The sequence below is a fragment of the Antedon bifida genome, chromosome 10, assembly GCF_963402885.1.
Source record: "Antedon bifida chromosome 10, ecAntBifi1.1, whole genome shotgun sequence".
Classification (NCBI taxonomy): domain Eukaryota; kingdom Metazoa; phylum Echinodermata; class Crinoidea; order Comatulida; family Antedonidae; genus Antedon; species Antedon bifida.
In genome coordinates this window covers 3226156-3282149 of record NC_136235.1, presented here as the reverse complement: position 1 = coordinate 3282149, position 55994 = coordinate 3226156, and the positions used below count along the sequence as shown (strand labels likewise).

Here is a 55994-nt window from a genome sequence, read left to right as displayed (position 1 = left end):
CTATTAGGCAACAAGTCCATCTAAAATATAGGTCTGTGTGTGGTAGGCTACTGCTCTAGGCATACTGAGTCATATTAGTCTAGTCCGGGCCGTGTTAGCAACATGCAGTAGCCTCGAGGCCTACAAGTACAAGCACCTACTTTCCACCACACCGCTCACGAATTCCGCGCGCTGTGTAAATGGGACAACCTACGCGGTTTTCCGCTTACCATACCACTTACCGTTTACCTCTCGTCTGTGTAAATTGGCCTTGCCATAGTAAAGCACACAGTCAACATGCTTGACACAGTTAATTTCAATAATAATCACGTAAACATTATATTATGACTGTTTAGTAATGTTTATTATCGTTTAGATTCGATCCCAGGGAACAGTCTACCGACGGAATAGTTGTCGCAAACACACTGGTTGAAGCGTCAGGAGACGATTACCAAAAGTGGCAGGAACACAATATTGACGGTATTGAAAAAGTATAGTGTTATTGTAAAACAAAAGCTTCTTGGTTGGTTATTTTCAAAATTATAGTTCTTTATTGCGAATAGAACTAATGAAACAGATTTGTCCAAAATTATTCATTACTACTATATAGCATGACATTGCATCGATGGAAGACCATTATCAGAATGTATTGGTAGCTTTAACATATACTGTATACATACAAAACACATACATATTTCGGTAGTCATATCTCCTTCAGTGTGAGGAATTAATGGTACACAAACAAATATATACCGATTACCACCTGGAATAATGTAATGATAATGGTAAAATACCATCCAAAATGTACCAAGCTTGAATAAACATCAATGAAGTGGAAAAGTTTGAGTAAAACAAGGGATTTAATTGACTAACCGTAGATTGGTATTATAAACCTGATTGTTGAAAGAAGGTTCCTCCTTGATATTACGTTGTTGTAATGTAACGTTATTATGTCTTTTATAGTAATTCAATTATCGAATAAGATACGAGAAGAAGCAGTGACAGACTATGTGGCAAAGCAATTACTACAGAGACAAACTAGCACACCTTCGACATCAACCAGCGAAATTGATCAGATAGAGAAACCGACTGAAGTTATGGTACTTTTTTTCTTCTACTACAAATTATTAGAGTATTATTTGTGGAAGAATTACACGAAATTTTAACTTATCTTTTTTTGATTATTCGTAGGATGTTTTAAAAGAAGATACAAAGGAATTGAATCTAGATGAAAATGGTATAATTATTATTGTCAGTTTTATCTTTTTATTACGATCAGAATTATCATGTATTGTTGAACAATTTGTTAGCTGTACTAGTATTATTATTATCATTTGTATTTTTAATGATCAAATAGAAATAAACAAATAATGTTGTATTTGCCTTAGATGACAGAGGAAATACACTGGAAAAGAAGTTACCTGAACAATTTCACAAATTACTTGTTAATAAAATCAGTGATGAACTTGACACTAAGGCAAACACCGGTGGGACAGTTGGTGTGCTTGGTAAATTCATTCATTGGGCATTCGGAGACAAGCAGCAGACATCAAGCCGAACTACTAACCCTCAGAATATTAGTAGCATTTGGGATTATGCAGGGCAGATGACATATTATATAACACACCGAGTGAGTAGCATACAATACATGGTCAAAGTTTTAATAATATTTAATCTTTTGTATGATTTATCTTTTAGGCATATAGATAACAAGTTTAGGTCGAAGGTAGAAGCGGGAGGTATCAGTGTTATTTGTGTGGTTTTCCGTTCAATTACTTTATTACAGTAAACTTTATTCCGTTTAGTTGTTCCTGACAGGAGGCGTTACGTACATTGTAGTGTTCAGTGCAGTAGATGGACTCCATGAGATGGTAAAAATAAGGGATGTAAATCAAAGTACAAACAAGAAGAAAGATTGTGTAAATTTATATATTATGATTTGTCTTCTTTTGAATTATAAGGGAAAGTTGTTACTCCAAGCCATTGTTCCCAAGTTAATCGGTTGACATTAGCTTATCAAGCCGAAGTTTCCTCTTCTTACCGTTTCAAAAGTAATTATAAACTAAGTTGCGGTAATATAATAACTGGCTGTTTAGAATGTCTTGTGCCTGTAAAGTATAGTTACTGTACAGTTATTTATTGTTTTCAGGGATTTTGGGGAATGACGAATTTGGGAATGACTGTTTTCTGGATAAGGTCCATTTATGAATACGCCGTTGTGCGATATGGTACGCCTAGCATAGAGAGAAGCTTAAACGGTGTAGTTTTACCGCCCATTATACTAGTCGCTACTCACAAAGACGAAGTTAAAGGAAGAAACGAAGCTGAGAAAATTGCCAAGGTAAGTGACGTAGGCTTGATAACATTTATTTAAAAGATAAGTTATTTATATTTAGATTTGATAGGATTAGCTTTTTTACCTTCACTTTCTCTACCCTAAAAGAAAGATGAGTGAAAATAATAAGAATACGAGAATACTATTAAAAGATCACCAAAAGATAATGCCGGTTTGAAATACATTTCACACAAATGGACGCAAAATATTTTTAGAATCAACGCTGTAATGAATTTTAATTCACAACATAATATTTCTATCAATAACACATTTAATAATGGTGCCATCAATATGAAGAAAATGTATTCTCTCATCGACAATATTGGACTTATAGTATAATATATATTGTACTGTCTATGTGAATACATGTTTAATTATGTTTGATATTACAGATTGAGGCTATGGGTCAAAAAATACTTGAAGCTATCAAAGACACACCGTAAGAAAAACACGTAGATCCTGAGATATACATGGTAGATAGCAAATCTCGTAGAGGAATTGAGAAACTCAAAAAAAGAATTGGAGTTTTCATGAATGAAATGAAAAGAAAGATTCCAATCAAATGGGTTGATTTCCAGACCAAGATACAAGAACTTGGTAAAACAAAGCTGTTGTTGTCCTTAAATGAGGTAAATTGTAATTTAAAGTTAAATAATTCCAATGTTTTTCTTTCAATCAAAGATTTTAGTAATTTAATATCGGGAAAAATGTAGGCGTAATTACTGCTGATAAAAATAACCACCTTGAAGGAAAATATTATTGTGACACTGAAAAAAGATTCAAATTGTTTATATTTGTGACCCGGAAATGTGACAAATTGTCTCCTTCACTTCTAAAAAAATGCGAATGCAATTTAGTCCTCTATATGCGGTTTATTCCTGTTACACAGTGGTCAACGCGTAACACGAGACGTATAGGCTGCTTAGTTGACTGCGCGTTCGAAAATCAATATGTAGGCCCTAGTTTATGTATCAAAAATAATTTATTGAAAGTGTTCTATTACCTCCTTCTTCTAGATAACCAAAATCGCAAATGAATGTGAAATTGCTGATGCAGAACTGACTATGGCTTTGGACTACCTGAATGACACAGGGAATATTCTGTACTCTAAGAATGAAGAGAAATTAAAGCATGTAGTGCTAATAAATTTACAAACGATGGTTGAAATGGTGACAGAAATATTCACTGACAAAATACCAGACAGCATCGGAAAAGTAAGTTGACATCTTGCCCACCTTGATTAGAATGAGATGTGATACATAAAATAATGGAATTATCATAATTCGAACATTAAAAAGCATTTTATTGTTTTGACATCTCTATTACTGCCTAACTTCTGCTTCTGAAAAAGTGTGTTAGAAATAAAGTGATTGTTTGGCATAAACACGAATCCAAAAAATAGTAGCTGTGATCAAAATAAAATGAACTAATGCTAGTATGTACTGTATGTCTATTACAGGCAATTGATACATGTGTTTTTATGATTCATAGTTATCTATTAATTTTTGAAATATGTTGTTTTCTATAGTGGTCTAGGTTAAATCAATTATGGAAAAGATTTAGTGTCGAGGGAATACTGGAAGAGGAATTAGTACGTCATTTATGGCGGAAACTGATTGAATTAGATGAAAGGTACTTGGATATCTTCTTAGATGTATTGAAGATGTTTCAACTTGTATTCGAAACGCAAACTGTGACGGTGAGCTTTTGTTGCTTCTTAACCATTTATGAATTTACACTGGGGGTTATAAATAAAACATCAACAAAGTAAATAGCCAGTTTAAATTGTTTTCAATATGGACACTTCTAATTCTTACTGACATTCTGCAAATTCTACGACATTTTAGTCAAATTATCTTACAATAGGCCTCAATGGCGGGAAGCAACGGGAGACATATTTTTGAGTGAACAAACAGTAGTGAACAAAATCTATTTTATAGGAAGAGGAACGAGAAAATGACAGCGACCGAGTGTTCCTGGTTCCTTCCCGGATACAAATTAAAGACGATGCATTGGAAGTAAAGGAAGATTCGAGTAACATGGTGTCGATCTATTTGACTACCCCCAAACCTATGGACTTTCTTCCTGACGCCGTCTATCACATGTTGATTGTTGAGTTCTTACACCTCTCAAAGACTAAAGGACGGAGAAGTGATGATTTTCAATTATACCAAAATCGTAGTGATTTTGGATTTGATAATCACGTTGTCAGTTTTGGTGCCGTTGAACATAAAGAGGATAACAAGCAAAGAAAACGACAAGTTAATGCGTTGAAGGTGCGTATTTATTTTAGTTAGTAGGCCTAAAGTCATTCGTTACAAGTATAATATATACTTAGGCCTACTGTATATTACCAGGAAATAGTGAGATCATGTAATGTCATACTTTTCTGGTATCATATAGCCTGATATGTATCGTCCTAATGGATTTAATCACTAGGTTTTAAGATATAACAACACATACTGATACAATGTTCTTAATGTAAAACATTCCCACTCACATCAACGTTCTAAGTCAAAATCTGAGCACATCTTTCACATAGTCCTATACGTACAGAAAATGTTTCTATTATCCTGCCTTGCACGCTAGGCCTCATTTGACATATTGCCTTGTTACTGTTACAATAGTAGGCCTCCCTGTGAGAGTACTGGAGTTGTGTACCAACATAAAAATTGTTTTTAATGCACACAAACAGCAATCATTTGCAAATTATGTGATGTAGTGTAGCTTGTGGTTAACGTGCTTGCCTTCCACTCCCAAGGTCCGCACATACAAACTAGTCAGAATTCAGAATTTGAACCTATTTGATCCTATTGGCAAGCATGTTAGCAATCAAGTGACAGTGTCAACTGTTAACACTATACCTTGTTAGTTTGCACTCCTCGAATATGCCGCAGTTTAACATATTGCCTTGTTACTGTTACAAAAGTAAGCCTACCTATGAGAGTAATGGAGTCCAGTATTATTTATCTCTTCTGACCATTTGTTTATGTTAGTAAATCACATTTATAATATAGAAAATTCCATAATTTATTCATTTAAAACAAACTATTTATGTATAATTTCTTTCGAATAACTACGAACATTTAGGAACTTTCTAATTTATAAATATAGCAAATTTTAAACGTCAATAATAACAACAATAATTCATGATGATTAACTATTGTGTTTTTCAACAGTTTCAAATAACACGCAGAGATGAAATTAGCAAAGATGAGAGAGGTATTACCAGGCTGATAGATAGCCCACAACCAGCTTTTTGCAAAGAGGTAAGGCAAGCCAAACCTACATCGTTCAATGTATGATTGATGTACATGATGTTGACCTGAATTGACTTAAGAGTGAAATTAAAATAATTTGTCATATTTTGAACTATGAGAAATAGAAATTCTAAAATGATACACAACATCGGTAACAAAAAAACATTCATATTATCACGTAGGTTTTAGACTTTCTACAGAAGCATTTGGAATCCAAGTGTACAGTCGGCTACAAACTGTCCGTACTCTGCATAGCGTGTGAATCTTCCAAGCTACATTTCCATGATCTACAACGATGCTTAGACAACCCGACTGTTCCATGTGGAAAAATCGCAATGGTTACTGAAGGCTTCAGAAAACTGTTTTTAACAGGTGAATATAAAAAAAAATGTACAATTATTTGACTTTTTATGTAACGAAGTTTACTGTATGTCTACCTTATGTAATATTAATGCTTATATTAAATGGAACAATAGATTTTTTTTAGGTACAGAACGACCCGACGCAGAACCATTTAAACAATCGAGTCAAAGCCCAGGTAACTTACAATGACTTTTTTAATAATAAAAAGTAGCCATCGTCAATATTAAAAGTGAGTTCGGCCTATAAACAACGTATATATATACTTAACAATATATGTATTTATATAATACAGGATCATTCGAAACAGAATTTCAGCAAATGTTGGTAAAAACGTCACGCTGTTATGATGAATACGGTTCACTTGACCAGCTGAAGATGTTGTGCAAAGACCTGATAAGACCTTTCAATGATCTACAGAAGGCTGAAAGCACAATGGAGGTGTTTAAGTTAATGCAATCCACCGGTTATCTTACTGCTTCTAACTTTAAAGTTATCATCGACGTAGTCAATGTGACTGGTAAAAAAGGTGTTCTGGAGGAAAACAAACTGCTAAAGGACACTTACGAAAAAGCCGACCATCAGGTAAAATCGTTCTCACCGTATCGACAAAAACTGATTAAATTTGGTAACGCACTTTCAGAAGACAATGTAACAACGCTGGTCCACCTAGAGAGGGTTTCTAAGAAACAATGCAGCAATCAATGGACTGTGATATTGGATCTTGAACAAAGGGGTATCCTAAATAAACACAAATTGCAACCATTTATCGAAATGTTGAAGAAGAATGAGTTAACATTAGCCGCTGAAGAATTAGAAGATAGTGAGTGACAAGTGTTGCGGGAATACAACATGGTTTACCGGTACCTAAATATAGGAAAGAGAAGAGTTGGTATTACCAGATATGTTAGTACCAGGCTAGTTAAAGAATAATGTGTAGAATATACATCTAGCCTTGTGGCTTGGTTGCTGACTTATTGGCTTTACGCTGAGCAGTCTTCTGAATGCTCCACTGTGCTGCTTTGTTTCATGATGTAGAAGTCTCAATCCAATAATCAAAGGCAGATTTCACAAGGAATATTGGTACACCCCAGAGAGACTGGTTTAGCTCATTATTATTTGTCACCTACCTCGAACATGCCAACAACTATCAACTCAGTATATCCTGATGACCTTGATTTCATCTCTCGACATCAACTAGCGCAGCATCGATGACATCGAACGGCTTCTCGCTAAATTCAATCTTGTTGTCAACAAAGAAAAAAACCAAATTCACCTGTATCAGGAGAGTCCGAACGAGAATGGCGGCAGGTAAAGAAAGTTGGCTTTTTTTATTGGGAAGAAAGAGGATAAGAATCTTTCTGCAGCAGCCTTCAGAAACTAAACAAAATATGGACAAGTAATAAAAAGGTTAAAGAAAAAACTTAACTGAATCTATACAACTCACTCGTGAAACCAATCTTACTCTATAACTGGGAAGTGTGGTCCAACTAAGATTGATGTAACAAAGCACACCTTTCAGTTTACATAATATATGTATAATTGTCATTAATATTGTTAGTAAGTTTGATTAACCAATGGATCGCAATGTAATTATGGTTTGATATACAACATTTTAGTGGTGGATAATTTAAGATGTGTCGTTAAAGGTAATGGTATATTAGTTTTTGACCATATTTTCATTTTAATTTTGCATAATCATCGATACATTGGCATTATGTTTTATTTAGTAATTGGTCATTTAAAGTTTGTTGTTAAAGGTAATGCAATACTATGTGTAGTATATTAGGCCTATTAGCTTATTTTCTTGACTATACGTTTTATTGGATTAGTTATTTTTCCATGTTCATTTTACATAACTATATAATATTCACTAAAATTAGTAGTAAGTTTGATTAAAAAATGTATGAAAATGTCATTACTATGCTTTGAAACAAAATGTTGGTGATGGATAATTTAAGGTTTGTCGTTAAAGGTAATGCTTTGGTATATTGGTTTTTTACTATATTTTTCATTTCAATTAGTTATTTTACCATGTTTCTTTGCATAGGCCTATATTCATTGAAATTATATGTTGCTTTGATTTAGAAATGTAAGACAATGTCTTTGTTTGATGCAGCATGTCGGTGTTGGGCCATTTAAGGTAAAGCGTACTACATTATATTTGGTGAATTAGTTTATTTTTTTGACTATATTTTTCAGTTTAATTTGTTATTTTGCCATGTTCCTTTGCATATGTAGTATAATCATTGACATTATATGTTAGTTTGATTTAGAAATTAGTTGTGATTTAGTGATTGATCAGCTTTGTGTTTAAGGTAACGTGTGTAAACCTCCGTAATTTTGTATATTTTATTACTTTATTATACTTGTTATTTTAACATATTCATTTTAAATAAAATATATATTAGAATGTATACACACTTGTTATCCATATTTTTGTTTCTTTCTAAAAAACTATTATGATGTATTAACATTACAGTTTGCATACTTTTGGAAAAGTGTGTATGTATTCTCTGTTACAATTAAGGTACAATGATATTGATTACCTTACAGTACTTAATATACAATGACTAAACTAGTAGTTTGTGTTTCTCTGTCTACAGCAATTCATCTGCTATTCTTTCTTAATCCATAGAATGGAATTTATAAGTAAAAGATGGTTCTATGCCATGATAGTTTACTAAATTCAGCACTATTTACCAAAATACTAAGACATGAAAAGCATACGTTTTAAACAGAGCAGGTTAATCTTCTGTTAAGGTAAATACCAACAGTCCTACAGTTGAATAATAATACTAACTGGATATAGTATACATTTGCGTGAAGCTATTATGCTAAACTAAGTAATATAACACAAAACGTATAATTCATTACAATGGATACATAATAATATAATAACAAATGATATAATAATGCTATATTTCGAATACTTCAGACAGCTGAGGCTTGCTATATATTTCCTATGTTTGTTGATTTATTATTACTAAAGCTTATCATTGTGTATTATAACTTTATAAATCAGCTATCTACGGTTTTACACTTCCCAAGTAAATAAAATCAAATAATGTATGTTTTATCTATGTTCCTGATTCGTACATTCGAGAACTTCTGAACTTATCTACGGTTTTACACTTCCCAAGTAAATATAATCAAATAATGTATGTTTTATCTATGTTCCTGATTCGTACATTCGAGAACTTCTGAACTTATCTACGGTTTTACACTTCCCAAGTAAATATAATCAAATAATGTATGTTTTATCTATGTTCCTGATTCGTACATTCGAGAACTTCTGAACTTATCTACGGTTTTACACTTCCCAATTAAATAAAATCAAATAATGTATATTTTATCTATGTTCCTGTTTCGTACATTCGAGAACTTCTGAACTTATCTACGGTTTTACACTTCCCAAGTAAATAAAATCAAATATAATGTATGTTTTATCTTTGTTCCTGATTCGTACATTCGAGACTCATGATGCTGTTACATCGTACAACGTTCAGGGTTAAGATAATTCACGATAAAGTGATCTCTACAGTGAATATTCTATTGGTGGGTCAACTCAATTTAAGGTAGTCGTCTCGGTCACAATGTTTTATTGTTCTTTTTGTTGTGTAGTTTCTTTGTAAACGGTAAAACAAACCAAAACCCCCTTTAAAACCGACTAAATGATGTGATATATAATGCGAGGGTAAGAGTGTACATAACCAAAGTGTAGATTTGTATTATTCTTGTTTCTATCGTAAGCATCAAGGTGGTACGTGAGAATGAGAATGGGCTGGACTTTTTTACTTCTTTCTTTTTCGAACAATAACAGAATGATGTGTATGCCCTTCGTTTACTCTGCCTACACGTTGTTTTAAGTTCAGGCCTCGCGTGAACAAACTGGGTATTGATTCGCCAAGGCAATCGTTTGGAATCCATCCTTCTTTGTTGTCTTTAAGATTTACAGCTCGTACCCAACCTATTGAAATGATAAAAATGTAGAATTAAGTAAAAAACTTATATGTTACTTTATTTTAGGTCAATTATATTACAATCGATTGATCGATATATTTATGCTTTCAAGTATATGCCACCGTTGACTACGCTGTCGTACTTACTCTACCTATTTTTCTGTTATGCTTATTTTACGATATACGAACTGTTTCAGAATTATGTATTTTACAAATAAAACGACATACTGAGAATTCAACGTCACAGCAAGTAATACATTTTAGGCCAATATCCAATTCGTGTGATATGCGAAATAATTAGGTGACCCTACTGTAGGCTATATTATATCTGTTATGATATGACGATAAATGAAGCATCATTATATACGTACCAGATGTTTTATCAGTCAATTCTACCTCGTCACCAGCATTCACTTTCAATTCACCTCTGTCACTTCCAAGAAAATGTTAGCAATCTTGTACTTGGGTCTACCTGCAACATAAGTTTGAGAGGCTTTAGTACGCGGAACTATGGGCGTCAACATAACCATTACCATCCTTTACCTTACTATCCTCAAAATACTGCAAACTTAAACGACATTATAATTTTGAGAATGGTTCTTTAAGAAGAATGCTTACTCCATGAGGCATATTGTTCCCTGACGTCACCAGAGGGTCCGGATAATTCGAAACTTCTGCAATATTAAAATTGTTGAAAAGTCTATCAGTGACAAATACTTTAATGACATCTAAAGCAGATTGGCATGACGTTATCATAAATTCATCAGCATATTCTCCCGGTACTTTTAGAGACGATGACCTTCGGGGAAGCTTGGTGTCAAGCGACAACTGGCTTGCCGAGAAGTTGAAAGCCAGGAGCTAAGAAACTATAGGCTATGTTTATTGTCTATAGACATGGACATCGGGCCCGTTCCATCACGAAGAGTTTTCAGTAGCATTTAGACATTTATCTATTCACTTTTAATAACATGTTTTAACAGCAAACACGTTTACAGATGACTTCAATGTTGCTAGTATAAGTATTTATCGTACATGAACAAAAAACAACAAACCTGTCTTGCGAAGATTCCCAACAAATATAATACTTCATTCTCTCACATGTATCCTTGTGCATAACAATCAAGAACACATTCATTAGCAAACCGTTCTTCTTTGGTACTTTAAACGGATATGTTTCGCTTGATGGCTTCTCAACTTCAACAAAATTCTTGTTGGCACAATCGATGAGCTTATACTTAACACTAAATATAGGAAATGGTTTCTATGTATAATTTATTATTCTTTGAATAAAATGTAAAACAGTGTTTGCTGTATAGTTAAATCAAATAAAAACATAACTTTATTCCGTTCCAATGGCAAAATTAAAACACGAATAACTAAATTTTGTCAACCACTTCAACCCAACAGTGGAAGACCCAGCTGATAAAATTTCTTTACTTATAATAATTTTGCCACTTTTGCTATATTTGAATTGCATTTAACCACAGCTGCACATTACCGTACATCAGACCTGACCTACCTTAAAACTGCTAAGCGACTGTGTACAATTTAATTCTGTGTGCTTACCAAATTTGTCTGTCTTTCTTGTATTGTTTTTCGTTGATAAGCATCATCACTCGTTCGAATGTTACCAACTTTACATTCGATTCGAACTTCTTCCAGTCTTTGCCACCTTTTTTCTTGCATGAATACACTATGACGTCATTCTGACTTTCAACCCAGCTCTCATTACTAATAAGTTTCTCTGCCTATAGATAAAATCAATTTATCTTATTTTAATAATGAATTTAGAAGCACAATAACTTCATTCACTTTAAATAAAAAGACATGATGTTTCTACAACTTTATCTTCATTGATAATGACTGTCATATGTTGAACAAGATCACGAGCCCATCTTACCACTTTTTCATCTGGGTTATTACAATATTTCTCAATTGCTTCTTGAAGACTCTTAACACAAAAGTTATAATAAAAGCAATACAATAAAGTGAACATAATGAGGATTGTGCTCAAATACTCGTTAAATAGAAATCAGTTGAAGTGAAAGTGAAAAACATGTTTATACAAAATAAATATAATTTTAGGTTTTGTTTTGTTTGATAAATTTAGTCAACGAGTATATTTTATTTTAAACAATACACTTCTGCCAAGTTTGATCCCTGTTTCGGTTGCGTACATTCGAGAACTAATGCTTCTCAACTAACGTGGTATATAAAATAATCGGGAGCCTACTACAAGTAGTAGCCACTCTTGGTCACTTTCGTCAATGCTTTATCTTGCTGGTTTGTTGTAAAGCATTTCTTTGTGTAAATGCCTTTGCATTATAAAAAGAAAATGGGGATATAGAATTGGGTTGCAAAGTGGTTGGGAGTGTGTCCAGGAAGGTGAAGGTCGAACGATCGTAATAATTTATGGCGCGCCGCCAATGAAATATTAATAATTATTTTTAAATACAACACTAAATTACAAATACAATTGGAACATCTTTATGTACATTTTAAATACCTTATATTAAACTGAACATCGTACATACTATACTATACTATGGTTCAGTCCGTTAAAAAAAGTGTAATAAATAGAAATAAGCCATATGTACTGTATTTTATTATACTGATTACTTGTTTTATTTTGATTCTTGTATATTGATCGTTTTATTTAAGGACTGTGTTTATTGAAAGTATGTAATAATTTTTATCGTATTAAAGTTTTAATTATTGTAATTTTAAGATTTATCCTTTTCGGCTCTCTGTTTTTTTTTATTATCATTCATCTAATATAAATCTCATTCCACATAGGAGTTAAATTGCAAATCCATTGTTATTTAACAATACAGTAGATGGCTATTGAAGATCCAACACCTATGCTACGTGTGCGTTTGTTCTTTTGTGGCAATGGCGGGCCGGTTACATAATAATGTCGCTTCCTTTATGTATAGCGCGAAGCGCATCATGAATGGCGGCTTCTTTCATGTATTTCCCCCCTAAATCAAAGCGGTGGAAATCGCGCTTATTTGGGAGTGGTGACTACAAACTAGTTTATAAGGGGTAACACAGATTGTTTTCTCTAACACTTACCATTTGGTTAAGATATACTGTACTTGATATTACATTGCTGACAAACTTAATTCGTATTTTATAATGGATGGACCAACTGTTGTTAAGAAGGGTAGAGGCGTTAATTTAATATACCGAGGGTTTCAACATTCCAAAGATAAGACGGCAAGAGACGGAAAACCGTATTGGAAATGTATAAAAAGGACATGTTCTGGAAGAGTCCACACCATGGGTGAAGGGGACGCACTTTTGGTTAGTATGGCTACTCCACATAGCCATGAAGTGGACGAAGAGTCTGTTAGCAGAGACGTAGTAAAGGCTGGATTATGTCAACGTGCTGCCGACAACCCAACACAACCACTCTGTTCATACAATGTTCTTAACCCAATTAGTTAGCGTATTTAATTTAATCTATATTCATACAATGTTCTTAGCCCAATTAGTTAGCGTATTTAATCTATGTTCATACAATGTTCTTAGCCCAATTAGTTAGCGTATTTAATCTATGTTCATACAATGTTCTTAACCCAATTAGTTAGCGTATTTAATCTATATTCATACAATGTTCTTAGCCCAATTAGTTAGCGTATTTAATTTAATCTATGTTCATACAATGTTCTTAGCCCAATTAGTTAGCGTATTTAATCTATCTTCATACAATGTTCTTAACCCAATTAGTTAGCGTATTTAATCTATCTTCATACAATGTTCTTAGCCCAATTAGTTAGCGTATTTAATCTATATTCATACAATGTTCTTAGCCCAATTAGTTAGCGTATTTAATTTAATCTATGTTCATACAATGTTCTTAGCCCAATTAGTTAGCGTATTTAATCTATCTTCATACAATGTTCTTAACCCAATTAGTTAGCGTATTTAATCTATCTTCATACAATGTTCTTAACCCAATTAGTTAGCGTATTTAATCTATATTCATACAATGTTCTTAGCCCAATTAGTTAGCGTATTTAATTTAATCTATGTTCATACAATGTTCTTAGCCCAATTAGTTAGCGTATTTAATCTATCTTCATACAATGTTCTTAACCCAATTAGTTAGCGTATTTAATCTATCTTCATACAATGTTCTTAACCCAATTAGTTAGCGTATTTAATCTATCTTCATACAATGTTCTTAGCCCAATTAGTTAGCGTATTTAATCTATATTCATACAATGTTCTTAGCCCAATTAGTTAGCGTATTTAATCTATGTTCATACAATGTTCTTAACCCAATTAGTTAGCGTATTTAATCTATATTCATACAATGTTCTTAGCCCAATTAGTTAGCGTATTTAATTTAATCTATGTTCATACAATGTTCTTAGCCCAATTAGTTAGCGTATTTAATCTATCTTCATACAATGTTCTTAACCCAATTAGTTAGCGTATTTAATCTATATTCATACAATGTTCTTAACCCAATTAGTTAGCGTATTTAATTTAATCTATATTCATACAATGTTCTTAGCCCAATTAGTTAGCGTATTTAATCTATGTTCATACAATGTTCTTAACCCAATTAGTTAGCGTATTTAATCTATATTCATACAATGTTCTTAGCCCAATTAGTTAGCGTATTTAATTTAATCTATATTCATACAATGTTCTTAACCCAATTAGTTAGCGTATTTAATCTATGTTCATACAATGTTCTTAGCCCAATTAGTTAGCGTATTTAATTTAATCTATGTTCATACAATGTTCTTAGCCCAATTAGTTAGCGTATTTAATCTATCTTCATACAATGTTCTTAACCCAATTAGTTAGCGTATTTAATCTATATTCATACAATGTTCTTAGCCCAATTAGTTAGCGTAGTTAATCTATGTTCATACAATGTTCTTAGCCCAATTAGTTAGCGTATTTAATCTATGTTCATACAATGTTCTTAGCCCAATTAGTTAGCGTATTTAATCTATGTTCATACAATGTTCTTAGCCCAATTAGTTAGCGTATTTAATTTAATCTATGTTCATACAATGTTCTTAACCCAATTAGTTAGCGTATTTAATTTAATCTATGTTCATACAATGTTCTTAGCCCAATTAGTTAGCGTATTTAATCTATCTTCATACAATGTTCTTAACCCAATTAGTTAGCGTATTTAATCTATATTCATACAATGTTCTTAGCCCAATTAGTTAGCGTATTTAATCTATGTTCATACAATGTTCTTAGCCCAATTAGTTAGCGTATTTAATCTATGTTCATACAATGTTCTTAGCCCAATTAGTTAGCGTATTTAATCTATGTTCATACAATGTTCTTAGCCCAATTAGTTAGCGTATTTAATCTATGTTCATACAATGTTCTTAGCCCAATTAGTTAGCGTATTTAATCTATGTTCATACAATGTTCTTAGCTCAATTAGTTAGCGTATTTAATCTATGTTCATACAATGTTCTTAGCCCAATTAGTTAGCGTATTTAATCTATGTTCATACAATGTTCTTAGCTCAATTAGTTAGCGTATTTAATTTAATCTATGTTCATACAATGTTCTTAGCCCAATTAGTTAGCGTATTTAATCTATGTTCATACAATGTTCTTAGCCCAATTAGTTAGCGTATTTAATCTATCTTCATACAATGTTCTTAACCCAATTAGTTAGCGTATTTAATCTATGTTCATACAATGTTCTTAGCCCAATTAGTTAGCGTATTTAATCTATGTTCATACAATGTTCTTAGCCCAATTAGTTAGCGTATTTAATCTATGTTCATACAATGTTCTTAACCCAATTAGTTAGCGTATTTAATCTATCTTCATACAATGTTCTTAACCCAATTAGTTAGCGTATTTAATCTATGTTCATACAATGTTCTTAGCCCAATTAGTTAGCGTATTTAATCTATGTTCATACAATGTTCTTAGCCCAATTAGTTAGCGTATTTAATCTATATTCATACAATGTTCTTAGCTTAATTAGTTAGCGTATTTAATCTATGTTCATACAATGTTCTTAGCCCAATTAGTTAGCGTATTTAATTTAATCTATGTTCATACAATGTTCTTAGCCCAATTAGTTAGAGTATTTAATCTATGTTCATACAATGTTCTTAGCCCAATTAGTTAGCGTATTTAATTTAATCTATGTTCATACAATGTTCTTAGCCCAATTAGTTAGCGTATTTAATCTATGTTCATACAATGTTCTTAGCTCAATTAGTTAGCGTATTTAATCTATCTTCATACAATGTTCTTAGCTCAATTAGTTAGAGTATTTAATTTAATCTATGTTCATACAATGTTCTTAGCCCAATTAGTTAGCGTATTTAATTTAATCTATGTTCATACAATGTTCTTAGCCCAATTAGTTAGCGTATTTAATTTAATCTATGTTCATACAATGTTCTTAACCCAATTAGTTAGCGTATTTAATTTAATCTATGTTCATACAATGTTCTTAACCCAATTAGTTAGCGTATTTAATTTAATCTATGTTCATACAATGTTCTTAACCCAATTAGTTAGCGTATTTAATTTAATCTATGTTCATACAATGTTCTTAGCCCAATTAATTAGCGTAAGCAAAATACATCGCTGTAACTCAAATAACCCAGCTAATCCATAACATTGTATGATATTCTGTTCTTAATCAAACAAACATGGCAGTTTCATTCTTTACTCAACAACTACTTCAACCTGAGTTCTTATCAGTAATATTGTACTATTGGACTCACTCCCTATAATACAGAATGCACATGGGATCTGAAAAGAATAATACTTTGATTATATGCGCCACTCATTGTTAGGGTCACAAGCTACTTTGTTTATTGAATAATGTATCAGATAATAGAATCTGAATGTCAATTTTCCATGGACTTTACCCCCAACAACACTAACGATGGAGCGGGTTCTCTATAAGAACATTACATTGAAATAATGTAGATTAATATCCTATTTTATTGAATTATTTTACGAATCCAATAATAATGGAGAGTATTCCTGCTAGGGAGTAAGTACACGATTCGTTGTTCATGTTCATCTTTCATTATGATCACCTTTCATTATGATCACCTTTAATTATGTTCACCTTTCATTATGATTACATTTCATTATGTTCACCTTTCATTATGTTCACCTTTCATTATGTTCACCTTTCATTATGTTCACCTTTCATTATGTTCACCTTTCATTATGATCATCCTTTATTATGATCACCTTTCATTATGATTACATTTTATTATGACCACCTTCATTACGATGACCTTTCATTATGATTACCTTTCATTATGATCACCATTCATTATGATTACATTTTATTATGACCACCTTCATTATGATGACCTTTCACTATGATTACCTTTGATCACCATTCATTATGACCACCTTTCATTGATCACCTTTCATTTTGATCACCTTTCATTATGATCACCTTTCATTTTGACCACCTTTCATTATGATCACCTTTCATTATGATCACCATTCATTATGACCACCTTTCATTGATCACCTTTCATTTTGATCACCTTTCATTATGATCACCATTCATTATGACCACCTTTCATTATGATCACCTTTCATTGTGTTCAAATTGCACTATGACCACATTTCATTGTCCATCTTTTATTATGTTCTATATGTTCACCTTTCGTTGTTCACATCACAAGCTTCATGTTTGCCTTCCATTATTATCATCTATATGTATGATCTTTATTTATTCGTTATACTGGGTTGCCTCTTCAGTCTAAGACTGTTCTCCAAGAGGGCCCAGTGTATTATGATGAGTTTGTGACAGTGGCTGTGTGTGAACTAGTACACCGAGGAAACCCCCACTCGTCTCGAAAGATGTACTAGGTTCATTAAGTGCACATGAGCCAGATTTGTACACTGGACCTACGTTATAGTCCTTATCCGAGATGACTTTTTCTACCACCAGAACCATGGAGCGAGTGAGACTCGAAACCTTGCCGATGTTATGGACGTACGTGTTACGGTTCCACTGTCTTAACCGCTCGGCCACTCACTCGCTCGAGCTATGTTATCCTTTCATTGATAATAACAATAATAACTAGAATTTAATTCGTCACTTTGACGAATTATAGGTGATCATTTTTATAATTTTGTTGATCTTCAATTTAAAAAAAAACATGCACAAAATAAATAAATATGACCGCAAAATATTGATATATGCAATCCTATTACCTGATGCATACAGTATATGCTAATGGTGCTGATTGGTGCCATAGAATATATACTCTATACGATAATAACAATAATAATAAAACCAACAAGTGCTCAATGATCACCTCACCTTCATATTCATTCTTTTCTGACAAGCTTTATGTTTTGTTTACACGTTATTTAACAGGAACAAATTGTGGCAAGCTATTGTTTCAGAGAAATGGCCAGAAGTTGAACGACTGTGTGCATCCGAACCACAACTTGTAAATACTATGTCAGACTGGGTAGGTTGTTTTATATCAAATGATTAGCCTTAAAAAATGTTTTAATTTATACAAATGAAACATGTATGTTATTTGGAACAAAGCTATCAAGATTGCCTTGTTTGGATTCAACCTTAATGTTTTGTATATAAATCGTATGGCAGGCCTGTCTCTGCTGACCATACATGTAGAACGTTAAATAATGACACTTTTTGTCTAAATTCCGTGAATTAAAATTAAACTCTAATGAAATTTGATTTATATTGATGTATCAGTACAGCTAAAAATTACTGCAACGTAACCCACGCCCCAGCTTCGTGGCCACGCGTGGCTACGAGGTATAATTGTTTTTGATCACGATCCTACGAACTGCATTGTTTTTTGATCGCGATCCTACGAGAGGCATTGTTTTGCCACGCGTCTATTGTTATGTGTTGTTACAATGATTGAAAATACAGCAGTTACGCCCGATATTTTTTTATTTAGCTTAGCTAGCTATAGGCCCAGAAAAAAAAAAATCAACGAAGTACCACCCATCCGCTATACGCTATTAAATTCGTACAGAGTACCAATCTAGCATGCCATGCAGTATAATTACTTGGCCTATATTACCTGTAAACGGCCCCTTTTTCAGCGGCGGGTAAGGTGATTTGATTATTTGGGTTAACGATGACCACTCCACTGAGCAAACCTTACCCGCCCCTGAAAAAGGGGCCGTTTTGACCTGGTTTGCCATGTTTCTGATATTTCGTGTGCTAATCGAGTCGAATGCAGTTTTAATGATGCACTCTTGGCGTTCCATATCTGTTCGTTTGTTCGTGTCGACACATTCAGTATCAAATGGCGATATTTCGTTTTTTCAATCAATTGCTTGCTTGCGAGTATTATATAAGGTATGGTTTAAAGATATTTGGCTATGTTCGGCTTCGGGATGTTATACCACACTTAGGCCTAGGCTAGGCTAGGCTGTAGGGGTCGTCGGTTTCGTGTTATGGCCCATAATATGGGTCGTCCAATTCTAGGCCCCCCCCCCCCCTGGTTACGGGCCTGCCTAACGGCACTCGTGCGGCCGGTGAACCTCAGTGAAGTGGGCCACGGCCAACTTTTTGTATCAACATGTTTGATTTGCGTTGTTTTTATCACATGTGATAATGAAATTCGCTCGACCACCGATGTTTCGGGTGTTTTTTTTTTTCGCTACCACCAGTTGGTGCACTCTTTAATGTGGGTCATAGGTTATTTAATTGCCATTTAATTTTATTCAAAGAATATATTATTATTTTAGCGGTGTTGGCTGATTCCTTCGTATAGAGTCATATTTATAATTACTTTTTACGCAATCGTAGTATTATTTTGGGAGATATTGTTTTAAATCAATTTTTCTAGACAAACTCTCGTACGACGAAACGAAGCATTTTTATCAATATTTTAATCGCTATAGGATCTGGGCCTAGCCAACAAGGCCTGTAGTAGCTAGGGAAGGCAGGCCTACTCGGGCTTAGCTGTAGGTGTAAAATTCGTCGATCCAAGGTGGGTTATTATATTGGCATTATTCTCTTTTGATAGCTGGTAATAATGGTGTATATTCAAGACCTTCCATCGTAGGCATAGCAAAACAAAGCCGATCGTATTATCGCGATCCAAAAAACAATACCTTCCCGTCGTATCGCATGGGAACGCGTAGGAACGCGTGGCAACGCGATAAAAAAAAAATACTTCGTGGAAGCGCGTGGGATCCACTAAGGCGCAGGATTGGTCATAGCAATAAATAGCAAACAAATAGCTGTGTAAATGCTATACTTGATACAGCAAACATAGCAATAGAATAGCAAATAAATAGCTGTATAATTGCTATACCTGATACAGCAATAATAGCAAATAATAGCAAACAAATAGCTGTGTAATTGCTATACCTAATACAGCAATAATAGCAAATAATAGCAAACAAATAGCTGTGTAATTGCTATACCTGATACAGCAATAATAGCAAACAATAGCTGTGTAATTGCTATACCTGATACAGCAATAATAGCAAATAATAGCACTGTATAATTGCTATACCTGATACAGCAATAATAGCAAATAATAGCAAACAAATAGCTTTGTAATTGCTATACCTGATACAGCAATAATAGCAAATAATAGCAAACAAATAGCTGTGTAATTGCTATATATGATACAGCAATAATAGCAAATAATAGCAAACAAATAGCTGAATAATTGCTATACCTGATACAGCAATAATAGCAAATAATAGCAAACAAATAGCTGTGTAATTGCTATACCTGATACAGCAATAATAGCAAATAATAGCAAACAAATAGCTGTATAATTTCTATACCTGTGATACAGCAATAACAGTAAATAATAGCAAACAAATAGCTGTGTAATTGCTATACCTGATACAGCAATAATAGCAAATAATAGCAAACAAATAGCTGTGTAATTGCTATACCTGATACAGCAATAATAGCAAATAATAGCAAACAAATAGCTGTATAATTGCTATACCTGATACAGCAATAATAGCAAATAATAGCAAACAAATAGCTGTGTAATTGCTATATCTGATACAGCAATAATAGCAAACAAATAGCTGTGTAATTGATATATATGATACAGCAATAATAGCAAACAAATAGCTGTATAATTGCTATACCTGATACAGCAATAATAGCAAATAATAGCAAACAAATAGCTGTGTAATTGCTATACCTGATACAGCAATAATAGCAAATAATAGCAAACAAATAGCTGTATAATTGCTATACCTGATACAGCAATAATAGCAAGTAATAGCAAACAAATAGCTGTGGAATTGCTATACCTGATATAGCAATAATAGCAAACAAATAGCTGTATAATTGCTATACCTGATACAGCAATAATAGCAAGTAATAGCAAACAAATAGCTGTGTATATGCTATACAAAACAGGCTGAAAATAGCCTAAGGATAGCTGTTCTATCACTATCCTACTGTTACACATTGGTCACTTAGCAATAATAGCAAATAATAGCAAACAAATAGCTGTATAATTGCTATACCTCATACAGCAATAATAGCTGTATAATTGCTATACCTGATAGCTGTGTAATTGCTATACCTTATACAGCAATAATAGCAAATAATAGCAAACAAATAGCTGTATAATTGCTATACCTCATACAGCAATAATAGCAAATAATAGCAAACAAATAGCTGTGTAATTGCTATACCTGATACAGCAATAATAGCAAATAATAGCAAACAAATAGCTGTATAATTGCTATACCTGATACAGCAATAATAGCAAATAATAGCAAAAAAAAATAGCTGTGTAATTGCTATATATGATACAGCAATAATAGCAATTAGTAGCAATTAAATAGCTGTGTAAGTGCTATACTTTATACAGCATAAATAGCATGGAAATAGCTTGCAGTTGCTATAATTGATATAGCCAGGCTGAAAATAGCCTTGGGATAGCTTTTGTATTATAAACAGCAAACAAATACCTGTGCAATTGCTTCACACCACCTATACAAAACCACTCTACAAAATAGGCTGCAAATAGCCTTGGGATAGCTGTTATATCACTATCCTACTGTGACACATTGGTCACTTGCCTGAAACCTCAGCTATCGCTGCTATAGTTGCTATATTTTAACTACACCATACCATGTCAGAATGTAGTCATAGTTAAAGCCAAACAATATAAAAATTACACAATGCTACACTTAAACTGTGTATACTTAAAGGCCAGGTGCGGGCAAGAAATTTATATTGATCATACATTCCAATAATCATCGATCTATAGTTTCCCCTATGTTTCATAATTTTTGGGATTTTCTTTGTGTTACACGAGCTTGTTGAAAATAACCAGTTAGGGTGGTCAGATCTTGGCGGTTTACATCTGGAGTGATGTTTTTTTTATGGGTATACACGTCAGGCATTTCACATGATGGTGGTTAGATCTTGGCGGTTTACATCTGGAGTGATGTTTTTTTTATGGGTATACACGTCAGGCATTTCACATGATAGTGGTTAGATCTTGGCGGTTTATGTCACGATTAATGGTTTTCTTGGTCAGATCTTGGCGGTTTACATCTTGAGTGATGTTTTTTTTTATGGGTATACACGTCAGGCGTTTCACATGAGGGTGGTTCAATCTTGGCGGTTTACACTGGAGTGATGTTTTTTTTTTATGGGTATACACGTCAGGCGTTTCACATGAGGGTGGTTAGATCTTGGCAGTTTACATCTGGAGTGATGTTTTTTTAAGGTTATACACATCAAACGTTTCACATGAGGGTGGTTAGATCTTAAAGGTTTACATCTGGAGTGATGTTTTTTTTTAAGGTTATACACGTCAGGCGTTTCACATGAGGGTGGTTAGATCTTGGCGGTTTACATCTGGAGTGATGTTTTTTTTAAGGTTATACACGTCAGGCGTTTTACATCTTGGCAGTTTACATCTGGAGTGATGTTTTTTTTTTAGGTTATATACGTCAGGCGTTTTACATGAGCGTGGTCAGATCTTGGCGGTTTACATCTTGAGTGATGTTTTTTTTTATGGGTATACACGTCAGGCGTTTCACATGAGGGTGGTTCAATCTTGGCGGTTTACATCTGGAGTGATGTTTTTTTTAAGGTTATACACGTCAGGCATTTTACATCTTGGAAGTTTACATCTGGAGTGATGTTTTTTTTTTAGGTTATACACGTCAGGCGTTTTACATGAGCGTGGTCAGATCTTGGCGGTTTACATCTTGAGTGATGTTTTTTTTTATGGGTATACATGTCAGGCGTTTCACATGAGGGTGATTCAATCTTGGCGGTTTACATCTGGAGTGATGTTTTTTTTTAAGGTTATACACGTCAGGCGTTTTACATCTTGTCGGTTTACATCTGGAGTGATGTTTTTAGGTTATACACGTCGGGCGTTTTACATGAGGGTGGTTAGATCTTGGCGGTTTACATCTGGAGTGATGTTTTTTTTTTAGGTTATACACGTCAGGCGTTTTACATGAGGGTGGTTAGATCTTGGCGGTTGGCATCTAGAGTGATGTTTTTTTTTAGGTTATACACGTCAGGCGTTTTACATGAGGGTGGTTAGATCTTGGCGGTTTACATCTGGAGTGATGTTTTTTTTATGGGTATACACGTCAGGCGTTTCACATGAGGGTGGTTAGATCTTCGCGGTTTATGTCAGGAGCGTTTTACATCTTGGCGGTTTACACTGGAGTAATGTTTTTTTTTTTAGATTATACACGTCAGGCGTTTTACAAGAGGGTGTTCAGATCTTGGCTGTTTACATCTGGAGTGATGTTTTTTTATGGGTATACACGTCAGGCGTTTCACATGAGGGTGGTTAGATCTTAGCGGTTTATGTCAGGATTAATAGTTTTTTTTAAGGGTATACACATCAGGCGTTTTGCATGAGGGTGGTTAGATCTTGGCGGTTTACATCTGGAGTGATGTTTTTTTTAAGGTTATACACGTCAGGCGTTTTACATGAGGGTGGTTAGATCTTGGTGGTTTATGTCAGGATTAATAGTTTTTTTTAAGGATATACACGTCAGGCGTTTCACATGAGGGTGGTTAGATCTTAGCGGTTTATGTCAGGATTAATAGTTTTTTTTAAGGGTATACACGTCAGGCGTTTCACATGATGGTGGTTATATCTTGGCAGTTTACATATGTAGTGATGTTTTTTTAAGGGTATACACGTCAGGCGATTTACATGAGGGTGGTTATATCTTGGCAGTTTACATCAGGAGTGATGTTTTTTTAAGGGTATACACGTCAGGCGTTTCACATGAGGCGTTTCACATGAGGGTGGTTAAATCTTGGATTTAATTGTGTTTTGAAAGTTTAGTAAATATAAATTTATTCATTTAGTCTCCATACAGCAGTTAAGTGTCGTTTACAATGATGATACAAAAAAAACCCCTACAATGAACAGAAATTAACATTTGCAAAATTAACAAATGACATTATAAAGTGAAACATAAGAAATAAAAGAATGACAAGGCATTTAAAAATCAACTGATAGATACAGTAAAAAAAAAAAAATAAATAAATAAAAAAAAATAAATAAATAAATACAATTAAGTACAAGCAAAAACAAACTACAACTTATCGTGATGGTTCATTCTCACTGATTGAATTATCAAGCTCTGAACGCAATTCAATTATTGCGAATGTCTCGTATTTGTTAGCAATGACGATGTGTTTAATTTGGTTCAGAAAACCTAAATCACAATGTACTACTTTGTCATTACATTATATCAATTACAGCCATACTTATTAACTGAACAATCAAACTGATAACTCCTATATACAGCTTGCAACAGACGGATGCTAGGTTATTGGCAATACTGTAATACAGTACTTAAAGCTGTTTGAGTTATAAAAACAACTACCATCAACATTATAGAAACATCTTCCAACCACATACTTATACACATTGCAATGAAATTAATTTTTTATATTTGTAAATCGGTGTTTTGGGATAAATGCAACCCACAATTGCAATTAACATGTTGCATCAAATTTCTTTGGACAGAAACTTAAAGAATCTGAAGTATCAACTGAATCCCCCTTTCAAGAAATTTTGAACTGTCAACTAAACCTAACCGTCGAAATAATCTCAAGCATCAAATGAACCCAACCCTCTAAATAATCTCAACTATCATCTGTACCCCACCCTCTTAATAAACCAAACCCTTTAACCAATTGAACCTAACCATTTAAATAACCTCCACTGTGTCAACTACACCTAACCCTTTATTAGTATACACAGTGTATTCAATGTGTATTGTCCTAACCACCCTCATTTCAAACCCCTGGCATGTATCCTAAAAAAAAAATTACTCCACATGTATATTCAGATATTTTTGTAATGAGAATTATTGGATAGTGTATTTGTCCTTAATAATTAGTTATCCGCTTGGTAGAGCGGATAACTCCTTGTTATTGTATGGGATCAATATTTTTGGTTATCCGCAACTTATAAAGTTGTGGATAACCCTTGTGATTGTAAATATCTTTTTTTTTTTTCATCTTTATTCTTCTTTCTTTCCCGGATTTTTGTTGCAGCTATATCTCAAATTTTTGTAGACATAACTTTGTATAACTTTGTCATAAGATTGACCTGTAGCTGTAGATGTGCAGGAAACTTCGTTATATGACGTTAGAGTCGCGCAGCGTAAGTTACGCGCGATTTTACGAATTTCAATGATTGATCATAGATTATAAACCAAAAGTCATTTTTTATTGACACTTGGTGAAAATTTAAGTCATATTACGGGCGAACTTTCTATGGATTAAAAATGGCATGTTTCACAAGAAGTTACGCGCGCACGCGCATTTAAAATTTCAAAATGCGCAAAATTAATTTCTAATCAACTTTCTACGCTGATCATGACATTTTGAGCATGTCAAAAATTCCCACGCGCGCGAAAAAAATTAAGCGTAAGGTGCGCACGGAGCATGAAAATCATGTGTTTTTCACTTGAATTATGATTTTACAGTCTTTCCTAGTCATTTAAAAAAAGAAATTTGTATTAATGTAATTATTTAGATAATTAGCTTCTAAAATAGTTATTGTTTATATGTCAATTTGATGACGTCATCGTGTTAATTATTTGATTTAAAAGATGGGTCTCGTAATTTCGTCTATGCTACACTGTATATAACATATACAGTGTATTCTGTAAATACTGTAATATGCTGTATGGTACAAAATAGGTACAATTCAGCACTGTAAACATATTTATTTCACTTCATATGATGGCATAATAATTGTCGGCGTTCATATAATATAAACGTATGTGCATGTTGCGTTTGCGCGGATAACTCGAACTCGTCAAAGTGACGAGTTCAAATCTAGTTTTTCTGTATTATTATGGCCAGTTGAATACAAAAAGTTGTATTTTGATATTTTGCATCATAGTTCATCACATTTAAAAGAGCGCGCATCTATATTTTACGTATTCAAATTTCTTAAATTATTAATGTAATTATTTAGATAATTATCTTCTAAAATTGTTATCTTTATATGTCGATTTGATGACGTCATCGTGTTAATAATTGGATTTAAAAGATGGGTCTCGTAATTTCGTCTATGCTACACTGTATAACATATACAGTGTATTCTGTAAATACTGTAATATGATGTATGCTACAAAATAGGTACAATTCAGCACTGTAAACATATTTATTTCATGTCATAGGATGGCATAATAATTGTCGAGGTTCATATGGTTAAGTATGTGCATGTTGCGTTTGCGCGGATAACCCGAACTCGTCAAAGTGACAAGTTCAAATCTAGTTTTCTGTATTCTTCTTTCTTTCTGTCATTTTTGTGTCTCGCGTAACTCAAAAACATGTAAACATAACATTTCATAACTGTGTCAACATGTGGGCATTTACGTGAAATTGTGCACCTCCTATTTTGAATGACGTCAGAGTTGCGCAAAACATGACTTACGCGCGTTTTTACGAATTTCGCGTATTTAACATAGATCGAAAACCATATAACAATTTAATATGAAACTTGACAAAAGTTTAAGTTATATCTTGCGCTAACTGACTATGGGGAAAAAATGGCATGTTTCACACGAAGTTACTCGCGCATGCGCGTTTAAAATTTCAAAATGCAAAAAAATCAATTTCTAATCAACTTTCTACGCATTTCATGTAATTTTAAGCATGTAAAAAATTCCCACGCGCGCGCATTTTTTTACGCGCATGGTGCGAACATAGCGTTGAAAACTTTTTTTGCGTGATTTATGTTTTTTCAGCCTTTTCTAGTAATTTTACCAACTTTTAAACAATTTCGACTTAAAATTACGTCATACGGGCACGTTGAATTGGATAATTTACGTGCAGTTTTGATTAAAAAGTTAAAAAAATTGTCAAAATTCGTCAAAATTATGCCTTTTTTTAAACAGTCATAGATTCTAAACAACGAGGTGAACTTTTTTTTAATTACATATTCTGAAAGTTGATGAGTTGTAGAAATCGGATCATGAATCAATATGGCTAACCGGTCATTGTGACGTCATCGTATGGCCACACGAATGTAAAATATAGGATTTTTGTCTCTTTCGTTATTGCTCACCATATTCAATGGAGCGCATCACGCCTTTCTGTATTCCTTTTTCTCCGAGATTTTAATATTGTCTAGGTCAATCAATTATCTTATGCATGAGTTAAAAATATTTAATTTTTATGACATCATCATGCCTAAAAATTTAAATTACGTGTATACAGATTTACTGTGTACTTTAAAATGTATATACTATATGACACAAAATAGACAGAATTTAGCACTAACACCATATCATATTCATCAGTTCAGGTCATAATGCCATAATCTTTTTCTGTGTGCAACATTCCAACGTATGACGTGCACGTGGCGTTTGTCGAGCGGATAACTAACTCGTCAAAGTGACGAGTTTCATGTCTAGTTCTTCTTTCCTTCCTTCCTTTTTGTGAGTTGCGTTTCTCTAAAATGTGTAAACATAACATTTCATAACTTTGACAACATATGGGCATTTATGTGAAGTTGTGCACCTCCTATTTTTGAATGACGTCATAGTTGCGCAACGTGACTTACGCGCAATTTTATGAATTTCAATGATTGATCATAGATTAAAAACCAAAAGTCATTTAGTATTGACACTTTGACAAAATTTAAGTCATATCAGGGGCAAACTTTCTACGGATTAAAAATGGCATGTTTCACAAAAAGTTACGCGCGCACGCGCATTTAAAATTTCAAAATGCGCAAAATTAATTTCTAATCAACTTTTTATGCGTTTCTTGTCATTTTGAGCATGTCAAAAATTCCCACGGGCGCGCAATTTTTTACGCGCGCGGTGCGCACGTAGCATTAAAAACATATTTTTTTCTCTTGAATTATATTTTTCAAGCCTTTCCTAGTAATTTTGAAAACAATTTAGACCTTTTCTAATTTAAATAACGCCATACGAACACGTTGAATTAGACAATTTGTGCGCGTTTTTTATGAAAAAGCTTAAAAAATCGTCAAAATTATGTCTTTTTTAAAACAGTCATAGTTTCTAAAGTAAACCGTGAACCGTTTATTTTTATTACAAAATCTAGAAGTTGATGAGTTGTAGATATCGGATCATGCATCGATAAGGCTAAAAAAACATTGTGACGTCATCGTATGGCCACACGAATGTAAAATATAGAATTTTTGTCTCTTTCGTTATTGGTCATCACATTCAATGGAGCCCATCACGCTTATCTGTATTCCTTTTTCTCCTACATTTATATATTGTGTAGGTCAATCAACTTTCTTTAGCATGAGATAAAAATATTTTAATTTTTATGACGTCATCATGCCTAAAAATTTTAATTACGTGGGTCATTAATTTCATCTTTACAGTAAATTTTAATCTGTAATAGCTCGTAAGAATAAAATGTGATAATCACGATTAAAAAGTTTTCTGGAAGCTATTGGATTGTAGATACGAATTCATGTGAACATTTTGCCAATCGGATGTTGTGACGTCGTCATATGGCCAGTTCAATAAAAAAAGTCGTATTTTCATATTTTGCGTAATAGTTCATCACATTTAAAAGGGTGCGCATCTATATTTTACGTATTCAAATTTCTTCTACACGTTAATATGTTGTTCCTGAGATAATTTCCTTCTGAAATTGCTATCTAAGTGTTTCATTTTGATACCGTCGCCATGTTAAAAATTGGAATAAATGGCGGGTCCCGTAATTTCACCTATTCTACACTTGTATGTAATATGTATACAGATTATACTGTTTGCATGTATATACTATATGACACAAAATTGACAGAATTGGCAGCCAAATATGGTCCGGTCTTACAAATATATGGTGCGCAAAATTAGTCATAATGTATATTTCATTCAAAAATGCCATGATTATTGAAAATTACGAGGTTTTATTTGTTATTTTAATATTATAAATTAAGCCTATTTTTTAATTATCAACTTAAATTAACTCATCAATAATTAGTACTAACATACATATCAACAGCAACCACAACTGCTTTTCCAGCTATAGCAAAAATAGCTGCTATAGCAGTAAGACTTAACCCTTAGACTTCAATAGCACAATAGCATATCAGTAGCAACCACATCTGCTTTTCGAGCTATAGCAGAAATAACTGCTATAGCGGTGAAACACTTAGCCCTTAGACTTCAACAGCATAATAGCATATCAGTAGCAACCACAACTGCTTTTCGAGCTATAGCAAAAATAGCTGCTATAGCAGTGAGAATTAATTCTTATACTTCAATAGCACAATAGCATATCAGTAGCAACCCCAACTGCTTTTCCAGCTATAGCAGAAATAGCTGCTATAGCAGTAATACTTAACCCTTAGACTTCAATAGCATAATAGCATATCAGTAGCAACCACAACTGCTTTTTCGGCTATAGCAAAAATAGTTGCTATAGCAGTCAGACTTAACCCTCAGACATCAATAGCACAATAGCATATCAGTAGCAACCACATCTGCTATTCGAGCTATAGCAGAAATAGCTGCTATAGCAGTGAAACACTTAACCCTTAGACTTCAATAGCATAATAGCATATCAGTAGCAACCACATCTGCTTTTTGAGCTATAGCAGAAATAGCTGCTATAGCAGTGAAACACTTAACCCTTACACTTCAATAGCATAATAGCATATCAGTAGCAACCACAACTGCTTTTTCAGCTATAGCAAAAATAGCTGCTATAGCAGTAACACTTAACCCTTAGACTTCAATAGCATAATAGCAAATCAATAGCAACCATAACTGCTTTTCCAGCTACTGTATAGCAAAAATAGCTGCTATAGCAGTAACACTTAACTCTCAGACTTCAATAGCACAATAGCATATCAGTAGCAACCACAACTGCTTTTCCTGCTATAGCAGAAATAGCTGCTATAGCGGTGAAACACTTAACCCTTACACTTCAATAGCATAATAGTGTATCAGTAGCAACCACAACTGCTTTTCCAGCTATAGCAAAAATAGCTGCTATAGCAGTAACACTTAACCCTTAGACTTCAATAGGATAATAGCAAATCAATAGCAACCATAACTGCTTTTCCAGCTATAGCAAAAATAGCTGCTATAGCAGTAACACTTAACCCTTAGACTTCAATAGCATAATAGCAAATCAATAGCAACCATAACTGCTTTTCCAGCTATAGCAAAAATAGCTGCTATAGCAGTAACACTTAACCCTTGGACTTCAATAGCATAATAGCAAATCAATAGCAACCATAACTGCTTTTCCAGCTATAGCAAAAATAGCTGCTATAGCAGTTACACTTAACCCTTAGAGTTCAATAGCATAATAGCATATCAGTAGCAACCACAACTGCTTTTCCAGCTATAGCAAAAATAGCTGCTATAGCAGTAACACTTAACCCTTAGACTTCAATAGCATAATAGCAAATCAATAGCAACCATAACTGCTTTTCCAGCTATAGCAAAAATAGCTGCTATAGCAGTAACACTTAACCCTTAGACTTCAATAGCATAATAGCAAATCAATAGCAATCACAACTGCTTTTCCGGCTATAGCAAAAATAGCTGCTATAGCAGTCAGACTTAACCCTTAGACTTCAATAGCACAATAGCATATCATTAGCAACCATAACTGCTTTTCGAGCTATAGCAGAAATAGCTGCTATAGCAGTGAAACACTTAACCCTTCAAATTCAATAGCAAACTAGCTTATCAGTAGCAACCACAACTGCTTTTCCAGCTATAGCAGAAGTAGCTGCTATAGCAGTGAAACACTTAGCCCTTACACTTCAATAGCATAATAGCATATCAGTAGCAGCCACAACTGCTTTACGAGCTATAGCAAAAATAGCTGCTATAGCAGTAACACTTAACTCTCAGACTTCAATAGCACAATAGCATATCAGTAGCAACCACAACTGCTTTTCCTGCTATAGCAGAAATAGCTGCTATAGCGGTGAAACACTTAACCCTTACACTTCAATAGCATAATAGCATATCAGTAGCAACCACAACTGCTTTCCCAGCTATAGCAAAAATAGCTGCTATAGCAGTAACACTTAACCCTTAGACTTCAATAGCATAATAGCATATCAGTAGCAACCACAACTGCTTTTTCAGTTATAGCAAAAATAGCTGCTATAGCAGTCAGAGTTAACCCTTAAACATCAATAGCACAATAGCATATCAGTAGCAGCCACATCTGCTTTTCGAGCTATAGCAGAAATAGCTGCTATAGCAGTAACACTTAACCCTTGGACTTCAATAGCATAATAGCAAATCAATAGCAACCATAACTGCTTTTCCAGCTATAGCAAAAATAGCTGCTATAGCAGTTACACTTAACCCTTAGACTTCAATAGCACAATAGCATATTAGCAACCACAACTGCTTTTCCTGCTATAGCAGAAATAGCTGCTATAGCGGTGAAACACTTAACCCCTACACTTCAATAGCATAATAGCAAATCAATAGCAACCATAACTGCTTTTCCAGCTATAGCAAAAATAGCTGCTATAGCAGTAACACTTAACCCTTGGACTTCAATAGCATAATAGCATATCAGTAGCAACCACAACTGCTTTTCGAGCTATAGCAAAAATAGCTGCTATAGCAGTAACACTTAACTCTCAGACTTCAATAGCACAATAGCATATCAGTAGCAACCACAACTGCTTTTCCAGCTATAGCAGAAATAGCTGCTATAGCAGTGAAACACTTAGCCCTTAGACTTCAATAGCACAATAACATATCAGTAGCAACCACAACTGCTTTTCCAGCTATAAGCAGAAATAGCAATATTAGCATAAATAGCATGGTTAAAGCAACAAATAGCAAAAAAAACCTGTATGCTACAACACAAGTATAAGCTCTGAAAACTCCAAAATAACCAATCCTGCGCTTTACTCGTGGGATCGCGATCAAAAGACAATACTTCGTGGGTTTGGCGATCATAAAACAATGCCCCACGCGTAGGCTAGGTTACGCGTGGGAACGAAGCAGTAATTAATAGCTGTACTGAAATAGTAATACATACTATAATCGTCAGTTGAGATATAATTAACTGTTATTTTCCATACAATAATAATGATTTACACAATAGATAGGTAGGCATATGTATTATCAACATCAACATACAATATCATAATATCAAATATAAAACAATTTTTATTCACAACAGTACACTTTTTTCTGAATGAAATTTTTAAGAATAAGGAAAAAGAAAATTATAATTCAAAGGATATTCATAATTCAATAATGATGATGATAGTATATATTTTATGCATAATTATTTATTTTTAATGTCTCTCTTCAAAACAAATTAAAACCTGTACATAATCCATATACGCATTGAGTCACTTTAATGTAATACTATGTATGTTTTTTCTTGTTAGGATAATGAAACGTTATTAATGGGAGGTGTGTTGTGGTATGGTATTCCAGAAAACTTAGTAATTCAGCTGATTGCTCAAGCATCAGATGTTTGCCTTGAATACAGCTCGTCAACTTATGTAAGGACAATCATATAGAAAAGTACACAACTATTGCGTATACATTGATTTACCTTGATCTTGGACATCCTACCTTGATCTTGCAAATCATTCATGTTTAGTTCCCTTCGTTGTTGGGTCTTTTATTAATGGAAAAGAAGTAACATACTCTTTCCCAGTGTAGGTTGAACTTCAGAAACAGTAAAAATTCTGTCCTTCCTATCTACAGTGCACAGACCTGAAGACAGTTAATTAAAACAAATATGTTGAGTATCGTTATACGTTATGTTATTTTATATGTGACGATTGTTTTACGTAATTTTGTTGTTCACAGTGGCCTTATACTATTGTTCATTGCTTATCATACAGAGGGTACTCGATCGCATTGAAACATGTTTTAGAACGAAACAGAAAACACGTGAATACAGGATGGGTGAGTAGAGTACACATTAATAAAACAACTTGCTTTAAAATACATTTAAAAGGTAGACGATCGACGTTCAATGCTATATGGTTATATAAGATAAGATGATGTGTTAATGTCATGGTCACAAACATATGTTCTATGTAAATGCATTTCTATAAGCAAACCAACGTAATAATGTAAATCAGATTTCCTATTATTGTATGCAGTTTAAAGGCTGCTTACACACTAGGACGATAACAATCGACGATAAAAAATGAACATAACCCTTTCCTTACATAAAACAAAGGAAACTAAGTTTTCATTCTAGAACTATAAAATAACCATTTATGATTGATCAAATGACGTCATGATCAATAAGAACAATAACATCGTTGTATCGGTACGATATTATTGCTCTTACTAATTAAGACGTCATTTGATTGGACATGATAAATATCATTTTCATCAAAGACAGCATAAATGGTTATTTTATATACAGAATGAAAAATCTTCTAATTTCTTTTGTTTTATGTTTATCTTTTTATCGTCGATCGTTATCGTCCTAGTGTAAATGGACATTTAAGCGATTAAAACTGGATTAATTAAAAATGCAATCATTTTCATGTACGCCTTCCACTCTTCCATCTACTCTCAACCGTTATAAGAGTTTTAAGAGTTCCACAATCGACTGTACAACACCGATGTATCTGATTAATCTCTGCCCGTACCTACAATAGAGACTTTGTACCGAAAAGATTAAAATTATAGGGGTATGTTTTCTTGCGAATAGTTATAGAACACGTTATTGACATTGATTTACTTACTATTTTGCTATTTAATTACAGATATTTAGCGATACACCATTGCATGTTTGACTCTATTCATCGTATTTAACGTACAAGTACGTTGTATCGGTACGATATTATTGCTCTTACTAATCATGACGTCATTTGATTGGACATGAGCAATATTATTTTCGTCAAAGACAGCATAAATGGTTATTTTATATACAGAATGAAAAATCTTCTAATTTCTTTTGTTTATGTTTATCTTTTTATCGTCGATCGTCATCGTTCTAGTGTAAATGGATATTTAAGCGATTAAAACTGGATTAATTAAAAATGCAATCGTTTTCATGTACGCCTTCCTCTCTTCCATCTATTCTCAACAGTTATAAGAGCGTTATTGATCCCTAACTGTTCCACAATCCACTGTACAACACCAATGTATCAGATTAATCTCTGCCCGTACGTACAATAGAGAACTAGTGCCGAAAATATTAAAATTATAGGGCTATGTTTTCTTGTGAATAGTTATAGAACACGTTATTGACATTGATTAACTTACTATTTTGCTATTTAATTACAGACTACAGGCTACACACCATTGCATATTTGTCTCGATTCACCGTTTTTAACTTACAAGCAACATCACGATACTGCCATCTGCCTGATGACGTATGGAGCATCGTGTTCAACAAAACAATATGTAATCATCAAATATAATTATATTATTAAATTAATGATTAGTTTTTACTCAAATTAAAATCAGGTTTTTAATAAATTAATGTTTTTATGAGTAAACACTTTTTGACGCAATAAGCAGTAGACATTTAATGATTAGATTGCACAATTTAAATGTTGTGATAAAACAGTAGCTATACTTCAATTTGGGTCAGAAGGTACAGTATGCATGTTGAGCGTGTGAGTCATTAACGTGATATTTACAGATAGAAACATTTCAAATAAAATCACACAGTGATGTAATATAGCCTGTTTCTCCGTAAGCAATAACATCCGATTATAAAAAATTAATGGTTTCAGTCAAACTCAAACTTTATTCGAACAATGCTTTTGGATCAGAGGAACACGCTTATGCAACGGTGCGTTCTAACATTAACAATGCAGTTACAAAAATAAATTACATAACAATTAAAAAATTAATAAAAAACGATCAGTAGGTAAATTTAAATAAATAAATTTAGTATTGCAGCCACAAAATACTTAAATCAATGTAGATAATTTTTCAAGACTATCAAATATTGAAACTATTAGAAAAAGTATTTATTATAATGTGGATAAAATAAATAAATAATACTTAAAGTTATTAATTTACGTGATGGGCGGTAAATCTTAGTATAGTCTTCTATACCTCTATGCAGTAGTTAAGTATTGTTTACAAGGAAATAATATAAAAAGGTCATCAAGTAGTACATAATGTTGCTTTTCAATATTACCATTAGAAAAAATGTCCAAAAATGATCATACCCAAAATATACAAGATCATATACGTGAATTAAAATGTAAGTCTGTCATAGTAGCACGTTTTGCACATTAATATAAAAAGTGGTCTGTATTTTCTACTTTATGATTGTTAGGCTTACATAATTTGTAGAAACCAAACTGTGTTTTCCTCGACCATGTATTCATTAAATTGAATCGGTCTTATATTTATAAGTATTACTGTATGCTATTAATTAAAACTATTTGGTGTTTTAACTATTATAAGTAGGCTAGCCCTATAACGAATAATTTAATTTACTTGATTGATTACTTTAATTGATTACGAAATAGTTTTGTAAACATGTTTGCATTTATTATTTGTTTAGGAAAACAAAACACCGATTGACCTGTATAAAGAAAATGAGTGTTCAGGGTATGATAAAAAAACTAAAAAGGAAAAGAAACGAGAGCTCATACAACTGATAGAAGGCAAGTAGATTTTTTACACCTGACATTGTTATGTATTGTTAATTTATTGTTGGAAAATATAAATTAGGTGTGTGAATAAATGAAGTTCAATGAAACGTAAAAATCGTAACTGTCCATGATAGGTTTGTTATTATATATTAAACCGATGGTAATTCAAATCCTGTTGATATAAAAATAAACAGAAATTCGTTTAAGCTTCTGAACAGACGAAAGGACAACTTATTGATCAATAAACTTGTGACGTTTACTGAATCATTAAAAATTCAAGATAAGCTGGTTTATCAATCTGTTTTGTGCCATTTTGCTGGAAAAAATAAGAATTAAAACGTTTTTAAACTTGAAAGGTTCTATACAATTAAAAAAGTATTGGATCCAAAAAGGACACTAAATAACTTTGAATCATAGCAAACAACAAGATAAGTTGTTAAGTGGTGATATGGATAGTATAACAACGTGCTTGAGGCATTTATTTATTACTGATTATTCTATGTTTGATTCTAAGCTTTAACATGATTTAAAGACGCATCCTAATAAATTAAACATTTGCTATAAAATTGCGTCTTACATAGTAATCATACCACTGGTCCAAATGCTTACAGTCTGAACAATTAATTTAATATAACAGTTTGTTATTTTCGGAAAAAATGATCTTTTTCTTTGATAATATAAATACATGGCACCATTAATTTATTATCCAAATATTTGTGTCTTAGAGTTTTCAATTCCAGCTGAAGTAATTGCTAGAGGTAAGGAAGCAACTGCAGTTTTCAAAGAGGCTCTAAAAAATGGTACAGTTACAATAGTCAATTCAAGAAGTATGTTCCTTGGGAAAGAAGGAGCTGGCAAAACAAGTTGCGTGAAAGCTATTCTTGGAAAAAGGTATGTTTGTTTATGATAATATGTAGATTATTCTACTGAATTATTCTATTGCGTATAGAATTGTCGGCGAATTATAATCCTAGACCTAACAGAAGATTAACACAATATTCCTAATGTTGTATTATTATAATTTAAACATTGTTGGTGGTCGTCAATTTTAGTGAAGACAACTTGAGGAATCCTATACTTAAAGTTCATGTTTCATAGTGTAGAGATGTCCAAAAACGTCTCAAAACAGCAGTTTGATGAAGCTTTGCCTAGGTAAAGCACAAAGTCAACATGCTTCAAAACAGTTAATTTCAATAATAATTATGTAAACATTATATTATGACTGTTTAGTAAAATGTATATTATCGTTTAGATTCGATCCCAAGGAACAGTCTACCGACGGAATAGTTGTCGCAAACACACTGGTTGAAGCGTCAGGAGACGATTACCAAAAGTGGCAGGAACACAATATTGACGGTATTGAAAAAGTATAGTGTTAAAGGTTCTTGGTTGGTGATTTTCAAAATTAGTTATTTATAACTAGATCTAATGAAACAGATTTTTTCCAATTATTCATTTCTAATATAGCATGATATATTGCATCGATGGAAGATCGCAATAATGTTTATGCCGACCATTATAAGATTGTTGGTATCTTTAACATACTATATACAGAAAAAAACACTTACATTCAGTGTGAGGAATTAATGGTACAAAAACAATTAATATTTACCGAATTAGCACCTGAAAGAATGTAATGATGGTGGTAAATACCTTCTAAAATTTACTAAGCCTGAATAAACATCAGTTCGAGTAAAACAAGGAATTTAATTGTTTAATTAAGGGTAAATTGGTATTATAAACCTGTTTGTTGGAAGAATGTTTATCCCACATAATCTATAATGCCTCCTTGATATTACGTAGTTGTAATATAACGTTATTATGTATTTTATAGTAATTCAATTATCGAATGAGATTCGAGAAGAAGCAGTGACAGAATATGTGGCAAAACAATTACTACAAAGAAAATCTAGCACGACTTCGACATCATCCATCGAATCTGATCAGATAGAGAAACCGGCTGAAGTTATGGTACTTTTTTCTCTTCTACTACAAATTATTAGAGTATTATTTGTTGAAGAATTAGACGAAATGTTAACTTATCTTTCTGATTATTCGTAGGATGTTTTAAAAGAAGAGGAGGAATTGAATCTAGAGGAAAAGGGTATAATTATTATTGTCCGTTTTGTATTTTTATTACGATCAGAATTATCATCAGTATCGTTTGTATTTTTAATGATGAAATAGAAATAAGCAAATAATGTTGTATTTGCCTTAGATGACAGAGGAAATACACTGGCAAAGAAGTTTCCTGAACAAATTCACAAATTACTTGTTAATAAAATCAGCGATAAACTTGACACAACGGCCCACACCGGTGGAAGACAGACAGTTGGTGTGCTTGGTAAATTAAAATTTTGGGCATCCGGAGACAAGCAGCAGACATCGAGCCGAACTACTAAACCTCAGAATATTAGTAGCATTTGGGATTATGCAGGGCAGCTGACATATTATATAACACACCGAGTGAGTAGCAACAATACATGGTCAAAGTTTTACCAATATTTAATCTTTTGTATGATTTATCTTTAGTTTTAGGTCGAAGGTAAAAGCGGGAGGTATCAGTGTTATTTGTGTGGTTTGCCGTTCAATTACTTTATTACAGTACACTTTATTCCGTTTAGTTGTTCCTGACAGGAGGCGTTACGTACATTGTAGTGTTCAGTGCAGTAGATGGACTCCATGAGATGGTAAAAATAAGGGATGTAAATCAAAGTACCAACAAGAAGAAAGCTCCAAAAGATTGTGTAAATTTATATATTATGATTTGTTTTCTTTTTGAATTCTAAGGGAAAGTTGTTACTCCCAGCCATTGTGCCCCAGTTAGTCGGTTGACATTAGCTTATCAAGCCGAAGTTTCCTCTTCTTACCGTTTGAAAAGTAATTATAAATTAATTTGCGGTAATATATGACTAGCTGTTTAGAATGTCTTGTGCCTGTAGATTATAGTTATTGTACAGTTATTTATTGTTTTCAGGGATTTTGGGGAATGACGAATTTGGGAATGACTGTTTTCTGGATAAGGTCCATTTATGAATACGCCGTGGTGCGGTATAGGCCTAGCATAGAGAGAAGCTTAAACGGTGTAGTTTTACCGCCCATTATACTAGTCGCTACTCACAAAGACAAAGTTAAAGGAAGAAACGAAGCTGAGAAAATTGCCAAGGTAAGTGACGTATAAGCTTGATAACATTTATTTAAAAGATAAGTTATGTATATTTAGATTTGAGAGGATTAGCTTTTTTACCTTCACTTTCTCTACCCTAAAAGAGAGATGAATGAAAATAATAAGAATACTATTAAAAGATCACCAAAAGATAATGCTGTTTGAAATACATTTTAAGATTAGAAATACATTTTACACCAATAGATGCAATACATTTTTAGAATCAACGCTGTAATGAATTTTAATTCACAACATAATATTTCTATCAGTAATACATTTAATAATGGTGCCTTCAATATGAAGAAACTGTATTCTCTCATCGACTATATTGGACTTATAGTATAATTTATATATACAGTATATTGTACTGGTTATATGAATACATGTTTAATTATGTTTGATATTACAGATTGAGGCTATGGGTCAAGAAATACTTGAAGCTATCAAAGACACACCGTACGAAAAACACGTAGATCCTGAGATATACATGGTAGATAGCAAATCTCGTAGAGGAATTGAGAAACTCAAAAAAAGAATTGGAGTTTTCATGAATGAGATGAAAAGAAAGATTCCAATCAAATGGGTTGATTTCCAGACCAAGATTCAAGAACTTGGTAAAATAAAGCTGTTGTTGTCCTTAAATGAGGTAAATTGTAACTAAAAGTTAAATCGTCGCAATGTTTTTCTTTCAATCAAGTTATGTTTTTAAAATTTTAGTAATTTAATATCTGAAAAGAGATTTAAATTGTTTGTATTTATGACCCGGAAGTGTGATAGATTGTCTCCTTCACTTCTAAAATGCGAATGCAGTGTTGAACGCGCAACAAGAGAGGTATAGGATGTTTAGTTGATTGCGCGTTCGAAAATCAATATGTAGTTTATTTATCAAATATCATTTATTGAAAGTGTTCTATTACCACCTTCTTCTAGATAACCAAAATCGCAAATGAATGTGAAATTGCTGATACAGAACTAACTCTGGTTCTGGACTACCTGAATGACACAGGTAATATCCTGTACTCTAAGAATGAAGAGAAATTAAAGCATGTAGTGCTAATAAATTTACAAACGATGGTTGAAATGGTGACAGAAATCTTCACTGACAAAATACCAGACGGCATCGGCGTAAAGGTAAGTTACCATCTTGTCAACTTTGTTTAGAATGAGATGTGAAAAAAAAAATGGAATTATCATAACGTTAAAAAGCCATTTATTGTGTTGACGTCTCTGTTACTGCATGCCTTTATTAAGACTGTCTAAGCATAAACATGAATCCAAAAAATAGTATATTTTGATCAAAATACAATGAACTAATGCTAGTACTGTATGTACTGTATGTATATAATATTGTAATTTATACATGGGTTTTATGATTTATATTAATTATCTATTAATTTTTGTAGTATGTTATTTTTTATAGTGGTCAAGATTAAATCAATTATGGGAAAGGTTTAGTGTTCAGGGAATTCTGGAAGAGGAATTAGTACGTCATTTATGGAGGAAATTGATTGAATTAGATGAAAGTTACTTGAATATCTTCTTAGATATATTGAAAATGTTTCAACTTGTATTCGAAACGCAAACTGTGACGGTGAGCTTTTGGTGCTTCTTAACCATTTATGAATTTACACTGGGGGTTATAAATAAAACATGCACAAATTGAATAGCCAGTTTAAATTGCTTTCAATATGGATACTTCTAATTCTTAATGACATTCTGCAATTTCTACAACATTTTAGTCACATAAATTATCTTACAACAGGCCTCAATGGCGGAAGCATCGGGAGACATTTTTTTATTCAATAATAAGTAGTGAACAAAATCTCTTTTATAGGAAGAGGAACGAGAAAATGACAGCGACCGAGTGTTCCTGGTTCCTTCTCGGATACAAATTAATGACGATGCTTTGGAAGTAAAGGAAGATTCGAGTAACATGGTGTCGATCTATTTGACTACCCCCAAACCTATGGACTTTCTTCCTGACGCCGTCTACCACATGTTGATTGTTGAGTTCTTACACCTCTCGAAGATTCAAGGGAGGAGAAGTGATGATTTTCAATTATACCAAAATCGTAGTGATTTTGGATTTGATAATCACGTTGTCAGTTTTGGTGCCGTTGAACATAAAGAGGATAGCAAGCAAAGAAGACGACAAGTTAATGCATTGAAGGTGCGTATTTATTTTTGGCCATCATCACCACACCAAAGTTCTAAGTCAAAATCTGAGCACATACGTACAAAGAATGTTTCTAACACACACTAAACAGCAATCATTTGCAAATTACATGATGATTAGCCTCAATTAAGATATAATTTTACTCATCCTGTAATTGGCAAGATGTGCATAATATTAACACAAATGATGGTAAATACACACATACAAACTAAATTGTGTAAGATGTTACAATTGCTCAGGCTTAGCAGTCCCATTTGATCATATTGGCAGCCAGGCATATTATTAGCAATCATTAGCAAAGCGACAGTGACAGTGTTAACACTATACCTCGTTATTTGCACTCCTCGAATGTGCCGCAGTTTAACATATTGCCTCGTTGGTTACAAAAGTAAACCTACCTATGAGAGTAATGGAGTCCAATATTATTTATCTCTTCTGACCATTTGTTTCTGTTAGTAAATCACATTTATAATATAGAAAATTCCATAATTTATTCATTTAAAACAAACTATTTATGTATAATTTCTTTCGCCTATTTTAGGAACTTTCTAATTTATAAATATAGCAAATTTTAAACGTTAATAATAACCACAATAATTCCTGATGATTGACTATTGTATTTTTCAACAGTTTCAAATAACACGCAGAGATGAAATGAGCAAAGATGAGAGAGGTATTACCAGGCTGATAGATAGACCACAGCCAGCTTTTTGCAAAGAGGTAAGGCAAGCCAAACCTACATCGTTCAATGTATGATTGATGTACATGATGTTGACCTGAATTGACTTAAGAGTGAAATTAAAATAATTTGTCATATTTCGAACTATGAGAAATAGAATTTATAAAATGATACACAACATCGGTAACAAAAAACCCATTCATATTATCACGTAGGTTTTAGACTTTCTACAGAAGCATTTGGCATCCAAGTGTACAGTCGGCTACAAACTGTCCGTACTCTGCATAGCGTGTGAATCTTCCAAGCTACATTTCCATGATCTACAACGATGCTTAGACAACCCGACTGTTCCATGTGGAAAAATCGCAATGGTTACTGAAGGCTTCAGAAAACTGTTTTTAACAGGTGATTATCAAAAAAAATGTACTATTATTTGGCTTTTTATGTAACGAATTTTACTGTACGTCTACCTTATGTAATATTAATGCTTATATTGAATGGAACAATATTTTTTTAGGTACAGAACGGCCCGACGCAGAACCATTTACACAGTCGAGTCAAAACCCAGGTAATTTACAATGACTTTTTTAATAATAAAAATTAGCCATCGTCAATATCAAAAGTGAATTCGGCCTATAAACAACTTAATAAATATATGTGTTTATATAATACAGGATCATTCGAAACAGAATTTCAGCAAATGTTGGTAAAAACGTCACGCTGTTATGATGAATACGGTTCACTTGACCAGCTGAAGATGTTGTGCAAAGACCTGATAAGACCTTTCAACGATCTACAGAATGCTGAAAGCACAATGGAGGTGTTTGAGTTAATGGAACGCGCCGGTTATCTTACTGCTACCAACTTTGACGTTCTCATCGACGTAGTCAATGTGACTGATATCAAGGTTGTTCTCGATGTTAACAAACTGCTAAAGGATAGACACGATCAAGCCGACCATCAGGTAAAATCGTTCTCACCGTATCGACAAAAACTGATTAACTTCGGTAACGCACTATCAAAAGAAAATTTAACAACACTGGTCCACCTAGAGAGGGTTTCTAAGAAACAATGCAGCAATCAGTGGACTGTGATATTGGATCTTGAACAAAGGGGTATCCTAAATAAACACAAATTGGAACCATTTATCGAAAAGTTGAAGAAGAATGAGTTAACATTAGCCGCTGAAGAATTAGAAGATAGTGACGAGTGTTGAGTGAATACAACATGGTTTACCGGTACCTAAAAATAGGAAAGAGGAGAGTCGGTATTACCAGATATGTTAGTATCAGGCTAGTTAAAGAATACTGTGTAGAATATACATCGAGCCTTGGATGACTTGGTTGCTGACTTACTGGCTTTACGCTGAGTAGTCTTCTGACTGCTCAGCTGGTCTGCTTTGTTTCATGATGTAGAAGTCTCAATCCAATAATCAAAGGCAGATTTCACAAGGAATATTGGTCCCCGAGAGACAGCTTAAGCCCATTGTTTGTCACCTACCTCGAACATGCCAACAACTATCAACTCAGTATATCCTGATGACATTAATTTCATCTCTCGACATCAACTAGCGCAGCATCGATGACATCGAACGGCTTCTCGCTAAATGCAATCTTGTTGTCAACAAAGATAAAACCGACTTCACCTGTATCAGGAGACAGACAGCAGAGTCCGAACGAGAATGACGGCAAAAAAAGACAGTTGGCGCATTGATTGGGAACAAAGAGGATAAACAGCTTTCTGCAGCAGCCTTCAGAAAACTAAACAAAATATGGACAAGTAATAAAAAGGTTAAGAAGAAAATTAACTGAATCTCTACAACTTACTCGTGAAACCGATCTTACTCTATAACTGTGTGGTCCATCTAAGATTGATGTAGCAAAGCAACCCTTTCAGTTTGCATAAACACACTGTATAATTGTCATTAATATTAGTAGTTAGTTTGATTATCAAATGGATGGCAATGTAATTATGGTTTGATACAACCTAAACGAACATTAGTTGCAACCATTTATCGATAATTTAAAAGATAATGAATTAACATCAGCGGCTAAAATATTAGAAGAAGCTACTCAGTGTTGACAACATATGTGCTTTGGATGTTGTATGGACAGACAAAATCGCCTACATACATTGCATAATCAACACGTAGACTATTGTAAACTACGGATTATTTCGCGCCACTGTGTACATTAGCATCAATTCAAAAATCTGGTTTATTTGAAAATAATAAAAGTATTGTAGATTAAATTGAAATGCACCAAATGTACTTTATACACTTTATATATACATTTATGTATTTATCAAATTTCCTCTATAAACAAATTGTCTCCATAACAGTCTATCAGTGGCCGTTCTGTAAGTTTCTGGAAAAGTAAAGATTTGAAGACGAGGCTTCTTTATTCTCTCCACCAAAAGCTCTCTTCCCATTCTGACAATATACATACTACTTTATGTTAATCTTGTTATAATAAACTATTGATTGTCTTTTATTTGATATATAGGCCACATTTAACTGTCGTACGACCTTAATCATGTACCATCATATATTTCACCGGCATTTGATCTTGTTTAGCATACTTTTTTATTTTGATCGATTGATCGATTTACCAATTGATCGATATTAGTGTTCTCTATCTATAGTTTCAGTTATTAGTAAGTAGCAGCAGCTGACTAATCAGATTATTAATACCAACATTGATAAATGTGGTTGTATTCCTTTTCCTTTTTGTCAATAATGTGGCCTGATTTTAAGTGGTGGAAATATGTATATGACTTAACCATAGCAGAAGTTACAAATTCAAAAGAGTATACGTTTACAATATTTCAAACTGTTTCTTATAGATTTATTGCCATTGTAGTGGATAGGCTATCTTCATGTAGCTTTTGTAAACGGTAATAAGGTAGCATGGATGTATTTACTTACTTCAATTTTAATAATGAATAGCTTAAAGGCAGATATGCCAATCACATGAGAAAAATATCAATTTAATCTATTCCTAAACGATATTCGTAAATTGGTTTGATTCAGCATTATTTGTGATGGGGCATCTAAGTTTTATCGTTAAAGTGACTGTTATACACCTTGACTACTTTTAGTTTTATTTAGTAATTTTACCATGTTCATTTATAAAAATTGTACTAATTATAGGCCTACAATTTGACGATATTTCATTTAAAAACGCTCTCATAATGCGATACTATATCACATCTATATACTTTTGGAAAATAATGATAGTCGACTTAAACCTAATCTAGAGTATATACAATAATAACAACAACCGTTACAATTAAGGTATAACAATGATTGTTTTGATTTAAATACTATTTTCTATAAGGTAATTCCTCCATTCTTTTTTAATTATCAGATACTGATTATATTTATTACATAGAAATTAAAGTTTATTGTTTTTGATTGATATAATAATACGTAAATATTGGTAAATATAAGTAATTAAAAGTGAAAAACAAAACACTTCAGCCTGTTTTGATCTCTGTTTCAGTTAAAGTGGTATATAGGGGAGGCTACATTATCAAGTAGAAGCCACTCTTGGTCACTTTCTTCAATGCTTTATTTGTTGTAAAACATTTCTTATTAAAAAAAAGTGGGGGGGGGGGGGGGATAGAGAATTGGGTTGTGAAGTAATTGGGAGTTTGTCCATAGAGATTTTTTCCCTAGTAAACACAAGATGTGATATTTTATTTTGTTTTGTGAGTGGGCTGGGTATAATCCACCATGATTGATTTTGAAAACAAAAAAATTCAGATGAAATAAAAAAACGATAGTTGCTGAATTGTAAAGAAAATCAAGAAATATAGCTAATTTTATGAAGCTTACTGTTTGCCATCATCGCTCCATGGACAAGGTTTTACAGAAACTTCTGTAACATTAAAATAGTTGGCATGGATGATGACATTCTACAAAACTTTTAATGAAATTGTTAATTATCTTTACAATTTTTGTTTTGGATCTCAAGATTGCCGTGAAGACATAATATAATAATAATAATATAATAATATAAGTTCTTCAGGTATAAACATAATTCTTCCACCTTCATCCAGTGTTTCGTATTATCAATGATTCACTTATAATTTCACTCTTCCCTGGTTGCATCATAAACGTTTCCAAATGACTTGGGTGTTACTTTCTTTTGTTAGAGGCCCCCACTAGAACCTTTATAACAAATAAGAACACTTGTCATTGTTTGTTAAACCTTTCCTCGTCGGTAATTCCAACGGATTGGTATCACGGATGACTTCATGAACTTCATACAAAGTTTATTTTGTTATGAATGAACTTTTTAGAAGGCCCCCAACATACACAGTATAGGTCTATAGAACCTAACTAAACAAGAACACATTGTTGTTAAACCTTTCCTCGTTGGTGCTTTCAACGGATGGGCATCACGGAAGGCTTCTAAACTTCACAAACAATTTATTTAATTCTGAATGTTTTTTATTATCAATAATAAGTCGTGTTATTTATACATATTTTTATGGTTAATTTCAGAGTTCTCTTTAAAACATAATACTGAATGAAGTCATCATTTTGATTAGGGTTGGCTGTTGTATATTAATATTTACCTTGAATTTACCTTAAACTGTATGACTGTGAGAACTACTAAGTGTTTCCCTGCTACCAGTTAACCTAGGTAAAATCTGTTTGAAGAGCGTATTAAAAATGCCTATGTATACAAGTAGGCCTACAGTCATAATTTTATCCAGAAATTCAATCTGAACCAAGGTGCGTGTTGGAATGTGTCACGGTTCACTGGTCTTTTTGTACGCAGTTGACAAATACCACTAACTTATTATACTGTATTTATAGTATTAACATTATTTTGTCATATATATTCTCAGTGAACTATTTATTTTATAAATTCTATTTATTCTTGTTTGATAAATTAAAGATTGTTTGGAATATCACAAGTAAATTCTCTATGTGAATACTTTATAGACAAAATACCAATGAATTTTTAGACCTAGGCCCATTGTTGATAAATGAGAATTATACAAAAGTTAAACCCTACTGTATTAAACATAACCATGCATTTACCAGCATAATATCAATACAGTATTCAATAACATACCAAACAAGAAATACAAAATGCTTGGCAGGGGCAGATTAAGCAAAATGCATCGCTGTAACTCAAATAAGCCAGCTATTCATAACATTGTATGATGTTCTGTTTAAACAAACATGGCACTTTCATTCTTTACTCAACAACTACAAGTAAACTGTAAGTTATTGTATATTGTTATTATAATAACTCACTCCCTATACAGATATGCACCTTCCTAAGATTATATCTGAAAAGAATAACAAGTTGATTAGTTATGCACCACTCATTTTTAGGGTAACAATTGTGTTGCATTCCGTTGAGCCCATTTGTTCGTTGAATAGTTTGCCAGAATAGAATCTGAAATTCAGTTTGCTATGGACCTTACTCCAACAACACTAACGATGGAGCGGGTTCTTTATAAGCACATTAAATTAAAATAATGCAGATTTGTTGGCACATTTTATGAAACAAACAATAATAATGGAGAGTATTCCTGCTAGTGAGTAAGTACACGATTCGTTGTTCATGTTAATCATTTTGATCATCATTCATTATGATCAACTTTCATTATGTGATCACCTTTCATTATGATTATATTTCATCATGATGGTGGCGATAGCCATTTTAGTTTTTTGTTTATTTTCGGACCGCGTGTGTTAAGTATAATAGTATGGTATAGTAGTACATAAAGATCAAATTCAATATATTCATAAAACATATAGTATATTGTGGGGAATAAGTATATAAAATTACATTGAGAGAACTGATAAGAGCTTTTGTTTGAAATCGAATGAAACCCCGATAGCCGAGTTTTTGAGTAAGCTTCCAGGACTTTATATATACTGTGCGCTATCTGTGTCCCGTTAGGACGCTGGGATACTTCTGCCCATGTTGCAATTAATAATTACCCCTACCCCCTTCAACTACCATCTAATAAACGCCCATCCACATTTATACAAACAATATTGTATTATATTTATAACACAATTATACTATTTTTAGTAGATTTCATCGGAGTGTTATCTACAATTATTTACCAAGCATGTCCTTCTAAAACCTTTTTACCCGCCGAGTCATTATCATTCCGAGAACCATCGTCTACACTTCTTAGAGGGGGAGCCAGCGAAGCGAGCTCACCCTCTAGTTAATCAAATTTAACATCGTATCGCTTTGTTTTAAATTCGACGACATTATTAATAACAAAATATACATTTTCCCACTACTAGGCCTAACGGCACTCATGCGGCCGGTGAACCTCAGTGAAGTGGGCCAATTAACCAATTTGTAATCGCCAGACAAGTATCAACATGTTTGATTTGGGTTGTTTTTATCACATGTGAGAATGAAATTGACGCTCGACCACCGATTTTCACGTGTTTTTTTTTTGCTCCCAGTCGGTACGCACTCTTTAATGTGGGTCATAGGTTATTGGATTTTATTCAAAGAATATATTATTATTTTAGATGTGTTGGCTGATTCGTTCGTATGGGGTCATATTTATAATTACTTTTTTACGCAATCGTAGTATTATTTTGTGATATTTTAACATGGAATATATTGATTTAAATCAGAGAAACTCTCGTACGACGTACGAAACTAAGCATTTTTATTAATATTTAAAGATGTATTGTCACTTTGACTAATTCCAAAAAAATTATAAAAAAAAAATTGCGAAAAAAAGTGGGTCACTTTGAAGTATCATAAAATTAGTCCAAAAAAAATCATTTAACTGAAAAAAAAAACTTTGACTCCCAGTCAAAGTTTTCGATCAAAACATTTATCATAATGCAGGGCCGTAGCCAGGATCTGTCAAGGGGGGGGTTCGGACAATAAGTATGGGTCACTGCGCCGCGGGTGGGTCTGAGGCGAATTTAGTGACACCCCTTGATGGCCGGAAATGGTACTCTCGTACATAACATTCATGATAAATGGCACCTCTAATTGGCCGGAAAAACACTCTCATGCAGCATGCTACGATTGAACAAAACGATCGTACTTTTTTCCTCCTCCTCACGATAACATTTGTTTCCGCCGTATACTAAATGTTGTTTCTGCCACTAAATTAAAATTGAGTTCCATTTCATCGTATACAATATCCATCCGGACCCGGAACTTGATAGGCTTAGTCATAAAGTAGTTACAGAGTTGCAGGGCATTTTATTATTGTTGAATGTTTTGATATTAGCCTAATTGTTAAAACGACCTTCACAACCAAAATATTTCTTTTCATTTTAAATGGAACGCTGCAAAAATAATCCTCTGCTTCATCGGAGCATGAATACCTAATAACCAGACAAGAACGTATCTTTGTTACGTTTTATTAATTCTCTCGCTATTTGTTGAATTTCGCGCCTCAGTGCTTCCGTGCTGGTCGCATCGGCTGCTTCAAGCACAGGGGGCGACTCCGGTGATTGTTGGCCTACGTCTGATGTTTTTTGAATTTCGCGCCTCAGTGCTTCCGTGCTGGGCGCGTCGGCTGCTTCAAGCACCGGGGGCGACTCCTGTGATTTTGCGCCTACGTCTGTTGGCTTTTTTCCCCCATTTTGAGTGCTTGATTTCTCTATTAAAGTCAGATTCAGTTAGTAAATGCACTTACAGTTTTTTTTACGGTTTATTTGTCCAATTGTATTAGTGTAGCATGTATTATTTATATATTTAGACGGAGCAAACTATCCACGTCTGTTCACTCACTTAGCATTGTCTATTTGATCAATCATTCATACATGAATTCAAAAATTCATCGACAAACGAAATATAGCCTATATTCATTCCTTTTAAATATTAGGCATATTGCCAAGGCTAATAATCGATTTGTCCATAATTATTGCGTTTTGCCGGGGGTTTTCCATAATCTAAGGCCAATTTTTAGGCCAAATCATAATTGTGCGTATTCTGTATTTCCGATGCGTGTAGTACCATATTTATCTTCATTTCCGTACGTTCGTAAATATTAGGCCGAATTTCCGTAGTAATTTATAGACGTTCCGAAATTTGAACCGTGTTATACCGGTAGCAGAGCAAAGTTTGCTTCTTTCTGCAAATGTCCTATCATTCTTTTCTATGTTTTATTTGGAGTGTGGTTTAAAACAACACTTTTGTAAAGTTTATAGTGGATAAATAAAAATGAATTTTTGGAAATGGTGGTTTTAACATCTGACTTTATTTAGCATTTTTAAATGAATTAAAATTCCAAATTATACAATTTAACCTTTTGCTCAATATATTTATAGCAACAGCTTCATATTTTTTGTATAACTTTTTAAAATTATTAATTGATAATTAATTTACATTAATTTAGTACAGTTATTAGAATGTATTACATTAATATTAGTAGTTAGTTTGATAATCAAATGGATGGCAATGTAATTATGGTTTGATACAACCTAAACGAACATTACTTGCAACCATTTATCGAAAATTTAAAAGATAATGAATTAACATCAGCGGCTAAAATATTATATACATTTATGTATTTATCAAATTTCCTCTATGAACAAATTGTCTCCATAACGGTCTATCAGTGGCCGTTCTGTAAGTTTCTGGAAAAGTAAAGATTTGAAGACGAGGCTTCTTTATTCTCTCCACCAAAAGCTCTCTTCCCATTCTGACAATATACATACTACTGTATGTTAATCTAATTGTAGTTATAATAAACTATTGATTGTCCTTTATTTGATATAGAGGCCACGTTTAACTGTCGTACGACCTTAATCATGTACCATCATATAATATTTCACCGGCATTTGATCTTGTTTAGCATACCTTTTTATTTTGATCGATTGATCGATTTACCAATTGATCGATATTAGTGTTCTCTATCTATAGTTTCAGTTATTAGTAAGTAGCAGCAGCTGACTAATCAGATTATTAATACCAACATTGATAAATGTGGTTTTATTCCTTTCCTTTTTGTTAATAATGTGGCCTGATTTTAAGTGGTGGAAATATGTATATGACTTAACCATAGCAGAAGTTACAAATTCAAAGAGTATACGTTTACAATATTTCAAACTATTTCTTATAGATTTATTGCCATTGTAGTGGATAGGCTATCTTCATGTAGCTTTTGTAACCGGTAATAAGGTAGCATGGATATAGTTACTTACTAAAATTTTGATAATGAATAGCCAAAAGCCAAATTTAATTTAATGTAAAATAAACGATAACTTATACTTGGTTTGATTCAGCATTTTTGTTGATCGGGCATCAAAGTTTTATCATTAAAATGACTTTTATACACCTCAATTAAAATTACTAACTTAAATACATTTCTTTGTTACAAATGGCATATAATATTATTTAATCATTTTCTTGACTACTTTTAGTTTTATTTAGTTATTTTACCATGTTCATTTATAAACATTGTAATAATATAGGCCTACAATCATTTGAAGATATCTCATTTTAAAAACACTCTTATAATGCAATACTATTAACTATTTTTTCAACCACATCTATATACTTGTTGGAAAAGAATGATAATCGACTTAAACATAATGTAAAGGATATACAATAATAACAATCGTTATCATTAAGGTATAACAATGATTATTTTGATTTAAATACTATACTAATATTTTATTATCTATAAGGTAATAATTCCTCCATTCTTTTATAATTATCTGATACTGATTATATTTTTGCATATAAATTAAAGTTTATTGTTTTTGAATGATATAATAATATGTAAATATTGGTAAATATAAGTAATTAAAAGTGAAAAACAAAACACTTCAGCCGGTTTTCATCTCTGTTTCAGTTGCGTACATTCTAAAACTTATGCGTTTCAATAAGGTGGTATATAATAGTAGGGAGGCTACATATCAAGTAGCAGCCACTTTTGGTCACTTTCTTCAATGCTTTATTTGTTGAACACTTTACAATATTTAAAAAAAAGGGGGTGGGGTGGGATAGAGAATTGGGTTGCGAGTAATTGGGAGTGTGTCCAGGAAATTTTTCCCTAGTAAACACAAGATGTGATTTCATTTTGTTTTGTTCTACCACATGCATGAAGGTGAGGACCAAGTGAGTGGGCTGGGTATAATCCACCATGATTGATTTTGAAAACAAAAAAATCAGATGACATAAAGAAACGATAGTTGCTGAATTGTAAAGAAAATCAAGAAATATAGCTAATTGTAGGAAGCTTACTGTTTGCCATCGTCGCTCGATGGACAAGGTTTTACAGAAACTTCTGTAACATTGAAAATAGTTGGCATGGATGATGACATTTTACAAAACTTTCAATGAAATTGTTAATTATCTTTACAATTTTTGTTTTGGATCTCAAGATTGCCTTGACATAATATTTATGTCAAGTTCTTCAGGTATAAACATATTATTTGTCCACCTTCATCCAGTGTTTCGTATTACCAATGATTCACTTATAATTTCGCTCTTCCCTGGTTGCATCATTAACGTTTCCAGACTTGGGTGTTACTAGGAAATACAACAAACTCAACAAAACCTTTATAACAAACAAGAACACTTGTCATTGTTAAACCTTTCTTCGTTGGTAATTCCTACGGATAGGTATCACGGATGGCTTCATCAACTTCATACAAAATTTATTTTGTTATGAATACATTTTTTAGAAAGCCCCCAACATACAGAGTATAGGTCTATAGAACCTTTATAAAGAACACTTGTCTGAACACTGATGCTTAATAACTTGTTTGATAAATTAAAGATTGTTTGGAATATCACAGGGAAATACTAACAAAATACCAATGAATTTTTAGACCTAGGCCCATTGTTGACAAATGATAAATATACTAAATAAAAGTTAAACCTACTGTATTAACCATAACCATGTATTTACCAGCATAATATCAATACAGTATTCAATAACATACCAAACAAGAAATACAAAATGCTTGGCAGGGGCAGCTTAAGCAAAATGCATGGCAGGCTTAAGCTTAAGCAAAATGCATGGCTGTAACTCAAATAGCCACCTATCCATAACATTGTATGATGTTCTGTTCAAACAAACATGGCACTTTCATTCTTTACTCAACAACTACAAGTAAACTGTAAGTTATTAGTTATCCGCACTATGGCGGATAACTCCTTGTAACTGTCCTGTTTCATCATCTTATTTTTGGTTTTCCGCAACGAAGTTGCAGGAAAACCTCTTGTGATTGTACGAAATCATCAACTTTTTATTTGGCTTCTTTCTTTCTGTATGATTTTTGTGGAACGCTTTTCTCTAAAACTTGCAAACATAACATTTTGTAACTTTCTCAACATATCGTCATGCACATGAAGATGTGCTGCGAAGCTTTTCATGACGTTTACAATTGCGCAACGTGACTTACGCGTGATTTAACGATTTCCTCGTATTTAACATAGGTCAAAAACCAAATAACATTTCAAATTGAAACTTTCCAAAAGTTTAATTTATTTCATGCGCTAACTTTCTGTTGAAAAAAAATTGCGTGTTTTACACAAAGTTACGCGCGCACGCGTATTTAAAATTTCAAAATGCGCAAAATTAATTTCTAATCAACTTTCTACGCGTTTCATGTCGTTTTAAGCATGTAAAAAATTCCCACGCGTGCGCAAATTTTTACGTGTGCGGTGCGCACGTAGCATTGAAAACATATTTTTTTCGCGTGATTTATGTTTTTCCAGCCTTTTCTAGTAATTTTACCAAATTTTAAACAATTTCAAATTAAAGTTACGTCATACAAGCACGTCGAATTGGACAATTTGCGCGCGTTTTTGATGAAAAAGTTAAAAAATCCGTTAAAAATATGTCTTTTTTTAAACAGTCGTAATTTCTAAACTACACGGTCAACTTTTTGTGGATGACATATTCTGGAAGTTGATGAGTTGTAGATATCGGATCAGGTATTAATATGGCTAACAGGACATTGTGACGTCATCGTATGGCCACGCGAATATAAAATTTAGGATTTTTGTATCTTTCGTCATAGCTCATCACATTGAATAGAGCGCATCTCCACTTATTCGTTTTCTATTTTCACCCCGATTTTGATATTGTCTAGGTCAATCAACTATCTTTCGCATGAGTTAAAAATATTTTAATTTTTATGACGTCATCATTCCTAAAAATTTAAATTACGTGTGGCATTAATTTCATCTTTACAGTAAATTTTAATCTGTTATAGCTCGTAAGAATAAAATGTGATAATCACGATTAAAACGTTTTCTGGAAGCTATTGGATTGTAGATACGAAATCATGTAAAAATTTTGCCAATCGGATGTTGTGACGTCATCATATGGCCAGTTAAATTAAAAAGGTCGTATTTTCATCTTTTTCGTCATAATTCATTACATTTAAAAGAGCGCGCATCAATATTTCACGTATTCAAATTTCTTCTACACGTTAATATGTTGTTGCTGAGATAATTTTCTTCCGAAATTGCTACCTTCGCATTTCATTTTAAAACCGTCAACATGTTAAAATTTGCAATAAATAGCGGGTCCCGTAATTTCACCTATTCTACACTGTGTGATATGGATACAGATTATACTGTGTATACTATATATGAATCGAAATAATAGAATTCAGCAATAACAACATATCATATTCTTCAGTTCAGGTCATAATGCCAACGTGAACACTTCCTTTTGTCCTCAACCTATCCCTTAATGTTAAAAGGTACGTCGTTACACGTTCATGTTGCACCACTTGCGCGGCGGAAAACCAAACTCGTCAAAGTGACGAGTTACATGTCTAGTTTTTCTGTATTATTAGGTGATCATTTAGAATAAAATGATCACCTATTGTTATTGTATAAAATCTTTATTATTATTTTTCTTTTTTTTTTTCTTTTTATTGTTTCTGTACACTATTTTGTGTAACAATTATCTCAAAAAGTTTAATGTCAATGATTACAAAAATTTCAGAATATCTTTCAAATAATATAACTTAATCCTAATAAGCTTTCCAGCGTGATCACTCATCCGTGACGACATTTATACGCCATTTTGCGAAATCACATTATCAATCATATCTCCATAATTCATTATCACATATTAATGAAATTCACTACACGTAAACTTCAGATCAAGGGTAAAAGTATTAGCAAATAAAAACGCACGCGCACGTAGGTTCATGCGCGTGATATCGCGCGTTAAAAATTTAAAACGCTCAAAATTAAGTTTTGATCAATTTAGAGCATGAATTAGGCCATTTGCGTGTTTCAATAAATTACTGCGCAAAAATGCGTTTTTGCGCGCGCGATACTTAAAAAGCGTAAAAAATATGAATTTTTTTTACAAATCTCATTCTACTCACCATCCTTAGTACATTCACCAAATTTGAGTCAGTTCCGACTTAAAATAACGCTATACGAGCACGTTAAAAATGACAAAATGCGCATATTAATTTTACAACAGTTCTGAAAATGGTGAAAAATAGGTCTTTTTTAAAATGAAAATAATTCTTCAGAATGCAAGATGACCCCCGATTTTTTTAACTTATTCTGGAAGCCATTGAGTTGTAGATATGAATTCATGTACACACTTTACGTACAAAATGTTTTGACGTCATCAAATGGCCACTTGAATTTAAAAATTAGGATTTGTTATCTTTTTGTGTAGATTATCACATTCAACAGAGCGCATCTTGGTTATGTGTGCTCGAATTTCGCACAACTTTCAGTATGTGCTTGCTTAATTAATTATCTTTATCATGAGTTGACACTATCTTCATTTTAATGACGTCATCACGCGTAAAAACTTGAATAACGTAGGCCGTGTAATTTCACCTTCGCAGTAAATTTGAATATCTTACAGCTCTTCAGAATTGAAGGTTACCTTGATGATTATAATTTATTATGAAAGCTGATGAAATTTAGATATTAATTCATATAAAAATTAAGCCTATCGGATGTTGTGACGTTAACATATGGCCAGTTGAAGTGAAAAAGTAGTTTTTTCATATTTTTCGTCAAAGTTATACACAATTCAAAGAGCGCGCA

At 33.0% G+C, this 55994-nt stretch overlaps 2 protein-coding genes across 2 annotated transcripts; both read left to right on the top strand.

Annotated features, from left to right (window-relative positions):
• Window positions 1–19198: 19198 nt before the first annotated feature.
• LOC144854576 (uncharacterized) lies at window positions 19199–34804 on the top strand. Its single transcript, XM_078712516.1, has 4 exons — window positions 19199–19235; window positions 32758–32874; window positions 33188–33286; window positions 34628–34804. The coding sequence occupies exons 2-4, from the start codon at window positions 32776–32778 to the stop codon at window positions 34802–34804; spliced, it is 375 nt and encodes a 124-aa protein (XP_078568642.1). The 5' UTR covers window positions 19199–19235; window positions 32758–32775.
• A 268-nt stretch (window positions 34805–35072) lies between these two features.
• LOC144854574 (uncharacterized) lies at window positions 35073–45399 on the top strand. Its single transcript, XM_078712515.1, has 17 exons — window positions 35073–35141; window positions 35868–35970; window positions 36684–36849; window positions 37211–37314; window positions 37793–37929; window positions 38020–38062; window positions 38177–38424; window positions 38583–38705; window positions 38936–39124; window positions 39534–39770; window positions 40055–40255; window positions 40545–40715; window positions 40959–41294; window positions 41931–42020; window positions 42195–42384; window positions 42497–42547; window positions 42654–45399. The coding sequence occupies exons 1-17, from the start codon at window positions 35073–35075 to the stop codon at window positions 43193–43195; spliced, it is 3000 nt and encodes a 999-aa protein (XP_078568641.1). The 3' UTR covers window positions 43196–45399.
• The last annotated feature ends 10595 nt before the right edge of the window (window positions 45400–55994 follow it).

Bases quoted from the DNA above. Each gene is read 5' to 3' on its own strand.
- LOC144854576 (XM_078712516.1), top strand. From the start codon at position 32,776: ATGGGAGGTGTGTTGTGGTATGGTATTCCAGAAAACTTAGTAATTCAG. The intron at 32,875-33,187 runs GTAAGGACAATC...TGTTGTTCACAG, and splicing joins AATACAGCTCGTCAACTTAT to TGGCCTTATACTATTGTTCA. The intron at 33,287-34,627 runs GTGAGTAGAGTA...ATTTAATTACAG, and splicing joins AACACGTGAATACAGGATGG to ACTACAGGCTACACACCATT.
- LOC144854574 (XM_078712515.1), top strand. From the start codon at position 35,073: ATGGTTTCAGTCAAACTCAAACTTTATTCGAACAATGCTTTTGGATCA. The intron at 38,425-38,582 runs GTGAGTAGCAAC...TATTCCGTTTAG, and splicing joins CATATTATATAACACACCGA to TTGTTCCTGACAGGAGGCGT. The intron at 40,256-40,544 runs GTAAGTTACCAT...TATTTTTTATAG, and splicing joins CAGACGGCATCGGCGTAAAG to TGGTCAAGATTAAATCAATT.